The sequence below is a fragment of the Cenococcum geophilum genome (assembly GCF_001692895.1).
Source record: "Cenococcum geophilum 1.58 unplaced genomic scaffold K441scaffold_21, whole genome shotgun sequence".
NCBI lineage: Eukaryota > Fungi > Ascomycota > Dothideomycetes > Gloniales > Gloniaceae > Cenococcum > Cenococcum geophilum.
This window is the reverse complement of record NW_027137579.1, coordinates 1278694-1346813: the sequence shown is the minus strand read 5'-3', so window position 1 is coordinate 1346813 and position 68120 is coordinate 1278694. Positions and strand designations below refer to the sequence as shown.

The 68120-nt window shown below is 43.0% G+C and overlaps 14 protein-coding genes across 14 annotated transcripts; 6 read left to right on the top strand and 8 right to left on the bottom strand.

The window, feature by feature from the left end:
* The first annotated feature begins 21919 nt into the window (after positions 1-21919).
* On the top strand, positions 21920-23065 carry K441DRAFT_659920 (uncharacterized protein). The gene is made up of 3 exons (XM_067648615.1): positions 21920-22406; positions 22456-22646; positions 22706-23065. Exons 1-3 carry the CDS (start codon positions 22284-22286, stop codon positions 22878-22880), a joined length of 489 nt encoding a protein of 162 aa, XP_067504065.1. The 5' UTR covers positions 21920-22283; the 3' UTR covers positions 22881-23065.
* Positions 23066-24506: 1441 nt separating this feature from the next.
* On the top strand, positions 24507-26320 carry K441DRAFT_687157 (t-complex protein-like protein 1; the record flags this gene model as incomplete). The annotated part of the gene is made up of 3 exons (XM_067652068.1): positions 24507-24549; positions 24600-25873; positions 25925-26320. 3 exons carry the CDS (start codon positions 24507-24509, stop codon positions 26318-26320), a joined length of 1713 nt encoding a protein of 570 aa, XP_067504064.1.
* A 233-nt stretch (positions 26321-26553) lies between these two features.
* On the bottom strand, positions 26554-31731 carry K441DRAFT_113500 (uncharacterized protein). Its single transcript, XM_067639975.1, has 2 exons — positions 29346-31731; positions 26554-29156 (listed from the first exon to the last, which is right to left on the bottom strand). Exons 1-2 carry the CDS (start codon positions 31564-31566, stop codon positions 26788-26790), a joined length of 4590 nt encoding a protein of 1529 aa, XP_067504063.1. The 5' UTR covers positions 31567-31731; the 3' UTR covers positions 26554-26787.
* A 294-nt stretch (positions 31732-32025) lies between these two features.
* On the top strand, positions 32026-33220 carry K441DRAFT_677416 (uncharacterized protein; the record flags this gene model as incomplete). The annotated part of the gene is made up of 4 exons (XM_067651064.1): positions 32026-32144; positions 32207-32814; positions 32866-33026; positions 33077-33220. 4 exons carry the CDS (start codon positions 32026-32028, stop codon positions 33218-33220), a joined length of 1032 nt encoding a protein of 343 aa, XP_067504062.1.
* Positions 33221-33260: 40 nt separating this feature from the next.
* K441DRAFT_113465 (uncharacterized protein) lies at positions 33261-34423 on the bottom strand. Its single transcript, XM_067639974.1, has 2 exons — positions 33877-34423; positions 33261-33821 (listed from the first exon to the last, which is right to left on the bottom strand). The coding sequence occupies exons 1-2, from the start codon at positions 34015-34017 to the stop codon at positions 33393-33395; spliced, it is 570 nt and encodes a 189-aa protein (XP_067504061.1). The 5' UTR covers positions 34018-34423; the 3' UTR covers positions 33261-33392.
* Positions 34424-39257: 4834 nt separating this feature from the next.
* Positions 39258-40046, top strand: K441DRAFT_636372 (Sm-like ribonucleoprotein). Its single transcript, XM_067646475.1, has 2 exons — positions 39258-39389; positions 39442-40046. Exons 1-2 carry the CDS (start codon positions 39365-39367, stop codon positions 39711-39713), a joined length of 297 nt encoding a protein of 98 aa, XP_067504060.1. The 5' UTR covers positions 39258-39364; the 3' UTR covers positions 39714-40046.
* Positions 40047-40330: 284 nt separating this feature from the next.
* Positions 40331-41331, bottom strand: K441DRAFT_636369 (DUF1000-domain-containing protein; the record flags this gene model as incomplete). Its single annotated transcript, XM_067646474.1, has 2 exons — positions 40838-41331; positions 40331-40736 (listed from the first exon to the last, which is right to left on the bottom strand). Exons 1-2 carry the CDS (start codon positions 41089-41091, stop codon positions 40331-40333), a joined length of 660 nt encoding a protein of 219 aa, XP_067504059.1. The 5' UTR covers positions 41092-41331.
* Positions 41332-41346: 15 nt separating this feature from the next.
* Positions 41347-42377, bottom strand: K441DRAFT_659912 (charged multivesicular body protein-like protein 6). Its single transcript, XM_067648614.1, has 3 exons — positions 42248-42377; positions 41829-42192; positions 41347-41768 (listed from the first exon to the last, which is right to left on the bottom strand). Exons 1-3 carry the CDS (start codon positions 42289-42291, stop codon positions 41541-41543), a joined length of 636 nt encoding a protein of 211 aa, XP_067504058.1. The 5' UTR covers positions 42292-42377; the 3' UTR covers positions 41347-41540.
* A 113-nt stretch (positions 42378-42490) lies between these two features.
* On the top strand, positions 42491-44761 carry K441DRAFT_560830 (ribosome biogenesis ATPase RIX7; the record flags this gene model as incomplete). The annotated part of the gene is made up of 2 exons (XM_067643508.1): positions 42491-44149; positions 44207-44761. 2 exons carry the CDS (start codon positions 42491-42493, stop codon positions 44759-44761), a joined length of 2214 nt encoding a protein of 737 aa, XP_067504057.1.
* A 400-nt stretch (positions 44762-45161) lies between these two features.
* On the bottom strand, positions 45162-45386 carry K441DRAFT_561017 (uncharacterized protein; the record flags this gene model as incomplete). The annotated part of the gene is made up of 1 exon (XM_067643514.1): positions 45162-45386. One exon carries the CDS (start codon positions 45384-45386, stop codon positions 45162-45164), a length of 225 nt encoding a protein of 74 aa, XP_067504056.1.
* Positions 45387-46522: 1136 nt separating this feature from the next.
* Positions 46523-49335, bottom strand: K441DRAFT_659906 (uncharacterized protein). The gene has a single exon (XM_067648613.1). It carries the CDS (start codon positions 49043-49045, stop codon positions 46652-46654), a length of 2394 nt encoding a protein of 797 aa, XP_067504055.1. The 5' UTR covers positions 49046-49335; the 3' UTR covers positions 46523-46651.
* A 365-nt stretch (positions 49336-49700) lies between these two features.
* K441DRAFT_659905 (P-loop containing nucleoside triphosphate hydrolase protein) lies at positions 49701-51214 on the bottom strand. The gene is made up of 2 exons (XM_067648612.1): positions 51058-51214; positions 49701-50992 (listed from the first exon to the last, which is right to left on the bottom strand). The coding sequence occupies exons 1-2, from the start codon at positions 51140-51142 to the stop codon at positions 50043-50045; spliced, it is 1035 nt and encodes a 344-aa protein (XP_067504054.1). The 5' UTR covers positions 51143-51214; the 3' UTR covers positions 49701-50042.
* K441DRAFT_659904 (putative poly(A) RNA transport protein) lies at positions 51058-55019 on the bottom strand. The gene is made up of 3 exons (XM_067648611.1): positions 54765-55019; positions 51626-54585; positions 51058-51572 (listed from the first exon to the last, which is right to left on the bottom strand). The coding sequence occupies exons 1-3, from the start codon at positions 54768-54770 to the stop codon at positions 51434-51436; spliced, it is 3105 nt and encodes a 1034-aa protein (XP_067504053.1). The 5' UTR covers positions 54771-55019; the 3' UTR covers positions 51058-51433.
* Positions 55020-55756: 737 nt separating this feature from the next.
* On the top strand, positions 55757-58212 carry K441DRAFT_705569 (RNI-like protein). The gene is made up of 2 exons (XM_067653606.1): positions 55757-57364; positions 57423-58212. The coding sequence occupies exons 1-2, from the start codon at positions 55947-55949 to the stop codon at positions 57925-57927; spliced, it is 1923 nt and encodes a 640-aa protein (XP_067504052.1). The 5' UTR covers positions 55757-55946; the 3' UTR covers positions 57928-58212.
* Positions 58213-68120: the final 9908 nt, after the last annotated feature.

Below are 68120 nucleotides of genomic sequence, written 5' to 3'. Positions count from 1 at the left end.
GCTCCTACTTAGTACCATACCAACTTAGCTTATTATCGCATCTTACGGCGTTATATATCTCTAATATTAACCTAACCTATAACCCAATTAATTTTTGGATTATATTCCTGTAACCAAGGCATTCCTAATACTACTTTATTATTCCCCAATAGTAATATATCAAAAGACATCTCAACTTATCTTCCTTTAATAGTTAACTAAATAGGTCCTATTTTAAGATTAATAATACCTCCTCCGTAGGCTATTAGATCTCCTAAAATTATTACTAATAGATAAGGACGTTCCTTCTGTCTATATAGTAACCCTATTCTTTTAACTTCTACTAGTAAGGTATAGTTCCTTATTACTCCACTATCTACTAATACCTCAAACTGTTAATCTTACCACTTAATTCATAAATTTAGGTGTCGTCCTTAAATTCCTTTAAGGGTCTAAGGCTCTACCACTAGCTCCCTCTAGTCCTATAGGCCTCTACTTTTCCTAACTACTAGCTGTTAGATTCTGTTTATACCTAGTCTAACTTAGGCCAATACTTAGTTCGTTTTTTATCTTTAATATACTATAGATAGGTATTCTTTAAATATTCCCACCATTATCGTCCATCTAGGCATTCTTCTATAAGGAATCTTCCTGGTTAAAGTATTAAGTCCCCTTATTTTTAAACTTCCACTAGGTGCTAACTATACATATACTTAATATTTTAATACTTCGCCTTATCCGTCATCCAATACATCCTTATTAGATACTTTTAATTTTTATTCTTTAGTATTTTATATATATTACACGCATCATCCATACATACTATCCACAATAGTATATAATATGCTTAATATTTTAGGTTAACTCTCGGTTTATCTTCGTCCTAGAGTTTAAACCTTTCTTATATTAATCTAAGCGTTATAACTTTATTCGCGGGTACTAAGATTCGCCTTTCGCTTCTCCAGTCCTCTAATTACTCCTCTAGATCTTTTAATGTTATAATTAAGGCCCCCTTAATATAAGTTATAGCCTTTTCTATAATCGGGTAGTCTTAGACAACTTTTTCATCCAGCCACATATAGAAATCCTCCCACTTATTATTATATCGTTGCCTATACCACTTTTAGTACAGCTACTTAAGTGTATATAGCTCGTCTGTAAGAAAATATCTCTTCATTACTGCGTCGTAACAGCCCTTAGTGTGTTGTTCCTCGAACCTAGTAAAAATCCCTAGATCCTCTTCTTATTCCAATTTGGTAAGCTACTTAGCTCTTAATATACCTATTCTAGGCCTATTAGTAATCCTTTATACTAGCGCTCTATCCTTTATACGTCCTAATATACTAGATCTCTTATCTAGTTTCTGTTCTTGCCATAAGGTAATTCTTACCCTAAATTCCTCTATAGTTTCTTTTACGTCGCGTTTTACGAGTAGATCCTTAAAGTCTTCATACTTCTTAATCTTAGTATTAGCTTTTTAATCTTTAGGCTAAATACTATATTTCCCTAGTAAGTCCTCTGGGTTTATATATCTGTCTCCTAGTCTAATTGCTATTTATACTGTAGATTCTCTAATCTATAAAGAAGCCTCTTGCCTCTTACTTATAGGTGTCCTAATTTATACTCCAAATTCTTAATTCCTTAGATCTTTTAATCCTAAGCTTGCTTCTAACTTAAGCTTAGCTCTAGTCTTTATCTAACTAGGCTTAATTAGTGTCCTTATCTCGTCTTAAAAGTCCTAAATCTTACTTATTTTATTTTAAGAGTCTTATACTATTAGGAATTCTTATCCAAAGCTTATTTATATATCTTTAAACTAAGCTACTACTCTGCTCTATCGGTTTCTATCTATTATAGGTCTTTAAGCTTACCTTATCTTATCTTAAGAATCTTAGTCGTCTCTTATCTTACTATAAGAATCTTAAGCCTTTAGCCNTTTNCCTTTATNNAGTGGTAAGCTAGCACTAGCAGTTATCTACTTGCTTAATCGTTTCTAAATATTACTTCTTCTATCTTATAAAGTAATAGATACCGTATCTAATAGTGTTATAATACCCGTTACTAAACCTTGCTCTATAGCGGTCTTAGTCTCTACTTCTATTACATTATTAAGGTTTAGATACCCCCAGTTAGTTCCTTTACTATCCTTATTACTGTTAATTAATAAATATTCTAACTCCATTGTTATTATTACTAATTATTATCCGCACATTACTATAATATCTTAATCCAGCTTATAGAGTCGATCTTATTCTTTATTTAACTCTTTAGTTTCTCTAAGTCCTTTTAACTCTAGCTCTTACAGCCAATAGCTTACACCGTACTTAGCGTCTTTATAAATTCGGTATACGTTATTGTAATAAAACGTAAAACTTTTAATTAAATATTTTTTTGTTCCTTATAGTATACTATTATCCCTCTATACGTGTGTGTTATATACTATTAGTCTAGTTCCTTTTATTACATAGTAACTCTAACTATCTTTATAATCCCTCGCGAAGTAACCTTGTTTTTTGTAATTTATATAAACTCCGTCTCTAAACTATTAACTTTATTATAGAGTCCGCCTAAACATCTTCTACTATTAAGATCCTTAGTTCGGCCTCTACTCCTTAGTCCTATAATTACTAAATCCTTAACCTCTAGGTTTTTATAGTTTCTTACTTTATCTCTTATAGGCTTCTTTAGTACTACTTAGGTCCATTAGCTTTGCGCCATACTATAGTTTTTAACTTAGCTTTGGTTATTGCGTACTCTACGCCTTATATAACTATAGAACTCTATCCTAGCCTCTCTTAGCCTATTCCCTTTAGAAGATCCTATTATTAATCTTAATCGCTTAATCTATTAATTCCCTTAGGGTGTCCGCATCTTCTATTAGGATAATTACGTCCTAGACTTTAGCCTTAAGTCCTTATTTATACTATGCCATAAGCGCCTTATTGTTCTACTCGACTTATGTTGTAAGTATTTAAAACTATATCGTGTACTTAATTGCTGAAGTTCGCTATATTAGGTCCTAAAGCTTTCTCTCTACTATAGTTGTTGCTTTTAGGTCTTTAAATATCTATATTAATCGTTCCACGAATCCTACCTAGCTAGAAAACACAAATTATACCTTTTAATTAGTAGTAGTTATTCCGTTAGTCTATATTTCTATTAAGTAGGGTTTAAACCATTTAAGTGCTTAACCCGTTAGGAATAGTCCTGCGTAGGCTATCTGGTCTATTATTATGGCTAACTTAGCCCCTTCTTATATAACTTTAAAATACATCTGCGTTAAAAATCCTTTAAGCTTTAATCTCTCCCCTAAGAATCGTTTAATTAAAGGTAACTTAACCTTTGCTACTCTAATCCCGTTAAGTCTATTCTTAAGTATTATATTATTCTCTATTAATTAATCCACTATTTCTTATAATTGTCCTACTATCACAGGTTATTGCGAGTTAGTATCCGCTATACTAGTGTCACCCCCTAACCTTAAATTAGTTGCCGCCGTCAATGGCGTCGTAGTAGCTACTTTTAGTAGCATATTATTTAACTTTTTGTATTTAATACTATAACCAGGTAGTAATTGTGTAACGGAACCTTATAGCAGGAACTACGATAGATTCTGTTAATAGGCTAGGTGTATAGGAAATGCAAAGATAGTAGTTAGAACGTAGATAATAACTAGTAGAGTGGTTGCCTAATAGATTAACTCTAATTATATTCTAAGAATCACTATAAGGAAGGAACTATCTAGGTAGGGACTAAAGGTCCTTAAATACATAACCGTACTCCTATAAAATCCTTCTTATACGTGATATACGTCTTATCTATATTAAACGTGACGTTCCTTTCGTTTAACGCAGCCAATACGTTTAACCATTATATAACTCGCTTACTATTCCTCGTTATATAGTTCCACGGGTTCCATCCTAGTCCGTGCTTGTATTAACTAACTAGCTTCTTCCGACTCTTCTCCAAGTAGTCGTAATATTGTACTTAAAGCGTCCGTAACACCTATATACGTATTAATTAAGCAACTAAGTCAATAATATATACCCTTTCTTCCCGTTTTCCTACCTTTTTTTCTTATATAACGTCTTAACCTCCTTATATAGTTTATATATATAGCTTAATAATATCTATCTTACTATATATTATCGTTGCTTATACTCACTCTATAACACTACGTTACATTAACTACCTATACTACTATTAATATATAGAATAAACCTATAACGGCCGCCGGTATTATATTCGCACTTTAAAAATAATTAGTAAGGATATAGAAGTCTTTTATAGACGCCCTTAAATAGAACTAAGCTACTTTAAATTAATAATAAGCTAAATAAGAAGCATAATACTAGCAATTAATTAAGGACCTCTAAGAAGAAGTCCGCGCCCTTAAAATATCCACGCTAGGACCTTAAGACTAAACGCTATCTCTAGAGATAAACACGCGGAACGTAAGCCCTAAACCTATAATAGCCACTTACCTTAAGCCGACTACTATACTAAAATAATCTAAATAACTACTAAATCCCCTAGTATTTACTAGTAAATAATAAAAGCTCTAATTATTTCTAAGCTAGCTTAAAAATAAGCTAACTAGTAATGCTAACTATTACCTAACTAAAGCTAATCGACTCTATTACGCCCTAAGTTAACTAGGAGGAGATATAGCTAACCTTATTAAACCTCTTTAGCTAAACTTAATATAAAGCCTAGTTATACTTCTTAAAGCTATATATAGTAACCTAAACTACTAAGCTACTTCTTAAAGAAAGATAAACTATATAACTTAAGAAACGAAAAGTTTCCTAGTATACTTCTCTAAATTTAACTATTACGCAAAGGAAATAGGCTAGAACAACTCTATACTAATTAATAGCCTTATTAAATCCCTAAGCCCTAAACTAAAAACCTCTCTAATAGGCGTAGACCTACTAAGAGCCCTTAATGCCTATATAAACGTTATTAATAAACGATATAATAATATACTACGCCTAACACCGAAGCCCACTCCTTAATACAATACGGCAACCCTATAAACGTCTACTAAGTTATCGTCTTAGCTTAAGCACCCTAATGCTATAGATATTAACACTAGGACCCTAGGGTACGCCCTACTAGGGTCTTTTAAATAAGAATAACGCATTAAGCTAGGTCTCTACTTTAAATATAAAAGTAGCTCTTACCTCTCCAATTACTACTCCGCCCCTATACCTAAACACAATTTATAAACGGCTAACACTAGCAGCCGTTTACCGTATCGATCTTCTAGTTACCGTCCCTAATCTCTACCTAGTTCTAGCCCTGCATCTAATAAGCACTATTTATAAGGATAAAGCTATAACTAACGTCCTATAAAAACCCTATCCTAATTACCTCTAAAAGGAAGGTCTTAAAGCTAAGTCGCTCTTTAGGACGGCTCTGCTATAGGATTTTATTAAACGTATTTAACGTTATAAACTCTAACTCTTAGAACCGTAGTATAACTATTAACTACTATCTTTAGTAAAATAGTTAATAGGCTAATATTTAAATCCTAATTAATATAGGAGCTAGCGGTATAGGATTTATTAACAAAATCTTTATATAAGATAATGGTTTTATTCTAACCCCCCTTAACTAGCATATTAACGTATTTAGATTTAATAGTAAACGTACCATCTTAGGCCGTATTACCCACGTAGTATTCCTAAAACTCTAATACCTAAGCTACGAAGAATTAATTAAACCTTTTATTACCACCCTAGGTTACTTAGTAATCCTTAAACCCTAGATAAAGCTATATAGTAGTAGTAGTAACTCTTTAATTAACGTCTAATACGGATCCTATCTAGGCCCACGCAGACTACTCCGTCATAGGGGGAAAACTTATAGTTTATATGAAGAAAACCCTGCAGTTAGGGGAAGGAAAAACCCTATAAGCCACCTCAGTCGGATAAAAAACCCCAAATTGCCATATTTGCACGTAGTGCGGCCCTATAGGCCTACAGCTACATCCTCCTCCTTAGATGTTTTGAACTCCTTAAAAACCACTGCTTCCTTCTCTAGCTTATCCAAAGCTAGGGTTCACTACGTCCTAGCTAGGCCTTGCTAATCAATTGCCGTACGCTTATAGTTATATCCCGTATCTTAACCACCCCCTATATACTATCTCTTATTAACCATTATTAATACGCCTTACCTTCCCCCCTCTAAGGCCTATTAAAGGCGTAAGGGGGATTTATCCGTTCTACCATCCTAATACTAAAAGACGAAAGCGGGATGTGTGTGTGTATATATTTAGGTATCTTTTATACCTAAGCCCTAGTCACTAGGCCCTCTCTAAGGGCACCACTCTATTAAGAGGAGATAAGGAAAACCGTATGGGGTTATCTAGCTGCCTTTTAGTAGTATTACGGTAGTACGGCGAGTGACCACATGCTCCGCGGGCGATCGCCCTAGGGGTTAGGAGGGGCCGTATATTTGCTCGTTCGTTCGTTCGCGCTTATCTGTTCGTTAATATAAGGTCATTAATACTTTCTATTGGGGTTTTTTGAGGATATTATCGAAAACTGCTCATCTATGTTGGATTGTATAGGTGCCCTAGATAGAACAGTGTAGTAGTTATCGTATTGTAGAGGGCCAACAGTAGTAGTTTTCAAGATCTCACTATCCGAAAAATTTTCACCACCACCCTCGACGCCCATAACCACCACTAGGTCCTGTCCGCACGCTATACAACGTCTCTGCGTTGGCTCTGGATCTGAACTTCAAAGACTAGGTTTGTAGCCGTCACCACGTACAGGTGCAGAGTCCGATTTCGACGGCCGATAAAGCTATATAAGGTAACTATTAATTAGAACAACCTTAAGCTTCTATTTACCGCCTCCTGTTATAAGCAGAAGTGCCTTATAACTTACTACTTAGACCTAAAACTAAAATCTAAAAAATCCACCAGGATCTACTAGTCTAAAATTTCTATAACTGTCCACCTTATACCTAAGGATTCCACCAGATTCCACCAACTTAGGAATTCCACTAAATTTTACCAACGTAAGATTTCCACTAATGCTTACTTTACGCCTAAGAATTCCACCGATATCCACTAAGGATCCGAAAACTCTACTAAATTCTATAAGTTATTACTAAGTACTATACTACCCTAAGCTAAGCAAAAGCTTAAGCTCTATATATAAAAATATTAAAAGGACTAGTATCCTACTATAAAAAGGATTCTTAAAGAACTTAAACCTAAATCTAGTACTAACTCCGTACTTAATACTAAACCTAAACCTAAATAAGAAACTATAGATAATTCAAGCAAGCTTAGTACCCTAGATATCTATATAATTAGAGCTACCCCACTAGCGCAACTTGCTAAAAAACCCAAGTATACAATCTTTGCTGTTATAATAGCCGATATTAAAAAGGCCTTAGTACTAAAGAAGTATATTAACCCTACTATAAAGGTACTAATAGAGTATTATTATCGCCTAGATGCGTTCTTATAAAAGGAAGCTAATAAGCTACTAGAATACCAACTATATAACCATAAGATTATACTTAAAGAAGAAAAGTAGCCCGGATTTAGACCCTTATATAAAATGTTCTAAAATAAACTCTAAGTACTATAAAAGTATTTAAACAAGAACCTAAGTAAAGGATTTATTAAAGTAAGCTCGTTATCTATAGCTATATTAGTAATCTTTATTAAGAAACCTAGCGGCGGTCTATACTTCTATATAGACTACTAAGCTCTTAACGCTATTACCGTTAAGAACTAATATCTAATCCTATTAATATAAGAGATGCTAAACTGACTAAGTAAGGCTCGTTACTACACAAAGCTTAATATTATCTCTATATTTAACCGTCTCTATATTATAAAAGGGGATAAATAGCTTACTGCATTTCATACCTAATATAGACTATTTAAGTACTTAGTAATACCCTTCGGCCTTATAAACGCTCTAAGCTCGTTTTAATATTATATAAATAATACCCTACGCCCCTACCTAGATATCTTCTATACTGCTTATATTAATAACATCCTAATATATAGTAATAACCTAACCAAATATTAGAAATACGTTAACTTTATTTTATAAACCCTACACGGAGCTAGTCTATAATTAGATATAAATAAATATAAGTTCTATAAAACGGAAGTCCTATACCTTAGACTCCTTATTTCTATAAATAGTATATAAATAGACTTAAAGAAAGTTAAAGTAATTATAAACTAGCAAAAACCTGAGAATGTTAAGGATGTAAGAGCCTTTATAGGATTTACTAATTTCTACTAACGGTTTATTAATAACTTCTCCGCCCTAGTTTNTCCCCTTATAGCTTTAACCTAAAAGGATAAAGTCTTTATCTTTAATAAGGAATATAAGAAGGCCTTTACCTATNTAAAGGTTATATTTACTACTGCGCCTATACTCTAATACTTTAACCTAAACTAAATAAGTGTTATAAAAGCCGACTTATCTAACTACGTTACTAAAGGCATTCTATCTCAATATAATAAGGATAGAGTATTATACCCTATAGCATACTTTTTAAAATGACTAAGCCTAGCTAAATATAACTACAAGATCTACGATAAGGAATTATTAGCTATTATTAGATATTTTAAACAATAGTAACCTAAACTAGAAGGCACTAGATTTCTAATTAAGGTCCTTAGCAACTATAAGAACCTATAATACTTTACAACTACAAAATAGCTAAGTTATTATTAGGCCCGCTAGTTAGAATATCTATTTTATTTCTAATTCTTAATTACATACCACCTAAGCGTCTAAGGTTAGAAGCCTAATACCTTAACCTAACACTTATAAGACGCGCTAGCCCTAAAAGAAGCGCGCTCTTACTAAAATTAGACCCTACTTCGCCCTAAACTATTTAACCCTACTAAAGATCTTACGGTATACGTCCTTAAAATAACTAATTAATTAATTAAACAGATTATAGTTAACGAATGCCTAAATAATAAGTTTATTTAAGAGACGCTTAAGCTAATATAAGATGGCATTAGATGCTTTAAAAAGATTTCTTTAAGTAAATATAAAGCCTGTGGAAACTGCTTATATTACTAAAACCGTCTAGTTATCCCTAATTATAATAAGCTTAAGCTTAAACTCCTTAAACATATATATAATCTACCTATCGCCAGCCACCTAGGCTAAGAAAAGACCCTAGAACTACTCTAATAGGAGTATTATTAGCCGAATATATATAATATAATATAAAGGTATATCTCTAGCTGCTATACCTACTAATAAGCTAAAGTCTCGCATAAGATATATAACGGTCTTTTAAAACCGCTACCTGTTCTAAACTAAAGATAAAAGGATATTTTAATTAACTTTATTATTAACCTTCTTAAAAGTAAAGGCTGTATAAATATTATAGTAGTTATAAACCAACTATCTAAAATAAGACATTTAATCGCCTGCCCTAATATATTAACGCCTAGCGTTACCTAACTATTCCTAGATTACGTATAGAAACTCTATAAACTCCCTAAAACAATTATCTCTAATAAAGGCAGCTAGTTTATCTTAGCATTCTAGAAAAAAACTTACTACTTAACTTTATATTAAAGCACTACTATCTACTATATATTACCTAAAAACGGATAGTTAAACGGAATGTGTAAATATTATAATAGAATAGTATATTCGGATATATATATTGTATTTATAGGATAACTAGATTAACTAGCTCGTATTTACTAAGTTTACTATAAATAATTCCGTTTTAGAAACTATAAAAGTCTCCCTATTCCTAGCTAATTACGGCTAGCACCTATAAATAGGTTTTAAACCCTTTAGTAATATTCCTTACCCCGCTTATTACGCCTTATAAGTTATAAAAGTAAATAAATTTATAGAGAAAATAGAGGAACTATAACAGTTTCTTACTAATAAGATAATATAGGCTTAATCTATTTATAAAGCCGTAGTAAATAAGAAATAAACCCTAGTACTAGTTTATTAAATTAGTAATTTTGTCTAACTAGATATAAGAAATCTAAATATAAAATAACCTACTAAGAAACTTAATTAGAAGAACGCTGGCCCTTATAAGGTTAAAAAGGTTATCTTTCCTTATACCTACTAACTAAAGCTTTCTAATACGGTTAAAATCCACCCCATATTCTATACGTCAGTCCTCTACCCTATTACCCCTATATTAGACGCCCTGCCTAAATAAATATAAGACTGTAACGGAATTCCCTAGAAGGTACATATTAGATAAGATAGAAGGAGGTCTTATCTATATTTTAGAAGGAGGTCTTATCTATGTTCCAGAAGGAGGTCTTACCTATATTCTATCTACGTCCTAAAAGATATAGTCAGACAGATAAGGGGCAAAGGGTTTTACTAGCGTCTTAGAAAGATCATATAGGGAGCTAGTTCTCCTCTAGAGAAGAACCAGCAATTAGTCTCTAAATAGAAGTAGTTAAAAGCATTTGTCCTTTAATATATAAAACTTATTCTACCTTTAACTTACCTTCTATTTACCTTTAACTTACCTTCTATTTACCTTTAACTTACCTTCTACTTACCGGTAATACTGTCGATTAGATAATTATATATTCCGGTTAAGCTAGCCTCTTATAATTCTAATCGCTTACAATCCGTTAGGAACGTACGGCTATTAATTAACAATAATAAACTATACTCCTATACCCCATAAAGCAACGCCCTTACTATAAAAGGCTCAAAAAGTCTCCCCAGAGGAGCGCATTTTCTTTTCCTATAAAGAAGCCACGGCTGGTCCGTTTAACCTTATAAGACCTTTAGAAACGATTACCGCTAGGGAGTTATTGGAGCGGTCGCTATATAAGACCCTATAAAAAACAAAGGAGTTAGAGATATGATTAAGATAAGTATATTAAGACTACCAAGAACAATTGTAAGGACAATTAGGGGAAGTATAAACACCCCAGACACAAAGCGGACTTAAAGGGGTAACGCCATACTATGCTATAACGTTAGAAAAACCTAAATTCCGTATAAAGGAACCTAATAAGTACTATAGTGATAGTCTTCGGAACTATAATTGTTTTATCCGACAATATAAAACCAAGTTTTAGCTAGATCTAAAACGTTACTCTAATGAGTATAATTAGACACTAATTACTTCTACCTTCCTGCGTAGCACCGTCGAGAGTTTATAGACACGCTATAAGAAGAAACTTACTATACCCCTTAAATTTAGCGAACTTAGGACCTAGTTGGTCGATTAGGTCTAAGACCCTACTAATTAAGGGATAGACTATAACTAGCGATACCACAACGCCAAACAGCGGGATAGTTAGACTGTGGTCCAGTTTATAAACTACTTAGAAGAACTAGAAGACAATATACCCTACTTAGATCTATAGGATAACGCTATACAACTTTACCAGCTACTCGCTAAGCTATAACCTAAGATTTGACAGGCTATATAAGAGAAGGGCAAAATTCCTACCTCTTAAGAAAAGCTTATCTCTAAAGCTACTTAGATTAAGAGTGCTAAAAAAGACCATTTAGGCAAGTAAAAGGAACGAGACGCTAACAATAAAGAGCGTAGGACTAGACCTAGCTTTAATAATAGGGGTAGATTCCGACCTAACCGCTCTACGGAAGAATAACGCAAGTAGGCCTCGCAGCCTTAGAGCAACGCTAGTTAACCCTAAAATAACAATAGGCAGAAACCTAATCCGCAGAAGGGGAACCAGGAGATACGTACCTATTATAACTACGGCAAGAAGGGCTATATAAGCCGCTTCTACCGGCAGAAGAAGTAAGAGTCGGCCTAATTGGGAAAAGAGACAGCTTAGTAGATCTTTACTCCCTTACACTAGGCTAGTAAGAGAAGGAGGGAGTAAACTGCCGTATAGTTATTCCTATCTCTATTTAAGTTAATAATAAATAGGTAACGCGAGACTGCCTTATAGACAGCGGCGCGAGTATGGGGTTTATTTCTCAATTACTGGTAAAAGAATTAGATTTGGACCTTAGCGGCTCGTAGGTGCGCACCGTTTAAAGCATCGGAGGCTACTAGATTCCATACTATGGGGAATAGGCTTTTTCCATGGCCAGCTAGGACCGCGATAGTCTATGGGACACGCAGGAGATACGCTTCTGTGCCGCAGAAATCAAGGGGTACAACCTTGTTTTGGGATACCTATGGCTTTACTAAGTCAATCCGGACATTAATTGGCCTTCAGCCTTATATTAACATTAAAAGTCTTAACCGCGCATTATAGTCGAAGATTAAGAGACTTTCTTAAACCATATGCAAGAAGAAGGGTGGGTATATGCCATATATACCACTCTTGACACTAAGAACGGGGACACGGGATATTTATTTTCGGATATCTAGCTATATATAGTTAAGGAACTAGAGATTCTATAGGAATATACGGACTTAGAGGATATTTCTAGTAAAGAGGCTGCATAAACCTTACCCGACCCTATATTAGTTAAGCATAAGATAGATATAGGGGATAAATAACCTCCTTTTAGACCGCTGTATAACCTATTAGAAAATGAGCTGGCGGTACTACATTAATATATAGTGGACAATCTTTAGAGAGGATAGATTCGGCCCTCTATAAGCCTAGTAGGGGCGCCAATTATATTTATACCTAAGAAGGACGGGACCCTTTACCTCTATATTAACTATTAGGCGCTAAACAAGATTACTATAAAGAATCGCTACCTATTACCCTTAATAGGGAAGCTTATTAATAGGCTATTGGGCGCAAAGATATTTATAAAATTAGATCTAAAAGATATATACCATCAAATCCAGATTAAAGCCGGCGATAAGTAGAAAACGGCGTTCTAAATATAGTACGGCCACTTTAAGTACCTAGTAATGCCATTTAGGCTTACTAACGCACTAGTGATATTTCAGGCCTATATTAATAAGGCATTATCGGGCCTGTTAGACACAATATATATAGTCTACCTTAATAACATTATAGTCTACTCTAATAACTACGAAGTATATACGTACTACGTGCGAATAGTACTAGAAAGACTACGGGAATATAAGCTCTATATAAACCTAAAAAAGTGCACGTTCTATACTACTAGCATTAATTTTTTAGGCTTTATCGTCAGCGTTAACGGAATCGTCAGGAAAACAAGAGAGTGGTAGGGGCTAGCTAGGGGCTGGCCCAGGGCTAGCCTGGGGTCATTTTAGCTGGATCCGCTGATCTGCTTATATACACTTTTTTACACTAGCCCCAGGCCCCATTAGCAATATTAGCAACATTAGCAACATTAGCAATATTAGCAATATTAGTAATATTAATAATATTAATTTTAAAAATTATAATATATCTTTTTACTATAATATTTTCTATAACTGCAATATTTATATAGGAATAATAATGGGTTTTAAATTTTAAATTTTAGTTATTAAGCAATTAATTAAAATAAGTAGGAAGCCTCTTGCAGAGGCTCCAAATCGTTAATTAGCGATATTCCTGACGATCTACCGGCCGTGTACTGATTTCCTAACTAGGCCTAGCACCCGCCTACCTATCTGCCTGCCTACCTACCTACTTACTTGCCTGCCTACCTGCCTACCTACCTACCTACCTACCTACCTGCCTGCCTGCCTGCCTACCTACCTACCTACCTACCTACCTACCTACCTGCCTGCCTATACCTATCTATGCCTACCTATATATGCCTACCTGTCTATACCTACCGTCTATATCTATCTATAGTATCTAATTCAATTTGATTTGGTAGCGGGCTAATATCGAGGCTCTGGTTCGATTCGATCGATCGATTAAGTCGCTCGTGGTGTTGCTGACTGGTTGTTCGAACGATCGTCGTCTAGTTCTGGCGACGGTCGTCTGGTCCTGATGACGGTCGTCTGGTTCTGATGACGGTCGTCTAGTTCTAATGACGGTCGTCTAGTTCTGGCGACGGTCGTCTAGTTCTGGCGACGGTCGTCTGGTTCTGGCGACGGTCGTCTTGTTCTGGCGACGGTCGTCTAGTTCTGGCGACGGTCGTCAATTCTGGCGACGGTCGTCTGGTTCTGGCGACGGTCGTCTGGTTCTGGCGACGGTCGTCTGGTCCTAATGACGGTCGTCCTGATGACGGTCGTCTAGTTCTGGCGACGGTCGTCTGGTTCTGGCGACGGTCGTCTAGTTCTGGCGACGGTCGTCTGGTCCTGACGACGGTTGTCTGGTCCTGACGACGGTTGTCTGGTCCTGACGACGGTCGTCTGGTCCTGATGACGGTCGTCCTGATGACAGTCATCTAGTTCTAGCGACGGTCGTCTGGTTCTAGCCACAGTCATCTACTAGCTGCCGTTGTAGTGCCTCCCTAGGTAGAGAGGATGGAAGGAAGGGTAAAAAATAAGTGGTATTTAGGTGTATAAGGGGTATATAAAGACACGTAGAGGCTGCTAGGAATATAGTGGGGACCTAATAGCACTGTAGGCCGCTGTTAGAACGATTAAGATAACCAGGAAAATTAAAGTCCTACTAGGAGCCTGCTAGGAAGCCTGCTAGGAGCCCGCTAGGAAGCCTTTAGGATTTTAATACCCTAATAGCAATAAACGTAATAATAGTAATAATGTTTATTTTATAGCTATAAGTTAGCATAATGCTAGCGTATAGCTCTAGGGCCTAGCTAATATGGTAAAAAGCTGGCGTAGAGCGCTAGGGGGCTAGCTAATATGGCGGAAAGCTAGCGTAGAGCTTTAGGGGGTCAGCTAATATGGCGGAGAGCTAGCCCTAGGCCCCAAAAACACTTTTAGCGAAACTAAATTTCATACGCCACCCCCCGTTTTCCTGACGCATATCAATAGAGAAAAGTCAGGTAGACGCTATTAGGAAATAGCCCTACCCTATAATATTTAGAGAAGTATAGGTTTTCTTAGGCACGGCGAACTTCTACTAAATATTCATTATTTACTACTTACAAGTAATACTCCCAATTACCGATCTACTAAAAGGATCTAAGAATGGCAGGAAGTTAGGACCCTTTATATTTAGGGAAGCTGCTAAGTAGGCTATAGACCAGTTAAAGGATTTATTTATATCGGCGCCTATCCTAATATACTTCTACTAGGAGCTATATATATACCTTAAAACGGATATATCCGGCTTTGCCCTAGGGGCAATTATATCTTAATTAAAAGACGGAAAATGGCATCCTATAGCGTTTTAGTTAAGGAAAATAACCCCTATAGAGCAGCGTTATATAACGCACAACTAGGAGCTGCTCGCGATAATCGCAGTAATAAAGTATTAGCGACATTATTGTATGGGAAGCAATTATCCCATTAAAGTCCTTACAGACTATAACAACCTAGAATACTTTATAACTACGAAGGTGTTAAGCGGTCGATAAGCTAGGTGGGCAGAGGCACTATTATAGTACGATTTTAAGATTACGTACCGCCCAGGAAAGATAAATCCTGCTAATAGGTTATTAAGACGTCTAGATTACGAGATAGGGAGGATCTAGGACAGCATAGGGGAAATAATCCCTATATTGCAAAATTTGCTTAGGAAGAAAGAAGACTCTTTCCCTAGAACTATAGAATTTCGCGGCAGGGCAGAGGTCCCGGCGATATAGCTACGAAGTAATATAATTATAGAGCCGCAGGATATAGTTATAGACTAGGTTATAGACCAAGCAGATATTACAAAGTTAGCGTACCCCAGAATTAGCGAGAATTCTACGGGATATGCTAGAGGTGTCGCGGCACCTTTAACTTAACGGCGTATTAGCTACGAGTTCTCGGATCTAAGGGGGATAGGCGAGATGCCTATCTATAGCGTGGCACACTGCATAACGGTAGGAGAATCTGCTAGCACTAATAGTTTAAAACGTCTCGTGCTACGCCTTAAGTCTATAATAGCGGCAGGCGAAATAGAAGCAAGCGATCTATATAAAACCTTTCTAGATCTTCTTCTTTAAGCTTAATAAAGGGACGCCTTCGCCTCTAGGGAGAGGTAGAAAGATATAGTGGAGACTAACTTGGCTAGAGTTACTAAGAAGCTATAGCAGCAAGACTAAAAGGGTTTATTGCGCTTTAAGGGTGCTATATATATCCTAAAGGACTAAGCAATTTAAGACGAAATTCTAAAGGTCTTCTATAACGACCCTTTTAGGGGTTACTATAGTGCCAATAGAACCCTTAAGGCCGTTTAAAGAAAATAATTTTAGGACGGAATGTCTAAAGAGGTTAAGGACTATATATTAAGGTATAATACGTGCCAAAGGATATATATATCTAGGCATCGCCTATACGGCGAGTTATTAGTGCTTCCTATTCTATAGGGACCCATATTAGAATTAACAATAGATTTTATTACAGGCTTACCCCCTACTAAGATAAGAACTAGAGAAGTTGCTAACGCTATCCTAGTAATTGTTAATAGGTATATAAAGTTTTCAGGATACTTTGCTGTTATAATAACGATCACAGCAGTAGAACTGGCAGACCTGTTTTTAGAACGGTGTGTGAGGGGATCTTGTAGACAGGGGGCTATAAGGACACGATTGGAACAAGATAGATTGGTAAGAGAGACGAATCCTTGAGGAGGTAAGGCCTCTGGGATCGTGGAGACTATATACTACGGGCACGTGCCTCCGGCACGTGACCGGCGACCATCCAAGGGGCGTCCGGGGGTTGTCCTGAGGGCAACCCGAGGTGTCCGCAATAATATCCCTTACACGGTGGCTCTCGTTTGGTATGCTAAGGGGAATTGTGTCTGACAGAGGCACCGTATTTAATAGTACATTTTGGTCTTCATTCTGTCTCTTATTGAAAATACGGCAAAGGATAAGCACTACCTTTTACCTGCAAATAGATAGGCAAATAGAGCATCTAAATGCGTTATTGGAACACTACCTCCGCTGCTATGTCAATTATTAACAGAATGATTAGACATTGTAGTTAGCTTTAGCGCAGCACGTATATAACACAAGTATCTATAGCAGTATAAAAATAACCCCTTATAAAGCATTGTTTGGGGTAAAAGTAAATAACCCCTAGAATGTTAAGGACATCGTTCCTAAAAAAGAGGCACTAGCGGCGTCCGAAAGAATTAAGCAAATGAGAATTCGCAGAAAGGAACTCGAAAAGCACTTACTAGACGCCCAGGCTGTGTAAAAAAGGTACTATGACAAAAAATATATGCCGAAAGAATTCGAGATAGGAGATGAAGTCTTACTATCTATAAAAAATATCCGAATAAAACGTATTAAGAAGAAGCTGGATCACTAGTAGCTTAGACCCTTTAAGATAGTTAAGAAAACCAAAGAAAACTAAGCCTATAAATTAGAATTACCGAAATCTTATCTAATACATCCCATATTTTATATTTCCTTACTAAAGCTATACTAGAGAAGAGATAGTACGGAACCACCCCTACCTAGCGAAATTAATAGGGAACTGGAATGGAATGTAGAAGACATTCTAGACTAAAGATAGCGCTAGAAAAAGCGCGAATTTTTAGTTCATTAGGAAGGATACTCTTAGGCGCATAATAGTTAGAAATCTAAGGAGTACCTTTGGCCAGGATATAATACCGTAATTAAAACCTTCCTAAGAACTAAAGGTAAAGACTTAGAAATGGTTCTAGATATGCCATAGGTAAAATAACAGGAAAGACCCTATAAATTAAAACTATAGAATTAAGTATAGGTATTAAGAACGGAAACGTTTTGCTATTATAATAGGGATCCTAGAATTCTGTAAGAGGAAGCCTATAGGGATCTATAGGAGAACTACTAAGGATACTATTTAAAGAAGACGCTATATAAGAAGGAGTAGTAGTACTATAAGAAGTGGCCTTAGGGATTTAGCAAGATCCCCTAGGGATAAAAGGAGAGTATCTGGCCTAGCACTAGAGATATATAGTAGAGTTAATAGTATAAAGAGGAGTAAAAGGACAGCCTATAAAGAATTAGAAATTTTAAGGAATTATAAGGCACCTATAGGAACACTACCCGTTTATTATATATGGGGATTATAGTAGTATACTGCATTTATATAGATTGTTACTAAAGCTTAGAATAAAGGCATCCCTAAAGTATAAAGTTAATTCCTAATAATAGGGCATTCTAGAGGCACCTAAGAGGTACTATATAAAGCTATTTTATAAGAAGAAAAGAGCTAGGTAATAACTTAAACACTAGCAGCAGTAATAGGAGCCTCCTCTTCTATCTTAATGTTATTATCGACGGTATTATTAGCTCCTCTATCCCTAGAAGCATTAGCACTTCTACTAACATTCTTCTTAGAACGACGGGTACTAGAAGGACTAGCACAGGCGGGAGACTGGCGAGGAGAACGTTCATCTTAACCTTCGTTACTATCCTTAGTATCCCTAGGTTCCAAATCGGCGTCTAAGTAGAGATTAGAAAGATATTGGCTAAAGAAGTTAGCACAGTTCCCAAGCAAGTTACTAGAGAAACTTACCTAGCTAAAATAGCCCGCGTAAGAGTACGAATGTTATTATTAATAAGGACAAGCTATTTGTATATACGCTCCTAGACACTATATATCTAAGAACGTTGCGTCTTTATAGTAGTGGAAACCCTTATAGAATTAAAGAGTCTATAAGCGAGGGAAGACACCTTTTATCCCCGCCTGTCACTATTAGGATATTAGCAGAAATCTTAGATGGCGCGTTAGAGCCTATAAGTCTTATATGCATAGATAGCGGGGATCTAGTATAATTAGCGAAATTTAGAATAGGATAGAATGGGAAATACTGGGATATAGGTCTTTCTCCTACTATAATAATAGGAGCACTTAGATTTATTTTTGCTGGAGTAAGGCATTTTATAGACGTGGGAAAGATCCTACGTAAGAGTATAAATATAGCGACAACAGCATTTTAGGGAAACTGCTATAGAAGTAACAGACGCTATCTAGGGCGTTACTAGGAGATTAATAATACTACCGCCGGTCTAGGGACCACGAGCTATTATAAGAGAATACTCTAAGAAGTTAGCATTATTATAAGAAGATAAGGTAGGGATCCTATTACTTATAAACGTATTATAAGAAGAGAATAAAGTAGCTATAAAAGAACAGCTAGAGATATAGAAGCTAAAAGCGAAGATATAGAGGAAACAGTCTGCTAAAAGATAAGACGAATAGTGTTATTAATAAAAAGACGCGTAAGAGGCAACAGCTTATAAACTAGAAGAAAATTAAAATAAAGACGTTATTATTAGAATCCATTTTAGGTAAATAGGGATAGTAGCTCGTAGATATATTGCATAGGATAACCTCTAGATTAACTTATAACAAACTCTTATAATAAGAAAGGTAAATCCTATCCAATTTTCATTATTATTATTTTAGTTCTATTACAAAGGCATTATAGGGAACTATAGTAGGAAAAGAGCAGAGGAACTAAGGATAAAGTAAGATTCTACGCTAGTGAAGAACTAGCTATAAGCCGTATTATAAAGTACCTTTCTACTAAGAATTTCCCTAGTAGTTTTAGCCGGAACTTTATAAAAGCTTAGTAGAGGCGAAGTCTTGGAGGACTAAGACCCTTAAAGGGGAGGCAATTATAACAGAATTCCCTAGAAGGTATATATCAGATAAGACAAAAGGAGGTCTTATCTATGTTCTAAAAGGAGGTCTTATCTATATTCCAAAAGGAGGTCTCACCTATATTCCATCTACGTCCTAAAAGACACGGTTAGATAGATAAGGGGTAAAGGGTTTTACTAGCGTCTTAGAAAGATTATATAGGGAGCTAGTTCTCCTCTAGAGAAGAACTAGCAATTAGTCTCTAAATAGAAGTAGTTAGAAGCATTTATCCTTCAATACGTAAAACTTATTCTACCTTTAACTTACCTTCTATTTACCTTCAACTTACCTTCTACTTACTGGTAACACTGTCGATTAGATAATTATACGTTCCGGTTAGGCTGGCCTCTTACAAATTATAACGTGGCCCACCTCTACGTCGCCATACGGCCAAAAAGACTAAGAGTGCTTGCGAACTTGTTGCAAGCGCGGCGGGACCTAATATATATACTCTTACAATTGCCCTCTTCTCTGCGCGCTCGTCCCCGAGCGCTCGCAGGGATTCCTCTATGCGCCCGTTTGGGCCTCTACAGGGATTAAACGCCAAGAGTATTACTATATTAGTTAGTCCCTAGTAATATAAGCAATCGGAATCTCTATTAACGCCTTATCGCACGGATGCGCGTTAGACTATACCAGAGCGAAGTAACCGATGGGGATTAAACCTACGACACCTGGCCCCAGTAAGTTCGCAAGCACAATTGTAACGTGGCCCGCCTCTACGTCGCCATACGGCCAAAAAGACTGAGAGTGCTTGCGAACTTGTTGTAAGCGCGGCGGGACCTAATATATATACTCTTATAAAGACCCTCCCCTACTAGTTAAAGTAGATAGTAAGAACGAGTACTTTATTAAAAAAAATTAATAATATTAAGTATAATAAACGGAAACGCTAATATATATATCTTATAAAATAGAAAGGCTTTACTAAGTCCTTATGGGAACCTATTAACTCTATAGGACTTATATAAGCCACAGAAGACTTTTATAAACTTTACCTAAAACTACTATAGCCCTATTTCGTAGAAGCTTAAGTTTAAAGGGGGGGTACTATTATAGGGCACCCCTATAATACCTTATATATATTTACCTATTTCCACTAATTTAGCAATTAGAGACCAACCGTAAAATAGCAATTTAATGGCAATCTAATGGCAATCTAACGGTAATTTACGGCATTCTATTAAGTTCTACTAGGACTATAACCTAAACCCTATTCTACCTATATATGTATTAACTAAGCAACTAAGTTAATAATATATGCCCTTTCTTCCCGTTTTCCTACCTTCTTTCCTTACGTAACGTCTTAACCTCCTTATATAGTTTATATATATAGCTTAATAATATCTACCTTGCTATATATTATCGTCGCTTATACTTACTCTATGACAATAAGCTTAATTGCTAGCTATTGACCGTGCTAAGTATATTGACGCGTGATAGTTTAAGACGTTTAATGCAGAACAGGAACAGGTTAGGAAACGTGGTCGAAGATATAGGGGTAGTAGTGGTACGTGCGTAGGTGTCACGGGACGAACGTACATGGGTAACTCCCGTGACATAAAGCCTCTATAACGTAGTCGGCAAGCCTATGGGCCATGCAAGCCTGTGGGCCATATTAAAACCCCACTAAAAAATAGAAAACCCACACCTTAATCTTAACAACCACTAAGTAATAAATTCTAATAATGTAGATTTAGACTTTTATATATAGTCTATAGCTTCTATTAAAGTTGCATTGTAAATAGTTTAGTAGTTTTTAAGATATTAAATTTTAGGGGCCAAAATAAAGCTATATTACTATATCTCAAAAACTACTAAACTATGTACAATATAACTTTAATAGAAGCTATAGAGTATATATCAAAGTCTAAATCTAAATTATTAGAATTTATTACTTAGTGGTTGTTAAGATATTAAAGTATAAATTTTCTATTTTTTTTAGTGGGGTTTTGATGTGGCCCACAGGCTTGCATGGCCCATAGGCTTGCCGACTACGTTAATACGGTTAACGATAAGGCAATTAAGACTTTAAATTAAAGATAAGGTAGTAGATAGCTCGGGCTTATAACTATCGTACGGATAAGTTATTAAGGAGAATTCTATTCCATTATAAGAGGCTCTAGAGCCTCACTATATATACTAAATAGATGGCAAAAGGCTAACGACGACGATCTATAATTGCCACCATGGACGTCGCTACTTAGTTGGTATAGGTAATAGAAATAGGTAATAGAAATAAGAGTAAGACATACGATGGCAAGAAATAGGGTTGTGAGTCATAAGGTGGTGTACCTGACAGTGACCTCGACTGTCGACATGTTGCGCTACATTCTAGAACTTTTCACTCCACATCTTGTGCCTTTGAAACGTGGCAAAGCAATTGGGCATTTGATTCTCTGCGAAAGCTGTGTCGTGATTATTCTTTATTCTTGCTTCTCCTTTCTTAGGTTGAAGACGTGTGGCGAAGAATTTAGTTGGTGAAGAAGCGCCAGGATTTTCACGTGCCTCACGGCGTCATGGCCAATCAGCCTCAAGAGTCATGTGCTGCGCCCTCTGCCTCCCAAAATAACATCACAAAAAGTATGATAGATCTGTCATCCGTCGCGCTATATGAAAGGTGGCATATCTTTCACAGTAGTTCATTCTCCGCTTCACACAAGTTTCGTACCTAATAACTCCAAACGGTCGTTTCAACTCCCACTATCAAACAATTTTCGACCTCTATCATCATGTACTACTTACTAGCGCTTATCTTTATGGTGCTCCTCGGTCTAGCCACCACCCACCCTACCTTATCCTCTCTATCATCTTCCGTGAGCATAAGGGACGATAGTGGGAAGATCCAGACGGAGGTAAGCCTATTCACATTTCTGCAGGTGAACTTCTAACCTTTTTAAAAAGTTCTTAACTTGGACTGGAGTCAACAACACCGGCCAACTGCTTGGTATTATAAAAAACCCGGGAGACTGTCAAGCCTATGACTTCACCAATATCAAATCAGTGAAGGGGTCAATTCTGATGGAAGATGGTCAAGGGGGCACAACCGAAATAATACCAACGTCTTCCCAGTGGCTTAAGTGCGAATTGCATACGTACGGTTCTCCCTTCTTTTTCTTTTTGGTTGAGTTTTAACTGATTGGCCGCCGTATAGAGATGTTAACTGCCAGTGGGATGGTGTTCAGAACTGCAATATTATCGAATCCGTGGACGAGCATGATGGAGGAGATCTGCAGCAGCTTTGCGTCCATACGACTTTAGAAAACACCGGTAGCATAAATGATCTGTCACAGCTAAAGGCGTTTCGGTGTGTAGTCATGCCTCCTTAATTACTTTCCAAGTGTGTCATAAATAGACACATGGACTGCTGAGGGGATGTGTGATTCGAGGGGACTGAAATGAGGGATAAGGGAACACAACGAGGGGGTGACTAGAGGAAATCATAACTTTTCTATTCCGGAGCCCAAGAAATTCTTTCCTGTAGTGAGCTACGAAGATCCATACGCACCCAACTCCATCAATCGTTCCATCAGCCGATCGTGACATTCATAGAACTATCCCATCACATCACTCATAATCGTGCTTCGAAACCTACAATCAGCTATAGCCCCTTTGTAATTTCCTACCGCCATCACAAGCCAGAGCCGTTCGCTAATAGCTCCTTCCGAACATAATCCAAGACTTCGCTAGGTCGGATTCACGCACTTGGTCTCGCCCTGTACGAGACCCTCAGGCCGCTCAAACGGAATGCAAAGACTCTTGGCACCCATAGCCGGGGCCCCCGCATCCTCTGCGGTATTGCCACCCTCTTCCTTCTGCGCACTCGTCTCCTTAATCTCATCCTCACACTTCCCACCTTCGTAGTGCGGAACTAGGACGACGTTCTTGCCGTTTAGCGTTGGGACAAAGCCTTTCCAATCCGTGACCTAAACTCTATGCGCGCGATAGGCATCGTCTGCCTTCTTGAACATGTTAGCCTGGATGTTGTCTAGGGCAGGAATGGCATCTTTGAACTCGGAGATGGGAGACTCGCCTCTCGCCTCGTCCTTGTTGTCGATGTGCCAGAGAAACTCGCAAGAACGGATGAAAGGCCATTGTTCCATTAGTTCAGTTTGTGAGGAAGGTCGCGATGGGAGCGGATCTTGTCGACATGGCAGTTTCGGAGATCGGACGGACTGCTACAGGCTTCTCGAGGTCACTCTTGCCGCTGAAATAACGGTCAATGCTACTGCATATATTATTTGGGGTATTGGTGATTTACGACTCACCCCCTGTAACCCACGCGACCTCTGCCGCAAACCCCTCGACATGGTCCTTCTCCCTCTGTAGATTGTCTGCCGATATGAAAGTAAGGAAATGGCAATTCCTGATTTTCAGCGCCTTTATCTAGGTATCGAACCAAGATTTGATAGCTTCCCAGATGGCGTACGAGAAGGGCTCAAGAATGTAGCAGCCAGCCACGTCGTAGTAGCTAATCGTTTCCCTTAGTGATGGCCTGCTAGTACCACTCGCCCAGGTCCACCTCTTTACTCACATCAATTCTAATTAAGGCAGTGCCCTCCATCTTCTTTTTCTACTTCTTCGGAGCCATTCTTGGCTTGCCTGTATCTTTTTGCTGGGCGGTTTCGAAGAGAGATCTTTCATTTTGCCGTCTGCGCCAGCTATGGTGGGGGGTTATATGAGACTTCTTAAATAAATAAGTATGAGTCGAGGAAAATTGCTGTGCGAGTATTTATCGCAAGCATAGCTGAGTCGCGTCACAAATAGTGTGTCAACACCGCGAAACCATCCTTGGAGGGGTCTTTGCCAAGATGGCGGGGCCTGCTTTTTTTGGTCGGGTAAGTGTCTGTGCGCGTTGAATAGTTCAGCCGATCCGGGAAAGCTTCGCGTGGGAATTTCTGAAGAGCGCGTTCGGGAGAGGCAGCAGACCGGTATACACTGCACTACCCAGCATTATGGCAGGAATATTTGAGCAACCCCGAAATGCTGGCACACTCTGTATGTATCCTCCGCCCAAACAGGGTACATAGGCTAATAGAGCATCACAGTCCTCGGCGGCCAGAAAGTGAGTGGACAAGACATCCGCGACCAAAATGTCCTCGCAACACAAGCAATCGCCAATGTGATAAAATCCTCCTTTGGGCCCTCGGGTCTAGACAAAATGATGGTCGACGATATCGGCGATGTCACAGTCACCAACGACGGCGCCACCATCCTCAGTCTGCTGGATATTGAGCACCCTGCAGGCAAGATACTAGTTGATCTCGCGCAACAACAAGACAAGGAAGTCGGAGATGGCACAACCTCTGTTGTGATAATAGCGGCGGAGCTCCTGAGGAGGGCGAACGAGCTTATGAAGAACAAAATACATCCTACTACGATTATTACGGGATACAGGCTGGCGTTACGAGAGGCGGTGAAATATATGAACGAGAATATTAGCACGAAGGTAGAGAACCTGGGACGGGAGAGCCTGATAAGTATTGCCAAGACATCCATGTCTAGCAAAATTATAGGATCGGACTCGGATTTCTTCGCCAACATGGTTGTGGACGCCATGCAGTCTGTCAAGTCTGTCAACAACAAGAACGAAGTCAGATACCCTGTCAAGGCTGTGAATATCCTTAAAGCACATGGAAAGAGCGCCACGGAATCAATATTAGTCAAGGGCTATGCACTGAATTGCACCGTCGCCTCACAAGCCATGACTACGCGGGTTCCAGACGCTAAAATTGCTTGTTTAGACATAAATTTGCAGAAAGAACGGATGAAGTTGGGTGTGCAGATTACAATCGACGATCCGCAACAGCTCGAGAAAATCCGCGAACGGGAAGCCGGTATTGTAGTCGAGCGTGTGGAGATGGTCCTCAAAGCAGGTGCCAACGCTGTCTTTACAACCAAAGGAATTGACGAGCTATGCCTAAAGCTTTTTGTCGAGAAAGGTGCTATGGCCGTACGGAGGTGCAAGAAGGAGGATTTGCGCAGGATAGCAAAAGCGACAGGTGCCACACTTGTCTCCTCGCTCTCCGATCTCAATGGCGACGAGAAGTTTGAGCCGTCATTGCTAGGTCAAGCGGAAGAGGTGGTACAGGAGCGTATCTCGGACGATGAATGTATTCTCGTTAAAGGCACGAAAGTACACTCTTCTGCCTCTATTATCTTGCGGGGTGCCAACGACTACTCCCTTGACGAGATGGAACGCTCCGTCCATGACTCTCTCTCCGCCGTGAAACGAACCCTTGAAAGTGGACGCATAGTGCCCGGTGGTGGTGCCGTTGAAACTGCGCTACACATCTACCTAGAAGAGTGGGCAACCTCTGTAGTAAGTTGACTCCCTGTAATCCCTTAAATGCCAGGCTCTAAATCAAACAAGGGTTCTCGCGAACAACTCGCCATCGGCGCTTTCGCCCAATCCCTCCTATCCATCCCGAAAACGCTCGCCGTCAACGCCGCCAAGGACTCGTCCGAGCTAGTTGCGCAGCTACGCTCCCGACATGNACTCAGCCAGCGCACAGCCGACGATCCAGCCGCAACAACAGACCAAAAAGCGCTTGCCCGCTCTAAGAACTACAAGAACTACGGACTAGACCTCGTGAACGGGAAGGTCGTTGACGAGATCAAGGCGGGCGTACTAGAGCCATCTATGAGCAAGGTGAAGCAGCTGAAGAGCGCGGTTGAGGCATGTGTCGCTATTATGCGAATTGATACACTGATTAAGCTGGATCCGGAGGAGAGGGGAAATCCAGATGACGATGGGCATGGGCATTAGTGGGACATAGTAAGAGGATATGAAAAAGTTATGAAAGGTAAAAGAACCGAGAGCCTGGTTTTGGTTTGTAATTCTAGAGCTCGGTTCTATGAGTATTCTACGTAAGATATTCTAGTCGCATGACGAGCTATAGAATACAAGAGAGTGCATGAAGTTTTTGTCGCCCTCTCGCGTTGAAGTGATCACATATTAGTCATAGCCGTAGCCTGTCCCTGAGCCTGCCGGGGAGGACATGGAGACAAAAAGATGTGCCTTGGAGTGTAAAGCGTCTCCCTCTCAAAAATTCCAAATGCCACGTAATGAAGTGCGGCCTGAATATATGCAGCCCTGAACACGGGATGATACCGACAACGCCGTTTGAAAACGCCGTACTCCCCTGACGGCCTTGCCATGTCCACGCCACCTACATTTCCCACTCATGATTGCATTGCCTCACATCTTTAAAGGAGCATGACCGTCACCTGGTACTACTCTCCCCTTAATTGTGCTCTCAGTCCAACAACCTCCCTCTTAAGCCGCCCATTCTCCTTCCGAAGTCTGCCCAGCTCCTCTTGCTGCTCTTTCATTTTTCTCTGCATCTCCTCTTCTCCCTGACCTTTCTTAACTCCTTTCAATACTTTGGCTAGCTCTTCGTTAAATTTCGCATACAAAGCCTCATTCTCAGCGTTCGCTTCCCGATACAATTCGTCTAGCTTCTTGACGCGGGACTCGGAGACCTGAAGTGATGAGGTGAGATCAGAAGAAATAGATGAAGTGCGGGCGTTGATAATATCCAGAGAAGTACGCATACTAGTTTCGAGGGCTGCTACACGTGCTTCGAGTTTGGTGGGTGATGCGGTGGTAGGTGGAGCCGAGGTTGCGGTGGTAAGACGTGGTGGTTTTGTAGAAGAAAGAGCAGCTAACTCAGTCCCTATAGCAGAGAGTTCAGCTTGCAATTCCCTCGATGCGGAATCAATTGCTCTTTGCTCGTTTTGGAGGCGCTCACGGAGCTTCTGGGGGCTTTGCATGCGTAGCTTCTTTGGCGGTGATGCGGTAGTGCCCGGTTTCGTGGGCGAAACTGGGGCGGGTGGTATTTTTGTGGCGTTGCCAGAAGTGGGACGCTCGGAGAGGCCTCCGCTGCTGCTGGGCGTACTTCTTAGGGTCGGGATTCCAGATACTGAGTCGGTGCGTCGCTTGGAAGGACTGTGCGACGTGATGGTGACTTCGTCAGATTTAGCAGCCGCTGGGGTTGCCTTTAGAGTAGGGCGGTTGAGGGTATGCCGATCGAGTGCATTGGCTGGAGAATTTTCTTTGCGCATCGGTGATCCGAGACGGGTAGGTGTTGGGATATGTGTCGGTTTCGTAGGCGATGGAGTACGAGGGGAAGCGCTACTTTGCCGTGTACCACGTTGACCGGAGTCGAGTCTACGTGGTGTCTGTGGAGACCACGTAGGGGTATTGTTAGCAGATGCTTGTAAAACCTTCAGGTCGGATAGCGAACTACGTCGCTTCTTTCTAGGAGGTCCTGAAGCAGGTACCTCTCCAATAGTCCCAAGACCTGCGCCTACGAAAGGACGGCCAGAATGTCCCTCTCCATTCTCGAACGAAAAGGCTCCAAGCACTGTGGGTCGGTCGCGGGATACTGGCCGTTTGGGTGAGATTCGGATGTTGGCGTCAGTGGAATTGGATCGGCCTATTGAAGCCGCTTTGGATAAACTCGGTGGCTGACTCTCCCCCCCATGGCTGCTTTTGCTCAATGTACGCCAAAGTGATCCGACCTTAGATTCGTGTTCGGACTTGCTATTTTCTCTGCTCAGCGTCCCAAAGCCGAAACGTTTTCTCAAGGACGAAGCATTCGAGCTCAATGAACCTGTGTTAGCAGCACGTGCTCGCGTATCAGAATTCATTGAGCCATAGTTAGGCGTAGCAAGTCCACTAGATGCCTGCCCACCAAATAGAGAGTCGGTATCCTCAATAAAGCGATCGAGCAAGGAGATGAAATCGATGGGGTTGCCTTCAGGAACTAGGACCTCTGCAAAAGCGGCTGTTAATATGCCACGATCTCCGTCATTGCCAGTCCCGTCGAGCAAGTCGTCAAGCAGCTTTATGATCGCTTGCAATGAGCGTTGATTTTGGGGCGTCATGTCGTTGTAGGTCAATCGAAAGAACTCCTCAAACTCGCCAGGGTAAAGGCTGTCTGATTTCGATTGCATCGAATTCAAAGTGGACTGGGAGACCACTGGGCCCATTTTCTGTTTCCAAGCAACCTTCAGGAACTTCTCGAACGCAGCAAACAGTATGTCCACGGGTGCTTGCGCCGCCACTTGATGATTATTTGGGTCTTCTAAAAGAGAGTTGTATAGTTCATTGATGACGAGTTCATCAGCACCAGCTCTTGCGCGTATGGTTCTTCCCACTATATTTCCCTTCCTGGCATGCAATGCCAAAATATATGTCGCAAACGTCTCTTCCAGCTTAAACAAGGGGTCATGCATCATATCAGCGGCATTATTAAAGCCCACTGTCCTTCCAGAAGAAGTGGGTCGGGACGACTCTCCATCTCGGCTCTGCGTCCTTGCGGGGGTAGGCATCATTCGGGGAATCTCGCCAAGTGATGGCTGTTGTGAACGATGTAGTTTTCGACTGCCGCCGGGCTCTTTGGCAACACTGCCGCCAAATAGGTTGGATAACATCTTGACCGGTGATTGAGGGCGAAATGCGCGCTGTTGAGGATTCTCTTCTTCACCGCCTTCAACTTGAAGCTTTAGGGATTTAAGAGTATGCAGATTCCGGAGTAGAAGCGCCGTAGCTAAGGCCGGATTCTTGATGTTGTTGTGCATCTGAAGAAAGTTGCTTACTAGAAATTATCAATCTCAGCCCTTCTCAATGCTCGCATATTATATCTGGGGGTGGAGGCAGCTGCTTCCGTTATATGGTAACTTGGGTTTTTTTTCGATATATCTCTTACGAAACATACCGACCCATAATTTTTACACTGACATTGAGTGACGATGGGAGGGAAACAAATTGAAAACATTGTACTCACGTCGCTTAGTTAAAACAGGTAGGAACTCAGTGGTCATCAGACGGTCGCGAGTTGCGAAGTTATTTGAGCCTGCAATCTCCAAAAGGTAGAATTTTTCGTCTAACTTCGAAATGATGACAGATGCTTCAACACCTTCCTGCCTAACACTAATCTCCTTTGAACCGCTAGATGGATCAATGACCACTCTGATCATGGCTGGTTCTCTGCGGCCTTCGATTTGCTGACCTTCAATTTCCTCAAAGATCGCTGAGAACAAACTGAGGTCACCAGAAACGCTGCGAACTTCCCATGTGTGATTTTCGCGCTCAGTCTCCGAGAATCTTCCCTCCACTCTAGCTTTAACTACTTCTTCTACCAGTCTATTGACTTTCCCTTCGTAAGACCCTGTTAAGTAGAACATTCGAAAGCCGACATTGTTGCTTGGACGATCATGACTTCGGGGTCTTCCGGCATGGCTTGCTGGCATATTCGAGGAGGTAAGCTGAAGAATATTGCCACCCGAGTGTTCACTGAGGAACACATTACTGAGCTGCGACTGCTGATGAAATATGATCTCTGAAGATCCGGCCAATGTTTCTGCAACCTTCGGGTTATCGAGTTCGGCGAGAATACTCCGTGCAGAAACGCTGCTTCCTGCAGGTTTGTGGAGTATGACAATGTGGCTAGTAAAAAGTAAGAGAGTTCCAGATGTCGATCCAGGACCATGTAACTCTGCATGGTAGGGTGGTGAGAGTTCGACCACATCTATAGCAGTAATGAAGCGCCCTTGTGGTTGGAATGTAAGCGGCCAAGAGAAAACAAGTTTTCGAAGGCGATCAACCACTTTGATCTGCTGGGCCGAAGAGTCCCTAGAACAGATTTCCGAAATAATATCCCTAGCCTTGAGAAATAACCTCAAAGCAGGATGCCTGACAGGGAGTTGCTTGACAATATTGTCGATATACAGATTGTATCGTGGAAGACGTTGCACGGGTTCAATAAGCATGGACATTAGCCTCTGCTCTCCTGTCTCATGTACTCGCTTGGAGAAGCTCGAACCCGTCTCCTTCATGAAGACCTTGAGGAACTGCGAGAATTCAGCGTGAGCTTGAATATAGCTAGTGTAGCAGTCGCCAAATTTTGGGAACCATTCCACCAGGCTCTTAGCTAATGCAAGTGCGCCAGTAACGTCAGGCGAATCTTTTTGCCCACGCGGTGGAGCAATAAAAGTGTCATCAGTAGATGATTCAATGTCATTGATTGCATCGTTCTCCGTCTCTTCCAAAATGACCCTTATAGCCTCCATGAAACTGGCATTAACTTCGAGGATTTGATCAAGGCTTGGAGGGAAAAGACCTTTGAGAGCTTGCTCACTTGGGCTTGGGCTCCCATTGCTCTTGGTTCTTGCCTTCTGACGGAAATCTGCTGCAACGCTGTGTATCAAGTCGTATATTTTGCTGACATAGCTCTCTTCGGTATCCAGGAGCTCACACATCTCCCGTCTGAGATTCTCCTTTTGCTTTCTTGAGAACGCCTGAGTTCGGTTGAGAGCTGTGGGTTTCGAGGGTGCTCGGCGGAGCTTCGAAGTAGGGAGGAAAGCAGTCTCTCCAAATAATTTGACCACCGGCGCATACTGTCCGTACCTCTGATTGAGAAGATCGTCTCCGGACTCGTCAAACTGTGTCGACTCCCGAGGATTATCTAGTTTCCTGATAGATCCAGGAGGCAGCACCACATCCAAATCTAGCCATGACAACGTCTGCTCAGCCAAAGATTGCTTTACGTCCCGAATGATCTCTTCAACATTTTCAACCCTAACCATGCGACTAGCAAGGATAGCAGCGTGAGACTCGGTGAAGAGCCCGGGAGCGGAGGGCAGTTTTCCCAGCGAATTACATTGCTCATCCCAAATGTTCCTGACACTCACAGGTAGCTCCGCAAAGTATTTGTAAAGACTGAATGCGAGTCCTCGACATATCTCATCTCCCTGTTCTTCTCGTGGAAGGCAATTGACAGCGTCGTAGAAGGATGCGCTCGGTGATATAGTAAGCCGGGGGAAAGAGGTCAGGCCAGCTGGTGAGAAGACATGAGCTTGAATCCGGGAATGCGTAGCAACCGTAGTAGTCGCGGAAGGACCGTAGAAGACGAGTATTGGGGAGTCCGAGAGAAGTTCATCGGTGGTGTAGAACAAGGACAGATCATCCGGTGACAAGGCCGGTGGTGCAGGATTGATTGTGACCATCTTAGCCAATTGCGCGTTGAATCAACCCACAGGCTCTGAAATTTTCTAAATCTCCGCTATAACCCACCGAAACAACGCGACGAAGGGGTTGAAGGGCGCGCTGAGTCCATCCAAGTACGTGAGCGGGAGCGCGCGTCGACGATGTGAATTAAAAGTGAGGTAGCAGGTAAACAAGGCGGCCAGGAGACCTTGGCCCAAGCTGCAGGCACCAGAAGCAGCAAATTCCCAGGTGGGGCCCCCAGCTGCATGCCAGATTAAAAGGTGCGACTCTGGTTTGCCAGGATTCCCCCAGCGAATGGATATTTTTGGAACAACTTTTGGCTAGCTGGGCTGGGCCAGCTGCTCAAAGAGCACAAACGCGCTTTAGCGACGCGTTTCTCGGAAGGTTTACAAGGCTCGCCGCAGATCATCAACCCCCGCCCACCTTCTACTACGCTCATTGCATCAATTCTTCTCGACATGGCTACACAGGATGAAGGAGGCATTCCTTTCTCAATCTCTCAGGAGCAGCAACAATTTCGTCTACTTGAGCTTCCTCCCGCTTTGCTTGACCTCATAGCGTCTCCGAACCCTCCAGTGTAAACACCACCGCCCCTCCCCCCCTCCGCCTCAGCTAGATACCAGGATCTAACCTGCATAGACTATCCATAAAATCACAAGCGGTGTCCACCCCGTCCAGTAATCCCAGCTCCAAGCCAGCGTATGCCGTGCTCTGCACCTCGAACAAAACCTTCCAATTACGCCAGGTCCAAACCTCCAATTCGGTTTTCGTCACGCAACCCATTTCTGAACCCCAGGGCAACGATATACCTCTACCAGGTCTCGTTATTATAGCAACATGCACAGCAACACTAGAGCTGCATCCCGTCTGCGGCTCTGCAATTCCGTACCTTAGAACGGTGCTACCGGTGTACGATACTAGCGAAGATACGGTTGATGCGGGCAACGCACAGAATAAATTACAAATCTTCTCAAACATACCACTCTCAGACGATGAATGTGAAGCTGGTTGGCGGGAACTGGTTGCTTTTGAACTAGCTGGCAGCTCTTACAGGCCTACCGCAAAGACCCTGCTCCAGATTTGGCGGTCAATAAATGCAGCTGCCTCAGCAGAGGGGATCAATCTAGAATCACAATTTCTAACGGATGATCTTCACAAAGCAATAGAGGATGAAGGATATCCACCGATTCTGTTGACTTCGCTCCTAAGTAGACTAGTAGCTGAGGATGAGAATTCCAGCGGCGCTTGTGAGTTACTCTTACTTGTGGTGCAGCTGCTTATATGCTAACCTTGCCTAGGGACATGCCTTGACGCCAAGAAGTGTGTTCAGTGGGTAGGCAGAATGGTATTGGAAGTAAGGGCAGGTGACTCTGGGCTTCTTACAGCATACTTCCTCGACGCATGGAGAGACTGCCTGCCGGAGGCATGGCGGCAAGAAGCAGAACTCGAGGCAATCCATGTGCGTCCCCCGGCTAATTCAATGAAAGTGAAAAGGCTAACAATTTGGAGGATTCATATATTCTCCCTACATCTACGACCATTGCTTTCAAAGGAGGCTTAGAAAGCAGTGAAAAGGGGCCAAGTGAACCAAGCGCAAAGGCCGGGTCATCTCGTAAATGGCACGAAAGATTTGCGAGAGCAAGACGACATTGAATGCAACCCAAAAAATTAAATCGCCTGTAGATGCATACCTAAGAATATGCGAGATCTACCTACGTCAACCTCTAAAGTCACGTCTCCCGACCATGCCAATCCCAGAGTGTTATTTTAGCAAACCAAAATCCAGTATACCTGCAACGCCATCTCGCTCTCCTCTACCACTTCACTAAAAAGGCATCCACTTCATCTCCTCCACGCTCCAAAACTTCCTCATATTCTCCGCACCTAACTCCTTCACCTCCGCATCTAAATGATTCCACAGAACCTCCCCGAACCCATCCATCACCTCCTTCAGCTCATCCAGCCTCAGCTCGCGCTCCCCAGTCCTACATTCCTCAAGATAATCCCGCAGCTTCTCCAGCCCCTCGTGGATCTCCTTGTGCTGCGTCAGCAGCTGCAGCTCCTTGCGGAACGCCGGCATCTTGCGCGCCAGCACAGGGAAGATGTGCGCCTCCTCGATGCCGTGGTGCGTCTCCAGGTGCGAGCAGAAGTCTAACCCCGTGCTGAGGAATTGGCGCAGTGAGAGGTGCACGGGGCGCCGTGAGGTCGTGCAGGCCGTATAAAGCGTGTTCCAGGTCGCGCGGAACATGTTGTGCTGGGGAGAGCGTCAGTTGAAGGAACTTTGGAGGGGGAGGGTGGCGGGGGTTAACGTAGTAGTCCATGTGCTCCGCCATGCGGTTGTAGATGCGGAACTCGGAGGGGGAGAGTTTGGGGAGCTTTTCCTCTGCCGCAGGAGCTTCTTGCGCAGGCTGAGCTGCTGCAGGAGGCTGTTGGGACTCTGCGTCCGCCATTGTAGAGTAGCTGGGATACTTTTTGAAGTCTGAGGCGGAGTGGTTCGCGGAGGTGTGCTTGGAGAAGCGGGAGGAATTGGCCGAAAACTCACGCGAGACAGCTTCCTTAAGATACTGCCAGGCTGCATGAGAATGAGCTGCGTGATCCTTAATGGGCTGGTGCCCAAGCTGTTCACATTCATATTCCTCGATTACCAAAATGGTTCAAAGAAAACCCCATGCCGGCGATCTGAGGGTCCGGGAGCCGGTAATGCGGATTACGCTTATAAATCGAGTGTGGACTTGGTATCACGGTGCTAAAAGATAACATCGATTTTCTTCACGAATGCCTTCAAACAGCAGCAGATACGGTAATATTTTACGCGTGGCAGATTAGTAACTAGCTGACAGCCCGTTTTGATGTGCCTAAATAGGGAGATGGTTATGAGGTAGTGTTGAACCGTGCAGAAAGGCCTCACTGTAGAAAGGCACCAAATTCCATAAGTTATTCATTTCGGTTTACACTTTCATCGTTTGCAACGATTGAAAGAATATGTCATTATAGCTGCACTAAAGAAAAACTCCAGGGGAAACTAAATTGCAGCACGCATATCATTCTATCATTAATCACATTTCTTCTTTCCGTCTCCTGTCCCAGTCTCATTTGCAGTGTCCGAAGTTATTCTCAGTGTGGTCCATGGTTCCTCATGCGCAGTCTGGTTTAGCCAAGTCTCCATTCCGCATAATACCGTATTCTTCTTCTGGTCATACTTAGATGAGTTACCATCGGTCGGTGACGTGCCATTTGCACAGGAAGCGGTCGAGGACAGAGTCATGCGTTTGGCCTATTGCACAGTCATCTTAGCAAGGCTGGTGATGCAGTGGCGTGCAAAAGGAGAGGAAGACCTGTTCTTGTATGGCTTTGCTATTTGCCCTGTTAAACGTCGCTCTATTCCCTTGAGCACTCTCATCGTGGGAAGACCTCGGTATACTTGGCATGACCGGCGAACAGCAGAGCTGTCACTGTGGTTAACGGTGGCCATCATTAGCGTTCAGCTTTTCTATGAACTCACCTTGAAAAGGGTTTAGAAAGGGTGCCGGTACTCAGGACAACTCGAAGAAAACGTCGGGGGCTGGCTTGGGCTATGTTCATCATGGGCAAGAAGGAACTCTCACATTTATGTCTGCCAGCACCGTGGTCTTTGACTGTCGGTTGTCTTGCTGGTCTATTACAGAAGCTGATAACCGGAATAATCTGCGAGGAACTTGTGTAAAACATTCTCATTTGACCACATGTCCGTCCAAGTTACGTATCCAAAGTGACTGGGGGCTATCATCGGCCCATTAAGGGCCTGCAGCAGTGCCATTTTGTCGAAAAACGCCTTATCTGCGAAGACATTCACGGCAATGTATCTCATCCAGTGCTCCTTCATGCAAGAAACTTATGTCTTCGAAGATTACTCGCCAGTCAAGCGAGTGCAGGGGGTCGCCAGAGGGGCAGTCTCATGTACGGAACTTGTGCTGCAGGGAGGAAACTTGTGCGAGCGAATCGCAAGCGTCGCTTGTCTGATTTTGGGTGAGTAGCCTTCTCGCCCCAAGTGTCACCGGGCTGGTGACGATGTAGTTGTCGCATTGGCCCGTCGGATCTTTGGATGTAGTTATCGCATTGGCCCGTCGGATCTTTGGCCTAGGCTGAGCGTTCTTCCAACGAACTCTGTCCTTACTCTCAACTTCTAATCTTGCACCACCTATTCTACTCAACGGATTGTTCAGGATGGACAATACCCCATGCAACCGCCTCCAGCGCCTCTGCTGCCACGAGCCCGATACCCAGAAACCGCTCAGGACTGGGAACCGCGCAAAGAGATGATCGCCAATCTATACCAGGGTATGGAGCTTCGTGAAGTTATGGAGATCATGAAAGATCAATACAACTTCGCGCCAACGTACGTCGAGGAAGCGTACGCTAAAGGCTCGGCTCACATGTCCGATACCGCCGATAGGTTGCCTTACATGATTTCCTTTGCTACCATTAAGTTATATGATTCGAAGAGTTCCTTAACAACTTACCCATAGGCTAAATCAATACAAGAAGCAGATCTCCAAGTGGGGCCTAGACAAGAAAGCGTATCAAAGGTGTAGAGTACAAGGCCATAGTAAAAAAGAAAAGAAAACGAGAGCTAGAGGCATCCGGGAAAGTATCTTAGTTCATTCTTCACGGCGAAGAAGTACCAGTCAAAGATTGCCCCTTTTGAGGAAAGAATGCAAAGATCTGGTAAGATTAATGAGGAAGGCACCCTGTCGGATGTTGGTGAGCACAACCAATTTTCTAGATCGGGCATGGGCGTATGTAGTTGACTTCATCCACAGTAACACCTGCGAGTCTGGCATGCCTTACGCCCAAACCCACAACCCTCAATATCGCGGAACCCGCTAGCCATCCTACGAATGTGAACCCCCAATCATCCGATGAGTTGTGGTCCCCCATGCCGACCAGGAGATGGGACAAAACAGGATTCGTCACTAGCAACACTAGAGTTGCAGCCAAATCCAGTCATCCAAATCCTTCTCTCGCAATCCCCGACTAGTTCCTGTCCTTCGTCCAGCACAGAGAGTCTGTTACTCGTTGCGAATATCCCCAGCCTCTACAACAGTGATCTATTTGGATTGGCGTGACGTGGATCTGAGATCAAATCCACTCCACGTTCTCAATATTTGGATAGTTTTATTTCTAAATAAATTTTCTTATCTTACCTTCACGTGCTATCGCGTGATATTATTACTAAGCTACTATACCGGTCTACTGACTACTACTCTAGGTCTAATTATTACTACTTTAGGTATAGATCCGGCACTCCCAGCACTCCACGGCCTTAATCCACGCCACGCCGGCTGCAAAATCACCATCCACAGCCAATGCAGAGAGGCGCCAGCTGGCCGCTCCAAATAGGCGCCAATTCAAATAGATCACTGCTCTACAAAGCTGCCTTAAGGATGTGCTTCGAATATACGCTCAAGTAATTAACAACTACTAAGATTAATGCAAACTTAATATATATAAGTAGAGATAGACGTCCTAGTGTTTGCGGTATCGAAATACGTAAGGATCTTTATTAATTGGCTTAAATCCTATTGTTTTTAAATATTCCGTTAAGGTGTCGTACTATTAAAGGTGCCTATTTAAGGCTATATATCGCCTTTAGTAATAGGTAGACTAATATATAGTCCTTATTTTTAAATCCCTTTAGCTATTGTATATATATATAGAGTACTTCCTTATAAAGCTATTTAGAAAAGTAACTTTTTAACTCCTCCGAACGATAGGGTGACCTTATATTAATACTAGTGATAATGTTAGGGCATGTTCGGTTGCAGCTCCATATTGTAACGGAAATGGAGCTCAAATATGAATATGAGGGTGTTGTTCGGTAAATCTGACGACTTTTGAATATAGAGCCCCTCCATATCGGTAAGCGCGTCAAATTTGCAAGCTATACTATATATAGTAGTTGTAATGAGGTTCTTGGCACCGTTTCAATATGGAGCTTCGAGCTCCAGTTCTATATTCCATATCAATCTGGAGCCCTTGCATACGCGTCAAAGTAACGACTTCTTATAATATGGCGACTCCAAACACCCTAATTGTGATACTGCTGTCGCATTTATATGCCTTATATAATACTGTTATTCTAACCTTCGTGATTACGATAAGCTTGTTTTTAAGGCGTCGCGGGCATTATTGTAGCTCTACTACAGCTCCTACGGGAGGCGGGCAAAGATGTAGGAAACGTTAATCGCAGAGAGGGCGTTGGCCGAGGAGGAGGCTCTATTGCTACACTAAAGTAGGGAGTCGCGATAGAGGCCTGGTGGCAGAGAGGGGCTCATTCGAATTGCTCACCGACGTTAATTACGAAGTTAAATATGGAGCCTTATGAGCTGCAACCGAACAATCGACTCAATTACAGATTCAAATGAGCCACGGTGGTAGCCGCCACTAATTACAAAACGGGCGACACTAAAAGGCGCACGGATTGAACAGATTATGATATGGAGGCGATTTGCAACCGAACGTGCCCTTTAGACAAGAGGGTAATAGGGGAGGCATGATTTAGGCACGATTTAGGGTGCCTGGACGAGGCCATATTGACCTCCCCTATATTAAGACTTTAATATCCCTTAACAGGTCAATTTGGGTCTTTAGCTTATCGATAAGGATTGACCAATTAGATTAGCTAGATTTGGTGCCGGTATTTAGGAATATAAGGCTATCATATGTGTTTGAGTCCTTCCAGCAATCTTTAATAGCCGGCTCTATAAATTCCTATATAAGTAAGTACTCCGAAGTACGCGTAGAGTTCCTGCCTACATATTGGCTACTATATACGTGGGTATTCTACTTCCTTATCTATCGGGTAGAGATCCGCGTGCTTATTATTAGTAGAGGGGGGTACGTGGACATCTACAGGAGCTTCCTAAGATCGCGTGATAGCTTCGCTTGTTGTATATATTCTTATCCTTCGTGACTACTCCACCTTATGGAGTCTTTACATCACCATATACCTGCGTCCCCGTGTGACACTTATTTATCTACTCTATAAGCTTATCTATAATCCCTTCCATAAAAGACAGTCTAAATAACTGAAAAGGTTTGTATATATCAACGTTAGAAGGGAGGTTTAGTAAGCCATAGTCGTCCTAATCGTCAATATAGAGAGGTTTAAATTCGGGCAACGGCTAGGGTTTAGGGGGCTGTTTTCGCCGCCTTATTTAGGGGAACGTTATATTGAGTCTTCTAAACAAGGTTTACATTAATTCTAGCACGATTGGAAGGCATAGTGGCGGTGTAATTGATTGAATTCTATATAGATATACGCTTTGTTTTGAAAACGTTGTTCCGCACGGACCTTACTCTGAGAACCCTGACGTTAAGGGATACTAGATAGTAAATTAATATAAATTAAATTAGGCGCTAAAAAACCTCAAATTGAACAAATCGAAGGCTTTACATTTGTTTGATTTGTTTGTTGCCTACTCTGAACAGCAGTAGCGTGATTCCTAGCCATGGCTTTCAGAGCCTACTTTTTGCAGCCGGGATGCATTATTTTGCGAATGAGGCTCATTAAAAAATTTCGACACACTTTTCTCCAGCGACGTTGTATAAGCATGAATGATTGCACATGTGTATGCTAAATGTTGCTTGGCTGGGGCTTGCTTTTAGTCCGCCACGGAAAATGCACAGACCAGCTTCACACACATCAACCTCACCCCGACCATCGATCCCATGAACGCAACTGTGACGCTATCTCAGCTGCCTTTCCGCGCTCAACCCTCTCACCGCCAGCTGTGCTTGTAGCACAATCCCTCAATCATGTCCCTCAACTACTACATCAGTAGTAAGTTTAATTTCTCCAAGATGATGCGCCTTCCTGACCTCGCTGCCTTTAGAAAAAGTCCTGGTCATAACAGCCGACGGTCGCACACTCACAGGAACACTGTTGTCTTGCGACCAGCTTACCAACCTCGTCCTAAGCCACACTATTGAGCGCGTTATACGCCCCGCGGATGATCCGGAGACCAGCTCAGAGGTTGAGCATGGATTATATCTGATACGAGGAGACAACGTAGTGGTGTGCGGTTTAGTAGATGAGGAGCTAGATGCAAGCATTGATTGGACCAATGTGAGAGGGAGCGTGATAGGGGGAACGAAGCACGTATGATGCAAGGGACGTCTGGCTGGTTTATTGGCCTGGTTAGGACAACTGCAGGCAAGATAAGAATATAAATGAGATCATGAGCGAGAATAAGCCTCTCAGCTCAACACAACCAGACATAACTGCGTAGAGATGGCTGCTAAGGGAGGAAGAGCGGCCTTCCTTCGCAGGCGGAAGACTAAGAAGGGAGGAAATCCTCCACGTTACTGCGCCTGCTGGGATAATGTTGAAAAGTATGTCTCTTCAAGCAATATCCTTTGTTTACCCGAATAACAGTCTTCGTTCCCCTTGCAGAATTTCGGCTTCTCTACAAAAGCGTTATGGCCCACTGAGAGACAGGTATATTACACCTGCTTCCGCAGGTCTATACGCGTCTCATGGAGGAAACCGTTGTCCTATTGGTTACAAGCGTATCGAACCACTTCCCCAAGCTAGACGATTGGCTTTGAATAATGCCATCACTTGCATCGAGGTCATTCGTACGTTATCTTACTACGTCAATATGACAGTTTTATGCCTGCGGAGCTGCATTTACTCCATCCGTGACTGCCATAGCAGCTGCCCACACCAACGCCCAACAAATGCTAACACCATATCTATACCTGAGCTTCCTGGCACTCAGTCTACTGAATCTGATGCCCCATGCCCATCTTTGTCCCCACAATAGCCTTATGATCGGCTGGGTTGGCCGCCGCCTCAAACAACACGCTCACCGGCTCTTTGTTGAGCTTCATGTACGTGCCTTTGAAAGCTAAATAGCTCAGCCTCGTGACGTCTTCCTCGCCATCACTAAAATTATCCTCGAAAAACAACGCCAAGCACCGAGTAGTGTTGAACAGTGCTCGACGAACGGGGAATTCTTGTACCTCCGATGTCTGCACGAGATCGAATTTCTGGGTTGGCGCGAGCTCAGTGGCGGTGCTGAAGTCAAGATCCGGCGCGTTGATAAAGACTTTGAGGGTCTTGGGGGCGGCGGGGGAGGGAGACGAGCGGAGGAGGATGCTGTGGAGGCGGACTTGGCCTGTGAAACTAGCGTTAAATATTAGTGGAGTTCCTGATCAGGATAATAAAGAGAAGTTTATATGTGAAGAAGTTGGAGAGCCAAGGCAGTGGCTCTAAGGACGACCTACGGCACGATCATCAGTATCTGCTCATCTGCAGCACTCTTGAGCTCCGGCTCGGGGTCCATCCGCTGCGCCCACGTCTTCTGGCATATTGCGCGCCCTGAGGCTGAATCTTCCTCATTCAGGGTGAGCAGGGCGCTGAAGTCGATTTGCTCGTAGAGGAGATTTTGCAGGGCGGGCGTGATGTCATCCGAGTGGTCATGAGCTTCGGCATGCTCGTGGTCGTGCCCACCGTGGCCGTGATCGTGATGATGGGACATGATTCTGGATAGGAGACGATGGATCTAGATATCCGGGTTCGAGTATTTATTCTTCGCTGGGTGGACTGCTTGCTGTTCTGGACAGCTGAGGTATATCTCTCACATGATGTGCGGAGGTGGAAGAAGTTGGGAAGTGACGATCTTGGGGCAAATAGAAACGAGGATGTCACGATTCTCCTCCTGATATCTAGGTATTTATTTCCTAAGCTAAGTCCAAGACTTGAGGTCACAATCAAACGTATTCAGGAATATGACCGTAGCTACTTTGAAGTAATTGTTGAATATTCTGTCCTAAAAGTAAGTGCTAGCCGGACATATCAAATATGACAAGTCTCTTAAAGACTACAATGACCACCTGAAAATGGCAAATATCCTTCAATCAGCCCAAATGTAGTATAAAACGCCGTCGCTAGAATGCAGCAAACAATAACCCGGAAGGGCGAGGTATATCACGCGAGCAGAGGTTGAGCAGCTTGCTCTTCAGCTTGTTCGCGAGCTCTTCTCCGAGCCCTTTCCCGCGGTGTATCCTCCTTGACTTTCTGGCTTTCCTCCGGCATCTTGGTTGGTGCGTCTGGCAGCTTAACGCCGGAAACTTCTGCTTCCAGAGCATCTAATTCGTCCTCCACTTCATCCTCGTCCTGATTTGACATTCGCCCTCCAAGCATCTCACTTACCTCCTATTAACAGAATCAAATCAGTATAGGCCCAAAAAATTCAGCACGTATGCTCAAACATACCCTCTGGTACGCTTGGGCTTCCTCTGACTCTCCCAAGAGTTTCTCCACGTTCTCTATACCACCCATCTCCCTATGTATTTCCTTCAGAACAGCAGTGCCCTGTTGCAGGCCAAACAGCACATCTTTCTGGACCAGTGCGAACTCGACATCGCTAGTTAGGATCTCGAGTTGCGCCAGTTGCGCGTCCGTCTTCACTAGGAGTGATTCTTGGTATTTCTTGCGCCGTAAAGCCAGGAGAGCTTTCTTCTTGTCATCTCTCTGGAGGCACTCTTTCGCGATTTCCTTTTCGCGGTCTGTAATTACGGTGATCCTCTTCTGATATTGGTGCAGCTTGTCGCGCTGGTTCTTCATATCAAGGATAGCCCTGAAAGTCCCAATTTAGATATATGTCTGAATAAATTTAAGTAATGCTAACTTACTTGTCTTGTGCTGAAATTTTCTGAGAGCTGCCCGAATTTCCCATTTTGAGCTTCTGCTTGTCGCCATGAGAATCAATCGTGTGCCTTGGATAAGTTGACTAGTGTGACGCCGCCAAGCACATTATCGATGAGGGTAAGGCTTGGCAGGCATTTCTCGTTTGCCTATTTTCGTCTTAACAATTTTGGCCATCTCATCCTTGGAGAAGAGCACTGCACCTTCGGCAACCGCTGTGAGTGGGAGAGATGCCATCACGAGGAAGATTGACACTTCGTCAAGGCCTGGATAAAGAGGTCTATCAGGTTGTGCGAAAATATTTGGATGAACAGCCAGAAAGCGTTAAAAAGGTTAAGGTTTATACGGTATACGATTGGATCAAAAATTCGAATTCAAGTCTGAAGAGGAAACCAAAAAACCTACTTGAAGATAGCATCGGGCGCGTACTCACGGTTCTTCAAGAAGATGCGAGTGAGGAAGAACTCGGATCTATAGAAGGAGATTTCGGAAGCGGTGAAGAGCAGCAAAAAGTGCCAGACTCATCGGATCTCATGAACAAGCACATCATAGGTTCTTGGGCGTCGTCCGGGACCTCAACTCCAGTGGTCAATGGCGAAAAACCAAAAAAACGAGACGGCCCTCGGCCCGTGAATGGAGAGCGGGAAAGCAAGAAGCAGAAGAGGGCTGATGGAAGAGAAGGAGAGAAGGCCACAAAGATTGATACAACGCCTCCAAATTACGTACGACTTGAGGATGTGGGTGGAGTTGATTCAATCAAACGGGAGCTGAAAGACCATCTGGTACTTCCGTTGCTGTGTCCTGAGGAATATGTGAAGCGCAAGATTCCAATACCCAGAGGAATTCTTTTGCATGGACCTCCCGGATGTGGTAAAACCGTTATATCAAGAGCCTTTGCAGCAAAACTAGGTGTTCCATTCATCGAAATTCTTGGGCCTTCAGTAGTCTCGGGAATGTCTGGGGAGTCGGAAAAGCAGATTCGAGAGCATTTTGAAAAAGCAAAGGAGGTAGCACCATGCCTAATCTTTATCGATGAGATCGATGTCATTGCACCCAAGCGCGATACTGCTCAGAGTCAGATGGAAAAGAGGATTGTCGCACAATTACTGATTTCGATGGATGGGCTGGCTATGGAAGCAAACGACGGCAAACCTGTTATTGTTTTGGCTGCGACAAATCGACCCGATAGCTTGGACCCTGCTCTGCGGAGAGGTGGACGGTTTGATACAGAAATCAATATGGGAGTTCCGAATGAATCCATGAGAGAACTCATCCTTCGAGCACAGACACGAGACACCCATATGGCTCCGGATGTGGATTTTGCAAAATTGGCGAAGATGACTGCTGGATTCGTCGGCGCGGACCTTAGAGATCTTGTGGGGAAGGCAGGAACATGGTCTATGGATCAGTATCGCGAAGCGCTAGAGAAACAATCGGTTGAAACGGAAACGGAAATGGAAATCGATGATGCAGCGGGTTCGACGAAGCCTTCGGACATGGACCGGTCAATAAGTCGGCTAATCAACCGCGTTAGAGATAAAGACAGAGAACGGCCTATTGGGTTCGGAGACACGGCTATTACGATGGAGGCGTTCGAAGCGGTTCTCCCGGGTATTCAGCCATCATCCAAACGAGAAGGTTTTGCAACAGTTCCCGATACCACTTGGGCAGATGTGGGGGCTTTGGATTCTGTTAGGGACGAACTACAAACCGCCATCGTGGAGCCGATCAAGAACCCACAACGGTACAAGAAAGTAGGTATTTCAGCGCCGACAGGAGTACTTCTTTGGGGACCACCAGGATGCGGCAAGACCTTACTTGCCAAAGCTGTTGCAGCGGAGTCAAAGGCCAACTTTATCAGCGTCAAAGGACCAGAGCTCCTCAACAAGGTATGTTATATTCTCCTACCGCTCTTTTTAATTATTTCCACTAACCCAAATATGTAGTATGTTGGCGAGTCAGAACGCGCTGTGCGGCAGGTCTTCATGCGCGCACGTTCTTCCATCCCCTGCGTTATCTTCTTTGATGAATTGGATGCCTTGGTTCCTCGCCGAAACGAAGCGCTTTCCGAAGCATCTGCTCGAGTGGTCAATACTTTACTTACTGAGCTCGATGGCCTCAGCACTAGAGAAGGCATCTACCTCATCGCAGCTACCAATCGCCCAGACATCATCGATGATGCAATGCTACGACCAGGCCGTCTAGAAACATTGCTCTACGTGGGACTTCCTGCAGCTGACGAGCGTGTGGAGATTCTAAGAGCGCTCATCAAGAAGACACCCATCGACCCTGCGCTGGCTTTCATTGGTAGCGCATGCAATAATTTCAGTGGTGCGGATCTTGGCAGCCTCCTCCGCAAAGCGGGTCAACATGCTCTTAAACGTGGCTCGGATAACGTGGGACAGAGTGACTTTTTAGAAGCTATCAAACATGTGAAGCCAAGTGTGGGAGATTTAGCCAGGTACGAAAAGCTCAAGAAGAAATTCGCTACTGAGCTATAGGCTTGGGAGGTGAGGTGAAATACCTTGTGGAGCCGAACCATGTCAAATGTACCATTCCTTCTTGGCTTTAGCTTTCATTTCATGTACTCATTGCTCTCTTTGTCACGGATTTAGCACTTTATGAGAGGAGCCACACCTCCCGGCGAGAACAATCCAGAATGTCCAAGTAAACTCCACCTGAATGATTTCATGTAATTGAACCTCATAGGAGGAGAGTTTGAAGCTTCCCAAGACTTCCAGTCCATTACCAATTCAGTCATCCTCCAAAATTCATTCTAATTCCTTATCCGAACAACCAACCGTGCCATTAAGAGATCTCAGCTCTCAGGTCTGACATAATCCTTCGTACTCTCATTCAGCAATAATCAAACAAGTTTTCAATCTTGATCCAAGCCCGCATTCAGGAGGACTTTTTCCCAGTTAACTGCACCGTATCTCCTCGTTTTCTGATACATTCGTAGCAGTTCCAACTCTGTTGGCTGTCTCTGAATTTGTCGGTAAAAAGGGCGCAAGCTTTAGCATTTTCGGGTTTCTGGCCCTCTTTCTCAATCTCCTTGCAGTACTCCCATCGCCAGAACCTAGTGTGATTGCATTGCCGGGATTTGTAATACCATTCAGTGCACATGATATCGTACGTCGAAACCAGAGTTCTGGACAATCGGTGAGGTGAGTTTTAGACCACGCTATGGGGACTTTGAGGTGGAGAGGATGAACTCTACGGAGTCTGAGGAGTCTGGGGAGTCAGCGGAATCAGTGGAGTTGATTTTGTTGATCTGGCCAGCCGGTTCGGATTTGTTCCTATTCGGTTCGTCAGTTAGAGTAACTTACAGTGATTTGTTCTTACGTCTCCCTGGGAATGTGAAGGTATGTATTAGTAATTACTCTGTTATCCTCTCCTCCGCTTCCTAACGCCTTTGTTCTTGTTCTTGTCCCCACCCTCGTCCTTGCTATCATCATCTTTGTCTTCCCCGTACTTATCCTTGCCACCCTTATCAACCCTGCTGTCTTCTCCCACCTGTTCCTGCTGCCCCTCTACGGACGACAACCTCTCCTGTTCCGCCTGCCTACACAACTGTGCCTTCCTACAACTACTATAGAAGTTCGAATGAGTACAGCTCAACCGGCGTGTCCCTGAACCCTACGCATCCCGGAGCCGGGATGCCGCGCTCGTGTTGGCTCCGATAGCAGTGCGGTATCCCGTCGCAGTACGGGTATCCGCGCGGGAGAAGATGCCTACAAGGGTATGGTGTAACGTATCGGATGCACATGCTGTTGTTTCAGGCGGGGTATCTGTGGTTTGTATGTAATATTAATAAACCTGGGCTTTTTAGAGCTGGAATATTTGTGTGAGATAGAGATAGAGAGAGATAGAGAGAGAGAAAGAGAGATAGAGAGAGAGAAAGAGAGAGAGAGGAGATCACTCCCTCCTGTTAATCAATCATCAGTGTTGTATTCCACTGACGCCGTGCCCTCAATCTCCAGCCGACCCACCGCTCCTCCCAGCTCATTCCAGCATCCCTTCTGAGCCCCTGTCCTCTACACAAGCTACACCGCAAACCGAAACTCCTGACCGACCTTGCACCCTTTTTAGCATCGAGGCGCACACCTCACCCCAACAGACGATCAAGCATATAGCAAATGGCGACAGCGAAGCGGCCTGAAAGCCGGCACTAGCATTCTATGAATACATCTATCAAGAAACTACACTGCAGAACCGCCGAGGCCCGAAAAAGGGAGAAACAGTAAAGAAATAGTAATTCAAAGCCGATCCAAAAGGGTATTCCAGACACATTACACCACCCACCGCCACCACAGATACGGCGTATTGATATCAAGCCTTCACCCCTCCCCCCCCCNTCCCAGCCCCACCACACCCCAACCAAACCAGCCCTACCAACTCTCCCCCATCCCCACATACGCCCCCGCGTCAAGCGCCGGAACACTAAACCCATACCCATCCGTCCTGCCCTTGCGATCCTTCGGCGAGATCTCCACCCTCAACGTAACATCGAGGCCATACGCGCCACAAAGCCCCGTTGCGCTCAGCCCCCCCGCCGCGGGATGTCTCGTGCCGGCGCTCAGCTCCCCGCTATGCATCGGCTTGCGCGCGTTCGCCTTCGGGGCCAGCGGGGCGGAGGTAGGGGCGCCGTAGACGAGGCCCTGGGGCGCTTCGGTGGCGGTGGCGGTGGCGTCGCCGTTTGCAGTGGTGGTGGTGGTATCCGTGGGGGTAGGAGCGGGGGTAGAGGACGCGGCGGAGGAGGGGTCCGGATGCGACTCGGCGATGATGGCGTAGTTGCGGCTGGGCATCGTGGCGTGATTCTTGTCCGCCGTCTTGCGCTCGGCCTTGGGGCCATTCGGCGCACCTGCACCCGCACCCGCACCGTTCGCCTTCTCGCCAGTTCCACGGCCCGGGTCGCGGTCGAACAGCTCGAGCAGCGTCTCGTCGGTGTCGTGGTCGAGGTGGTGGATCTTGTTGCGGCGCGCTAGCAGGTTCGCGACGGCCTGCGGCGGCGGCTTGTTCGTGATGGCTGAGCTGATGATGTTGGGCATGTAGCGCCAGTCGCGCTCGGCGGGGATGCCGAGCTTTGGGTTTGAGTAGAAGCGCCCGATCGCCGCGAGGTGCACGTCGCCGCCCAGGATCGTGACGCGCACCGAGTGCTTCTTCGCCAGCGCTTGCAGCCTCAGGATCAGCTCTTTGCGCTCGTGCTTGTGCTGGTGCGCCGTGTAGTGGTCGTCCAGGTCATCGAGGAGGTCAACGTTGCCGTCGAAGTGGTTGAAGAAGCCACCCGCGAGGCCGAAGCGCTTGTTTAGGAAGCGGATCGGGCCGATGATTGGGGAGGTGAAGATGTTCTCGAGCCATTGGAGGCGCGGATACGCGATTGGGACGCCCAGAAGTAGGATGAGGTGCTTGATTTCCTTGTTGGCGGCGAACTCGGCTGTTAGCCGGTTGAATATCAAATCGTATGTCTCTGGGTAATTTATCTGATGCCGGGTGCGTTCTGTTCGCGCATCGATGCCGCAGAAAGCGACGTGAGCACCGAGTTGGCAGTAGAGACTGCGGCTACGCTCTTCAACATATGGCCCGGGCTTCAATCCAACGATAAATGATGGGTCTACGACGTCCTCGTTCATTACGAACGTACTTTGCATTTGGACTGGGTCAGCGGGGGTACCGTCGGCATCTGGGTTTACTGTCTTTGGTGCATCTGTAGTGAACGTGCTCTTTGGTGGGGGAGTGTGGTGTTGGAATAGAAGATAGTATTTATGTGCCACGCCGCCAATGCCACGGAATACGGCACATCTCATAAAATGGTCCGTGTAAGAGCCGAATCCATCTATGATGTCGTGGTCATCCCAGATGTTCAGCTGTGGAATTTGTCCGTTCGCGCTGGAGAAGGGTTTTGCGCTATACCAACGCACGTAGTTGTCGAAATAGTATTCATCGCATTTGGTACGCAGGTCTTCATTGAAAGGAAACTCTCGGCGTTTTTTAGGGTTCCCAATACCCGTCCAGGAGCGGAGCGGGCCCTCAACTCGCACGCCGTCATTATATATCTGGTCACCTCCGCCGATCATGACATGGAAAGGCTTCTGCTCGTGCATCCGAAGTACATCGTTCCAGAGAGCAGGGCCAGACCAGGCATCCACATCAGTACCCACGCTGAAGCCATTACATGAATGGAAAAGTATCCTCATGGACTGGGAAATAGACGGGACGACGAATACTTGTGTATCCTTCTTCTCCAGCTTCTCCGAAACATACGATAGGTTCTTAACATGATATTCCCACTTGGCCTCAAATTTCTGAAAGGGTAAATCGATCTGGAATCGCCAGAAAGCCTTTTTTAGGTCCTCGTATAATTTCTCACCCTTGAAGGTCCTCGGCCTGGGACCGGAAAAGAGGCCTTTGCCGCCCTCGTCGGCTGCAACAGCACCAAGTGGTCGCAGAGCAAGCTCGGGACGTGTTTGGCCTGGCGTGGTGACAACCAATACGCTTCCATGCCAATTGGGTGTGCCTGAATTGCCTTTGCTCATCCGCTTATAATTCAACAGGGGTCCGCAAATGACCTCGAGCTCTTTTGTGCTCATGACCTGTGGTCCGGTGCCAACACCATGTATTCCATTCTGCCCATTGTGCGCAACGACTCCTTGGGTGGCCTTTGGGTGGACTGCAGGGTCGGGGGATATGCTCAGATCTTGACCGCGGATTGGGATGTCGGTCATTGCAGCAACTGCGGCGCCGTTAGTTGTCTGATGGCCATGAGCATCGCGCTGCTCAGACATGTCGCACTAATTATGCGAAAATTTGGTCGTTGACACGTCTACACTCGGGGTGTTCAAGACATTACCGGACGTAAAGGAGGAGCGGTGGCTGAGTCCGGGGAGCTGCGCCGCAAGGGAGAGTGGTGTTTACAGAGAGATGGGAAGCTTGAAAAGGAACGGCCCGTTGGCGGAAAAAAATTGTTGGAAATCAGAAAAGAGAAGCACGAAGGTTATTATGTCCTAGAGATGGAACAAATAAGCTAACAGATCATGCGGATGGATGGAATGGGCTTGAATGGGGTCTAAAGGAGCGTTGAAGTCTAAGTGGCTGTCGTTTCAGGATCTGGCAGGGGAGCTGAACAGCGACATGCGTCTGCCAAGAGGGCCAAGGGCCGCTAAGTGCTTAGATGGCATGATGATCGCCACAGTTTATTTCGCATTTGAATCACAGAGCGTAGGGGAGAGCAGGAGAGAGCACATCACCATTATTTGGTGTATGGCTCTTTTGGAGTTGGGACAACAAACACTAGGGGAATGGTTGTTCGTAAAGGAATTTATCATCAATCAGAGCGGGCCTTCATTGGCTGGGGCAGAAAATGCTAGGAACCCTTTGTTTTGCTGCGACATCATCTCTGGTCCAAGCTCCATCTCAGTGCCACCTCATGCCGATGCGCCTGGGTCCGATCTATTAGTGCCGTAAACAAGTGGCTGGTGCGAATATGTGGCGTTATCCTACGCGTCTATCCAAGTGTCCAGCCATCTTTGCATCGCCACTGAGGGCCACGGCTTCACCGACATTTCCATCCACATCCCACCTAAATCCCCAGCTGAAACTCGAAACAGGAAACAGATTGCTGCTAGGCTATCAATTGGAATTGTCTAGATGCAATGTACAAACTTCTCGTGATCAATTTGTGCTCATATCTTGTAGATCATGGAGATATCCCCAAAACGCCGTCCAATGTTATGCTCCCCCAGATGCTGAAATGCGTGTCCCGATCCTAAAAGCCAGCAGCAATCAAGCCTCTTCCCCATTCTCAGGCAGCACATCCTCCGCACTTAGCCCCATCTCCTGCGCCACCCTCCTCACAACACCCTTCAGCGCCTTACACGCGGGACTATCAGGATACGCATCCAAGAAGCTCTCCCCATAATCGCACGCCATGCCAATCCTAGGATCCAGCGGCACGGCACCGAGGAACGGGATGCCCTGTGTCTCCGCCAACTTCCTCGCACCGCCGGTACTGGCCCTAAAGATCTGACTCTCGTGCTTACACCCGGGACACACGAAGCCAGACATGTTCTCCACGATCCCTAGAATCCTGATGCCCGCCTTGCGGCAGAAATCCACCTCCTTCCGCACATCCAGCAGACTAACCTCTTGCGGCGTGGTAATCAGCACCGCGCCGTCAACCCCTGCCTCCTTCAAAAAGCCATTGACGCTCAGATGCTCATCGCTCGTCCCAGGCGGCGTGTCGACGACCAAGAAATCCAGCTCGCCCCACTCCACATCCTTCAAAAACGTCTTGATGAGCCCGTTCTTCTTCGGCCCGCGCCAGATCACCGCGTCGTCCCGATTCGGCAGCATGAACTGCACGCTCATGACCCCCAGATTGTCCGTCACCCACACGGGGCTCCACCCCCCGGCACTGACGTGGATCGTCTCCTCCTCAACCCCCATCATCTTCGGGATCGACGGCCCGCAGATATCCGTGTCCATGAGCCCGACCGTCGCCGCCGGGTTGCTGGCGAAGCCGTGCGCCAGCATCGTCGAGAACGTCGACTTGCCCACCCCGCCTTTGCCCGACAGCACGAGCAGTTTGCGCTTCACGCCCGCGAGCCGCGCCGTGATGAGCGGGATGTCCGGGTCCGGGCCTTTGGGCGCCGAGGCGCAGATTTGCTGGTTCGGGCACCCGGCGCACGCGTCGCCTTTACCGGCTTGGAGGGACTCGGGCCCGGGACAGTGCTCTAGAGTGAAAGTGTGAGTGTCGCGTAGCTAGATTGTAGAAAGGGTGGCAAAGGGTGCTGCGTACCTGGTTCTGGCGCCACCAGCTTCGGGGCAGCTTTGAGAGGCGCCTCGAAGTCGATCTGGGTAGATTCTTCCAGCGAGGGTGCCATGGTGTGAGAAGGTGTTGGTAGGTAGGAGGAAAAGAATTGCGAGAAAGTGGGAGGGATTGGGAAAGTGTCGTAATCGATATTGCATAGGGCTGGAAGTCTTGGCGGATTTGCCCCTCCCCTTTTGTGAGCCCAGCGGAAGAACTAAACGCCATGAGACCCCCTCTAATTACTGTGACAGTTGAGTTTTTTATTTCATTCTATATCATGCAATTCTATTTATGTTCGTGAGTACCACATTATTTCGTGAAACTCATTTCCAATAACCTAAACCGACCATTATGTCTAGCCACTCTACTTTCGCAGTTTCATCATCACATATGGGATCTCTACATCCTCGCCTGTTTGATCCTCAGCAGTGATCTCGAAGATTACATTCTTCTGGTGGTCTGGAATTGGCTTCCTGCTGATAGTCTCAACGAGGTCGCTCAGCCTAATCAGTTGTTAGCGTCCTGGTAAAAATCAAACGAGCAAACGGCTACTTACTTGAGCGGGAGCCTGTCCTTCAATTTGGCCGCTGGGTAGAAACTGGCATAAAGCAAGCTAACCCCGGAGCTGATCATTTGGATATCCAAGCCCTTTGTCTTGAAATCCTCAACGAACTGCTTCAGAGTGACGTTTTCGACCTCGAATCGATCCCATAGCTTGTCAATCTCGACCTCGCCATCAACTCCCATATATTTACCCTTAGGGCTAGCAATAGGCTCGCTGAAGCCAAAGAACGGAAGCGCTAAGTTGACGAAGCCGTTTTTGTACTGCTCGATATCCTTCTTACCATCGATGATCTTGTATAGTTCGAGGTTGACAAGACCCGTCACCAGCGCAGTCGTAGTTGCGATAGCAGGAATGATCTTTCCGGCAATGAACTTGGTCTTGTGTCGATCAGCTTGTGCAATCTTGTAATTCTCAGCACGCAAGTTGCTGGCTGCCGTGATGAAGTCGATGTGGTGATTCGTGTCATCATCCTTCTCGAACTCCACAACCTCAAGCTTGAAACCAGCAAGGGACTTTGGCGGAGGGAGCGAACTGGCTACCTTCGATAGCTGCTCGTTATCATCCATGCCCGACTGCTGCGCGTTCGGGTCCGGGTCGCTATCACTAGCCTGGATCCTAACTCCGGGATCTGGCTTGAAGTCAGGAATAATCATATCATTAAGAACCTCTAGATAGCGCTCCTCAGTCACGCCCTTGGAGTTGATGTTGTAGTTGAATGCATGGAGATTTGCTGCCGCCTCAACGAAGGTGAAATGAGTAGGATTTGTTGGGTCGAACTTGAGTGGATCTGGCGCACGCTTCGGCCCGCTCCAGAAGGGCTGTCCACTGGACGTGGCAGAGTCCTTCGGGAAGTTGTATAGTAACTGCTGAATTGCATTGTTGTATTGCTTTTCGAATTGGTAGCGCGCCCAGGTGATGCAGTCATCAAATGTCAAAGGCTTCTCCGTAACCAGGAAGTCACGAAGAGTCTCCAGCGTTTGTTTTTCGTTTCCGGATTGTTTGAGCGCAGACTGGAGGTAGTTTGGTTGCGTCAAGTAGAGATTCACTACCTCTGGAGGTCCAACGAAGAATGAGTGGAACAAGTCTTTGGCCCAAGCAATGGTGTGTTCGATGCGATTGGGAAAGCTCCTGAGAGTGCACATAGGGAAAGACTGCTCTGGGGGATCTTGTGATGATGAGTAAGACTCGGTGATATTTGGTAGGACAACCTGGGTATTGCCCTTTGTGCCAAGGGTACCACTATCCAGCAGAGATTTCCGGAAGAAGACGCATCGTCGATCAACATATGTCCTAGCCTCGACATTGTCCAATGCATTGGTAACAGAGTCCAACTCTTCCCAAAAGTTTTCATTGAAGACGTGCTCAGTGTCCTGCCCAACTTTGTCTTGCAGTGTAAGAATCTTTCCTTTCAGGTCAGGGTTCATGGCCTGCACTGCCTCAGCAGCGCATTCGCTCTTCAACTTCCCGACGTCTTTTGGCCTGAAGAGGAACTGTCTGTTCAGATTGCTCTTTTCGATGTTGTCGTTATCCGTCACAGTAATCTTTCCATTTGGACCTGTGGCTAGGCCGATCATGGCCCAATTCTTCAACATCTCACACCCGATGGCACCAGCGCCGACCAGAAATTCCTTCATGCTAGAAATCTTTTCCTGGAAACCCTCCCCGAAGACTGCGATCTGGCCGTCATAGCGGGTGCCAAGCGGTTTGCAGGTCTCTTCGGAACGCTGAACCGACTCGGGCAAAGATTCAAGGGAGTCGAAGTAAAGCCACTGAACGATTGGGTGGAATTTGCCGGAAACGGATTTGAGAACCTCTTGTGCTGCCAAACCGCCGAAAAAGGCGGCCATAGGGGTGAGATCACCACGTGCTTGGTAACTGAGCTCTTTGATGAGCTTCTCGTCAAGCTCGACTTTCTCGTCACCTTGACTGGCAAGGCCTTCTGCAAGCTTCAAGACCTCAGCCGCATCGGATTCGTTGTGGGCTCTGGGAAGCTCTCCATCGTGTTGTTCGGCAAAAGCATGGAGAGCCTGGAATCCAACGTGTAACTGTTGGGGCCGATCAAACTTCGCAAAATCTGAGATGAGGAGCTCTGGCTTCGCCAACTGTTTGCTCAGAGGTTCAAAGTCGATGAACTTTGGCATCTTGACCTGTGTATAGAGACCACCGCGCTTATACTCGCCAAGGCCGGAAACGTCGCCTATGGAGAACGTGTACGGGCCCTTAACTTGGATTTTACGAGGTGCGCAATCGTTGAGACCTTCCATACCCTGAACTTCGGAGAAAGTCACATAATCACCATCCTCCAACCCATGCCTAGTCTCGTCAAGCGCCGATACTAGACCATCAGAGTCAACATCAGCCACGATACCGCTAAGCACGTTCTCTCCCGTGGGATCGCCGCAAGTAAAGTTCTTGCCAAAATCCGTGAAGATCGATCCAAACAACCCAAATGTATCTGCAATAACAACGAATGTACCATTTTCGTGACAGTAATCTGCGATTTTGGCTTGGTCCTCCAGTGGCGTGTCAGTGAGCACCACAACCTGGAACTGCTTCAACTCGCTTAGGTTAGAGGTTAAATCCGCGGCGTGATATTCTCGAACAGGTGTGTATGGGTTCAGCTCCGACACTCGTGGTACTGTAACGCTTGCCCGGGGTTTTCCCACATCTTCAGGGTGTAAGAAAAACTGAGAAGAGAGGTCTGCGATAACTGTAGGTTTAGGGTCGAAGAGAGTAAGGGATTTAACGCCAGCGAGCGCGATGTTCTTGGCAATTTCAACACCGAGTCCGCGGAGTCCAGCAACAAGTATGTTGGAGGACCCCATTCGTTTCATCGCCTCATGCCCAAGCACATAGAGTTGCCTACTGTATAAAGATTCGTCGATTTCTCCGTCGGCGGCTCGGAGCTGCTCAGCGGCAGCAGCAGGGCTGTCGACCTGCATATTGATGTCCTGCGAATATTCTGTGAGTACTCGGAAAGTGGTTATAGTTATTGAGTGTTGAGTAGAGAGCACAGAAGCATGCAGATAAGTGTGCGATTTGTGGAAGGCAGAGGACCGGAAAGCTGGGGTATATGTATACGTGCTGGGCAGTGAAGGAGCACAGCTCTGTTAGAGGGGAGGCAACATACTGTCATGGCTTTCTTGTGTGGACGACCGAGGTCCTCACCAGATAGCCTTCTTTTCCCCAGCTTGCCTACTTCCGCGGGATTCTAAAGAGGTATGAATCGTGGCAATGGAACAACTGACTGAGTAGTGGAAGGCTAACGTCGGAATGACGTCGAGAGAGCTATGAGAGCTTCAAACGATGTGGTAGGTGATATGGCAACCTTTGTACAGCACAAAGGCGAACGTTATGAAAGAATGAAGGTGGAGTGAAGCTGGAGGGTTAGCAGCGGAGAGTTTGAGATGGTGTTGCGCTGACTGATGAATGGAGCTCTCCCGAAACAACGCTAATGACATCCCACCTCTTGGCATCCTTGCACTGCCACCAGGAACACAGCAGCGAGAAGCTTCTGTGCCGGCTTTGCGTCGCTTCGTATTCGACAAAACCGGCCACCTTGTGCTTATTTCCATGTCTTACAGTCTTGTGAATAGGCAAAATGACATCACCCAAGGATTAAAAATCTTGGAGATAATCGTGGGAGAAGATTGATCAAGCCACCCCAGTAGTGAGCGGAGCATGCTCTGGAAATATGTGGCCTAGCTCTGCTTTGTGCAGTCGTCGTATTAGGCTCCGCCAGGAACGATTCCTCATAATTAGCTAGCAGAGGTCAAGGGTTGCTAATAGGTTAATCTAATCCAAGCGTCAAAAGAGGCTTTCTCCACAGACTCACCGGCCAACCTCTCTCTTGGTCAGGTATGAGAAGAACGGGAGATTCCACCTAATGAGCCTTTCCGGTCATACACTGCTAAGGAAAATGCCTTGGAAGACGATGAGCAGATATGAAGGTCAACATTTAATGCCGCCAAATTCTGGGACCGGGATTGACACAGGTTTTAAAGCTACTACAAGGCAACGCTAAATAATTTAAATCTCCGAATGCTCTAAATACGCCGAAAAGACACGCCTAATATGGTGGTTTTCGAGGCATAGTGGCTTGGGGTGAAACTGCAGTCTGCACCACCGAGGGGATCAGGCCTGCAGGCTCCAGCATTATTCGCTCGCGTACCAACATCAACACTAGGCGGCCTTGCATCTCTTCGTGCGGTGGTCATGTGAGTCATTATTTAAGAATACTCTCTGCTCATGAGGATGCAGACATTCTTTGTGTTAATGTTATCACTGCCAATTGAGTTCCGAAAGTGCTAGAATGGCGTCTGCTACCATTGTGGAAAACTCGGAGACTGCCTCTGTCAATCCAATTTCTTTTGCTTCCCAAGGCATGCAAGATGCTCCATCAGAATTGCTCGAAACTGCAAGTCAGTGGGCCGAGAAAATAAAGAATAATCTATTACTCGTATCCGAAATCGCAGATATCCACAAAGCAATCATCAATGGTACGATACACATAGACGAAAGCATCAACGACGCGCCTCGCCGCCGGTCTGCCGATCCAGAGAGAGCAACTCTGGCAAGTTTGATATCACAGCTTCTCTATCCTGCGCCCAATGACTCCCTGGCACCTTTAATCAGGTACGAAGAGAACATAGTACTACTACGCAAGCTGATACTACAGCAACGGAAACACGAAATCGAAGCTGCTACCATCCGTAACACTAGCGATGGTTGGGAAGTACGCGTTCGTAAACAGGGCCTTTGGAATCCAGTTGACGATCCTCTATCGCTGTGTGGTGCTCCAGCCGTACCCATGCCCGTTAAGATTTCTGACCACGATTCACTGGAACCCTTCTTCGAACATCTCCGAACCGGAGGCACGCAACTACGGACGTCCACTGCGTGGGCGATGAAAGATGCCGTCGAGATTAATGAGCCGGGCTATGACACACAAACTCTTGAATTTCAAAAGGGAGTGGTATATGCCGACGGTCGTATGGATTTGTGCAAGATGGTCCTTGGGCCCCTGAATATTGAAGACTTGGTAACAAGCTTGAAGAGCAACACATTCGTCAGGCATTTCCTACTTGGCAACAACCTTATTGGCCCACATGGTGCTAAATGCATTGCGGATTTCCTGCAAGAATTTCCGAATAGAATGGACACTTGGTATCTTGCCGGCAATTGCATTGACAGCACAAGCTTCAAACTTTTAGTAGATCAATGGATCCGGTCCTCTGCTGTTACAAATATCTGGTTAAAGCGTAATCCCCTAGGGCCCTCGGCGGCTCAAGACGTATTCCGTTTGATTACTCAAACCCCCAACCTTCGGACCTTGGACCTCGACCAAACTCAGCTAGGAGATGTTGGCGTTGCTGCACTTTTCTCCGCACTAGCTAACTACGTACCGGAAAACCCCTTAGCCTTTCGCATTTTATATCTGAATGCTTCTGGAATTGGAGAGAAGGCAGCCTCCGCAATTGGGGAATACTTGGCATCGCCACACTGCACAATATCCTCACTCTATCTCACGAACAATCCTCTTGGCTCCAGCGGAGTGATTGCACTGGCATCCGGATTGAGAATGAATAAGTCCCTTCTCAGGCTTACGCTTGCCTCGGTCGGGATGGATGACCGTGGTGCAATTGCATTGTGTGGTAATCTCCTTGCTCACCAGACGCTCATGACGCTGGATATTGGACAGAGCTTTGCTACAGAAGATCTCGGCATGCGGTATGAATTAATAAGTGAAACTCCTTGGCTAAAGCATTGTTCGGCTAATATTACATAGTTATAATTGGATCACTGACCATAGCGTACCTCCGATCAAGGNCATGGCAGAGTCTCTCAGTAGCCTCAAGTATCTGAATCTCGGATATTGTGCTCTAAGCAACGCAGGGATGAACGCTCTCTTACATTCTGTATCTAACTCTGCTATGCTTTATTACGACGCAAAAACAGTCCATCTTCAAGAACGCGACGTCGTCTCTATCAAAGCTGGCCAAGAGCATAAAAGGACATTAAAACTAGTCCAAAAACAGCTCGCGGCAAATGTCAGGAAGCACTTTGGGGAAGAAATGGACTACAACACTTTTAACAACGAAGAGAAACGGTGGATTGTCAATGATAAGAAGGATATAAGAAAAATTAACAGCGTTTACCGCAATCGTGATGCAAATATGGCACGACGAGGATTGAAGAAATTGGATAAATGGTGGGATGAAGGTGACGACACATTGAACCAGGTCACGGCCTCTGGGCTTTCTTGCTCCTACCGCAAGCGTATCGCTGTCTAGGCCAAAGAATGACCTGTTATTCGGTGCCATTCTCCTTTCCAGGCACTAGAAAAACTTTTTTTGTACGCCTGATTACACACTCAGTACACTCGGGTTTACCAGCACAATCAGAAGTATTTATTTAATTCATTCAATCCTTTCTCTTCTTCTCACGTTACAATTCAACTAGATGAAATATCAGACTTGCCTTTGCCCTTCGCCACATATGTATCTACTGATTCACCCAGACCAGGAGGTATTGTCAATTCAGGTTGGATTTAGCCTATTACCCTACCCTTGACCCTGTTTCAGATGTATTATATACCCCCTGCCCCCCCCCCCCCTATTGTCTGCACCTACACTATGTATATATAACCTCTTTTCTTCATAGATCAATCTTTACACGAGTTCTTCCTTTCTTACAATCGGTGCACGGACTACCGATCGACAGGTATACTCTGACACGAAGGCTATAATGCTGAGTGGTTCCTTCACCTTTCAAATTTTTTTTCACATATCTGAAGGAGTATTCGTTTGGCTAAATTATCAGCGGTCTTCTTCTCACAGTTATTCCCTGAGCGGGCCACGTCGCCATAAAGACGCTAAATCGATAAACTCTTAATATATGAAGACGCCCTCACGCCATTCTGTTGTTGCATGATAAAAATCACATTCTACCAACTCAATTTGACTATATTCTATATAATTTGGTTTATATCGTCTATAAATCCTAGGGCTACTATTTCTTAATTATTATTATATGTTTTTAGTAGCTTAGATATAAAGAATAGGAATAGGATTAGCAATAGGGGTGATCCTTATAGGATACCTATAGGTATTAGTATTATTTCGCTTTTAAAGCCCTTAAATACTATTTTAGTAGTACGTCCTATTAAAATAGCTTAGGTAAACTTAATTATCTAGTTTAGTAGGCCCTTCTTTCTTAGGATTTGTAGGAGTCTTTTATATAATATATAGTTAAAGGCTCTGCTTATATTTAGGCTTAGTATAAATACTACGCAGCCTAGACGGGCTTACTACGCCGCTTAGATACTAGAGGTAATTAGGGAGAGAGCTAAAAGGGTTAATCGTTTCTTTCTTACGCCTATTTGCGTCTATAGTAATAGCCCTTACGCCTTTACGGCCTCTTATATACGTTCTATAACTATCTTTTCTAAAAGCTTTTCTAGCGTATTTTTAAGGGCGACTAGTTAGTAGCTCCCTAAAAGGGAGTAGTTCTTTTTATTTACTTTTTATAGGACAACTATTATTATTTCTTTATAGTATTTTAGTAGCGTGCCTTTATCGAGGTAGGTAGTTACGGTATTAGCTAAGAGTATTATTACAGCTTTTAATACAGCTTTAATTACCTTATTTAGGATGCTATCTAGTTTAGCTGCTTTACTAATAAGGAGTTTCTATATAGCATCTTTTATTTTCTTTATTAAAACTATTTAGCTTATCTCTAGAGGTAGGGGGTAGCCTTAACTGCTAATATCCTATAGGTCCGCTTAGTACGCGCCTAGAAAGAATCTCTTTACTAGTATTTTTGCTTTTTCCCCGTTATTGTTTATATATTAGTTTTGTTTTATTTAGCGGAGTGCGGATAAATAGGGGTCTCTTAGCGTTTCCCCTATGGCTCTTTACTAAAATAATATAATATTAAGTTAGAGCAACTTATAAAGAAGTTTGACTTAGGCTTAATATTAGGCAAAACCTAAGTAGATAGTTATATAGCTGCGAGGCATAGGAAACTTATGTGCGACTCGCCTATAAGGCACGTGCGCTATATATACTTAGGAAAACCCCTTCCTTACCTCGTATATAGACTCCTCCTTTTTCCTTAAGGATTTGTCTATCTATATAATATACGCTATTGTTCTATTAATTAGACACCCTATCTATATTCTTACCTTATATTTAAATCCTTACTAATCCCCTTAAAAGGATAGCCGGTTTAATTTTTCTACGGTTTATAATACCTTTAAAGACAAGATTGACGCCTATACTCGATGGTAATACGCTTACGACACGACCGCAAAACGCCTTAGAATTCTAGTACTAGAAGTACACTAGCAGAATTTAAGCTACCTTCCTAATCTTAAGACGATTAGATATCTGCTGTTACGGAGTAAGTATGTTAGCGACTTAGTTAATCGAGGCATGAGCACGGCAAGAGGGACACGCAAGCCTGTATAATTGGTAGTCTATAAATAAAGATCCAAAGCTAGAGAAAGAAAAGGAGATAGAGGGTAGCGCCGCTCGACGTTATATACGATCCTCTAGTTATATAATAGCAACTGTCTAAAACTATATAAAACTATCTACGACTATCTACGACTATCTATAACTGTTTGCCATAATCTACTAATATCTATTAGCTATAATCCACTAGTTTCCACTAGTGCCGTAACATTACCCCCCCCTCTAAAAAAGCCTGCCCTTAGGCTTTATATGTCTATATTATGTCTATAGGGTATTCTTATCTTTATACTTAATAGGCAGCTTATTATCTTCACTATTCTAGCACTCTATTTACTTATTAAGGTACTTTAGGGGTCTGGGTTTATTAGGGTAATAACTATAAAATTCTTAAAGCTTATAGGAACTATGTAAGCTTTGCAGTGTGTAGGAATTGAACGAGCAACTTTATTGTAAATCTATGGAAATCAAGTGGTATAAATACATGAGGAAGGTGTAAGAAATAAGATGAAAGGGGATACCAATGCGTAGCTAAAATAGGGTGATACGCAGTCGAGACAGGGTCGTGTTTTAGTAGGGTATTAGTACCGGTAGTCGGTTACAAACTACCTATAAAGTTCTATATAGGGTACTAAGTGGGGTTTAGGTTATACCCTTTCCAACTAATATAATATTTTAATGTTCCCCTTATAAGCTTACAGGCTAGTATTTCTTTAATTTCCTATTTATTATCGCCATTAACTTAAATTAGTAGGGGAGGTTTATTTTTTTTAATCTAGGTAATAGGTTATTTACGGCTTTCTATAGTTTATTTAGAGAGAAAATAGGGTAAACTTTAATTAAATTTAGGAGCTTTACTTTATACGCATTGGCTATCTTCTTAAAAACCTTATATAGTCCTACTATCTAATAGTCTAGCTTACGGCTAGGTCGTTTTGTTTTTTAATTCTTTATTATAACCTAGACCATATCTCCTACGGCAAAGTTAGGCTCTCGCCTATGCTTATTCGCCTATTATTATATTAATTTCTAGGCCTTTTCTAGACTTATATAGGCTACCATCTAGGCTTTCTCTAAGCGCTTAGCATACTACCGTGCTTCCTTATAAGATGGTTTTTTGCGTATAGTCTAGGGTCCTTCTAGTCTTTCCCAGTTAAAGCTTATATAGGGTAAATAACCCATTTCTAGTTAAATAGGGGCAAATCCTATGGAGTTATAAGATAGGGTTACTTAGGCATAGTCTATTAGGGGTAGTAGTTTAGCTTAATTATCTTAGAAGTAGTTAATAAAGGGCCGAAGTCTCTAATCTAAGTATTAATTTATAATTTCCGTCTAACTATCTATCTAGGGGTAATATGCGGTAGAAAGCTTTAGCTTAATACCTAAAATCTAGGTAAACTTATTCTAGAATACTAATATAAATTACGGCTTATAATTAGATATAATAGTTGTCGGGAATAAGGCAAGTTGCCGTCGCATGAAGTATATTGCCGTCACGTGTCGACGTGGCCCTAGCGTGGTGAGGAACCTTAAGTTCCTCACCCCTTTCCTTATTCCTATTAATAAGAATTAACCAACATCACTGTAACCCTACTTGAGTAGTCGTTATTAGTGAGTCACCCTATATTTCTAATACTGATTAGTGGTTAAATACACAGTTAACTATAGAGCAGCTAGGTTTTTAAATAGAAGAGATAGTCTCGTGTAGGGGTGCTATATGCGCTTATATGGAATGGATCCCGGCAATACTGTACTACCTTAGACTTGCGGAAAACTAGTAACAGAAGTGTTACTAAGTACTAGGAGATACTAAGTTGCGTCTATTATACAGAACAACCACATTTACAAAGATTTAGTCGAGTACTTTAGGTTAGAAGTGTTACTAAACCTACGGTCCTAAAATTAACGTCTAAAACGCGTTAAACAACTACACATACGAAGATTTGGTCGAGTACTTTAGGTTAAAAGTGTTACTAAACCTACGGTCCTAAAGTTAACATCTAAAACGCGTTAACAACATCTTAATTACCTACCTTTTAATAGTAAACCTACAAGATTCTATAAAGCTAAAAACCCTACCTACCTTTAATGTACGACACCCCGTCGATTCTATACCTACTATGGCGTTAACCTACCTAAAGAAGTACGAGAAAAGTATTAACCCGGAGACATAGGATATAGACATTAACCCTATAAACGCTAAGGAACAGGACCTAAACGAATTCTTAGTATACCGTATAGTATACTATATAGACAGCGAATATAATAATACCGAGCTATAGTGTTATATAAAGGAGGACTTTATTAGATGGATAAAGGAAATATAGGCTCTTATAAAGAAGGATATTATATAAGACTTCCGTAACTTCCTTTAGGAGAATAGAGTATTTGTCCCTATAGATAGGGGTATTATTAGAGACAATATCTAGGAGCAAGTTATTAACGCAAAAGAAAAGCATAAATGGACTCTATAAGAGGTTAAGCACCAACTACGTACTAAGAGGAAGCTTAACTTATAATGGAATTTAAATAATATGCTAATAGAGACGCGCTCTAATTCCATTGCTCCAGGTATAAGTTCTTACATTCTATATCTATCGCTTCCACCTCTATCTCCAGCTCTCTAGGATCTACTAATTTAACTAGTAATATTAACTACTACCCCTTAAGAGTAAGCGCAAGATCCCCTTACTTTGCGATTTAATAACCTTTAAACTCTACTATAGGAAGATTAGGTACTACGCCATGTTCTACTAAGCCCTATATCTCCACTGCAGCCTATAAAGTAATCCCTACCTTAATCTTTAATGCAATTTTAACGTGGTCTAATACTACTTAGAGGCACCTTAAAAATGCTTATAGAGCTTACGAAGCTCTATACGGACTAAGAGAAGAAGTTTAGTAGGGAACTGTATAACATCCTTAATTCAAAGCTATATATCTTCTATAACTGTTGCTAGAAGGTTAAACTAGAACCTAACTAATATTATAACGCCTATTCCGTTATACTTAAGGGCCGCGCTAGTACCTTCTATTATAATTATTTGGTAGGAAAAGGATATAATTTTAACCGAATAATATATAAGATAAGATGCCACTTTAAAATAGAAGAGAATAAGTAGCAATATATATTGGAGTAGAGAGAGACTACCTTCCTAAGAATTATTGCTATAAACCTAGGTGTCTCTCGGCTTAATTATCTTTAAAAGCTCTTTAATTAACTTTAGATAATTTAGCGTGGTTTATCCGAATTATATTAAGAGGACCTTAGCCTTCGCGATTAAGTTATTAGCGTATACCGAGGTATTAAAGAATATAATCTTGCTCTCTTTAACCCTATAAGTACTTATAAAGAAGTATATACTTAATTAAGATCCTCTATTAGCACCGCTCTACGCTCTTAAGAAGTATAGCAATTTAACGCCCAACTCTAACCTACCTTAATCGACCTAGCTGACTAATATGATTATAACTGGACTAATTAAACATATAGTAGACGTAGTAGGGGATATGGTAAAGGGTACGATTAATGTCGACTATAAGGCAATTATAGAGGTTCTTATGGAGGTTTACTTCGGAGCGATTATTAGAAGAAGTGCTATATTTATAAGAAGCTAAATTACTAGTTAACTAGACACCCTCTTAATAAACGAAAGGAGGTATATAATAGGTTTCGCTAGAGTATATAAAACGTTAGAAACTAAGAGGTTATTATAGCCTATTTCTAAAACTTTCTGGTTTAATATAAAGGCGAAGAAGATCTTAAGGGTAAGGTTAACGAGGCCAAATAGCTTCTTATAGATATGGAAATTAAGGACTACTCTCCTAACTAATACTTTACTAAGTATGGTGAGGTAAATGGCATATAAACCATCGCTATCCTTAATAACTAATCTACGCTCCATTCTATTATAAAGTGTCACGGAACCCCACCGCAGGGGCCTCCATAGGAGAGCCCCGTGCTCTCGCGTACACCTCGCGTACAGCTTATGTCAGCTACGCGTAGGTATATCACCTCCTTACGCCCTNGACCCTTACGATCGATCGCGCAACGTCTTNTAGACTCCTCNAATANATACGTCTTGTAGCCACTNCCCCGTCCCNTGACATTACGTTGCGCCTTTTTACCACTNACACCCAGCCTACNACCAATTCTACGTCTCTATAATACTATAGGCGCTGCCAGAAGCAGCGTGCCTATAAGTTACCTCACTTTATACTTCTAAGGAACCTATAATAGTAAGACGATATTCCTTACTAGCCACTATATTAAACCTAAAGAATAATCTAATACCTATACTTAACCTACGACGCCAATCAATCCTAGGAGAATTTGATTTATTAGCCCTAGCCTTAACCCCTAAGGAGATAGATACTGATAATATTTTATCTTTTATTAATTATATAACTACAAACAAGTAAGCAAAAGGGCTATTACCCATTAAAATCGAAATATAAGACGCCGAGATATTTATAAAAATAGTAGCATAAAAACCTAATAAATACTACCGCCTTCTATAGAACTACTACCTAAAGCTTATACAAGCCAAGATGTGTGCTGCCTAAGATCGCGATATTATCTAAGACCTATAAGCTCGCGAGGCGCTTACTAATAACACGCGTTAAGAAACCGAAGATGACCTCTATATATCTAAACGCGACGTCTAACAGTTAAAGAAGGCTAAAATCGTACTTATTGCTACGGTTACTAAAAGAAAAGGCATAATTAAATACCTATAATCTTAGCTTAACAAGCACATTTATAATAACGCTAGATACCTCTCTACTATATATAACACCACTTAAGTCTCTACGCCCCTAGCAACTTTACCTACTTAACGCTTAATAAAGGGTTAGTGCCGAGCAGTCTTACCTAACGGGAACCCTTACTAAAGCGATAACAAAAGCTATAATAACTAAACCTAAGCTACTACTGTAGGGTTTAATGTATATTACCTTAATCCCCTAGTTTTCTAGGGAGACCGTAAAGAATATAGCTACTAAAAGATATAAATCCGCAAGAAACTAACTTAGAGCGCCTACCTTTTTCCTATAGAAGATACTAAGATTAGCTATATTATCGGGCGAATAAAGGGTATACTATTTAATAGACTCTTCGCCTAATGGGAGACTAATAGCCCCTGGAAGTGGCAGTCCCACTAAAAAGTCCTTAACGATCTTAACCTAATATACCATGACTATAACCTACTAGCCACTAACTAAGCTAAACTACGTGCCTTAAAGATAAGCCCTACTAAATTATTTAACGAGTTTTATATTAAATTTTAGGAATATACTAGAGCCCTTATCTAAGACGATACTAAAGACTAAAAAGATCTCCTTAAAAAAGTTACTTATTGCCTTAGTTACGCAGCCGCCAGCCACAACTATAATAATGTTTATAATATGGTAGCAGCTATATAGAAGATTAAACGACGACTAAATTAGATTACTACTGTAAACCCTTACCCAAAGATCTCCCTATAGAAGCCCTCCGGACTTACTAAACTACTAACGCCTACTACCCTAAGCAATACTACTGGTCCTAATATTAACCTTTCTATACTAACCTTCCCGTAAAAGCTACTAGATAGAGAATATAAGCTACTCTAAAAGCTAAAGTGTTGCTATAGATGTTGTTAAGAAGGCTATTATAGCTATAGCCCAAACTGCCTAATAGTTAGGTTTAGTAGCTGCCGCCTAATACCTAACCTAGTACCTTAAATACCAAATATATTATTATATACCACTACTATATAAGACGAAGACGTAGTAATAGCGGTAGAGTTAGATACGGAAATAGAAAATACTAAGTCCTAGCCCTAAGTCGTAGGTTAGGACGCCCTAATAATAAGGGGATCTATATATTGGCCTACTTAATAGATAACTTAGTAAAAATAAATGGACGGAAACAGATAGTTTTACCCATAATAGGAACTACTGCTAAAAAATAATATAAAAGCCGTTCTATAATTAATTACAGAGCTACTAATAAATTTATAGATATTTAATTTATACGTACTTATAACCTACCTACCTTACCCCTTACCAAAGCCCGCGCCCTATAACTCGCCGACGGTAGTTATACCGTATAGAAGATTACCTATATAGTATAACTCTACCTAGATATAAATAGGCACTAGGAAGAACTCTGGGCCTATATTACACCACTTACTAACTACCCTATTATCCTTAGAATAAACTAGCTTAAATAATACAACCCCGCCATTAACTAGAAAAAGAGAGAAGTAACCTTTAACTCTAAATACTGTAGAGAGACCTACTTAGGATATAGCCTAGCCGCCTCTATCTACTCCCCAGGATACTAACCTAAGGAACCCCTTATTACCCTACCTATAACTAACTACTACTATATAAGTGCCGCGGCCTTCTACCACATAGCACATAGAAAAGGCTGGACCGTTACTGCAGCCTTCTAATTACGACTATATAAGCTTAATAAAGAACAGGACTATGTCCTCTATAGTAACAGGATAGATATAGTTAACCTCCTAGAAAATGATGCCCCCGTAGAACTCTACGGACTTTTACTTTTAGACTTTAAGAAGTTTATAAAGCTTAAAAAAGGACTTACTAATAAGGAACTCCGTAAGCTCCTCCCTAAGAGGTACTATAACTTTATTAACGTGTGCTTATAAAAGAGCGTAGATATACTCCCCCTACATTAACCTAATAACTATACCATTAATATTAAATAAGGAAAAACGCTACCCTATAAGAGACCCTACCTAATATTAAAAGACGAACTTCTAGTTGTTAAAAAGTATATCAACAAACACCTTAATAAAGGGTTTATTCGCCCCAGTATATCCCTAGTAGCCGCCCCTATCCTTCTTACTAAGAAGCTAGGAGGAGGTATTTAATTCTATATTAACTATAGAGGACTTAACGCTATTATAATTAAGAACTAATACCCTATACCGCTTATATATAAGACTTTTAAGCGGCTTAGTTAAGCTAAAATCTATACTAAGCTTAATATCATCGCCGCCTTTAACCGCCTTTAAATATAAGAAGGTAACAAATGAAAAACCGCATTCGCATTGCGCTTTAGCTAATTCAAATATACCGTTATGCCCTTTAGCGTATATAACGGCCCAGGTAGCTTCTAAAGCTATATTAATAACGCCTTATAGGACTACCTTAATAACTTCTGCTCTGCGTACCTAGACGATATACTTATTTATAGCAATAACCCTTTTAAGTATACTGAGCACGTTTAAAAGGTTTTACAGCGCCTTAGGGACGTAGGACTTTATATTAATTTAAAGAAGTGCGAATTCTTAGTTACAGAAGTAAAATACCTTAGACTAATTATTACTACTAAGGGTGTCTATATAGACCCTAAGAAGGTATATATAATTACTAAATAGTAAACCCCTAACTATATTAAAGACGTATAAGCTTTTCTCAGTTTTGCTAACTTCTATTAAAAATTTATATATAACTTCTTGGGTGTTATAGTATTACTTATAGCAATAATGTGAATAAAGGGCCTTTTTGTGAAAGGAAGAAAAATATATCTATGTTTTATCTAAACGCCTAAATGTAAGAAGGCGTTCTAAGACCTTAAAGATGCTTTTACTAAAGTACCTATCCTAGCTCACTTTATACCAGGACGATAACTCTATCTTAAAACTAACTCCTTAAACCATGTTAACGTAGGTGTTTTTTCCTAGATAGGTAATGACGGTCTCCTCTACCTAGTTATATTCTATTTATCTAAGCTTATACTATAAGAATATAACTATAAGATTTATAATAAGGAACTTCTCGCGATTATATAAGCGTTTAAGGAATTTTAACTGGAACTCTCCTTAGCAGAACCTAACTAGCTAACTAAAGTCCTTACGGATTATCGCAACCTTAAGTACTTTATAACTATGAAATAGCTAAACCGACGCTAAGCACGCTGGAACGAGTTCCTCTCTAATTTTAACTTTAAAATTATATATAGGCTAGGAGTATAAGGTACTAAGCCTAATAGCCTA

What these genes read in the sequence shown, in the direction of transcription:
- K441DRAFT_659920 (XM_067648615.1), top strand. Translation starts at nt 22,284, where the DNA reads ATGTACTACTTACTAGCGCTTATCTTTATGGTGCTCCTCGGTCTAGCC. An exon ending in GTGGGAAGATCCAGACGGAG is followed by an intron (nt 22,407 to 22,455) that starts GTAAGCCTATTC and finishes CTTTTTAAAAAG; the next exon opens with TTCTTAACTTGGACTGGAGT. An exon ending in CTTAAGTGCGAATTGCATAC is followed by an intron (nt 22,647 to 22,705) that starts GTACGGTTCTCC and finishes GCCGCCGTATAG; the next exon opens with AGATGTTAACTGCCAGTGGG.
- K441DRAFT_113500 (XM_067639975.1), bottom strand. Translation starts at nt 31,566, where the DNA reads ATGGTCACAATCAATCCTGCACCACCGGCCTTGTCACCGGATGATCTG. An exon ending in ACCTGTTTTAACTAAGCGAC is followed by an intron (nt 29,157 to 29,345) that starts GTGAGTACAATG and finishes GATAATTTCTAG; the next exon opens with TAAGCAACTTTCTTCAGATG.
- K441DRAFT_113465 (XM_067639974.1), bottom strand. Translation starts at nt 34,017, where the DNA reads ATGGCGGACGCAGAGTCCCAACAGCCTCCTGCAGCAGCTCAGCCTGCG. An exon ending in CGGAGCACATGGACTACTAC is followed by an intron (nt 33,822 to 33,876) that starts GTTAACCCCCGC and finishes CGCTCTCCCCAG; the next exon opens with CACAACATGTTCCGCGCGAC.
- K441DRAFT_636372 (XM_067646475.1), top strand. Translation starts at nt 39,365, where the DNA reads ATGTCCCTCAACTACTACATCAGTA. An exon ending in CCTCAACTACTACATCAGTA is followed by an intron (nt 39,390 to 39,441) that starts GTAAGTTTAATT and finishes CGCTGCCTTTAG; the next exon opens with AAAAAGTCCTGGTCATAACA.
- K441DRAFT_659912 (XM_067648614.1), bottom strand. Translation starts at nt 42,291, where the DNA reads ATGGGAAATTCGGGCAGCTCTCAGAAAATTTCAGCACAAGACAA. An exon ending in AAAATTTCAGCACAAGACAA is followed by an intron (nt 42,193 to 42,247) that starts GTAAGTTAGCAT and finishes TGGGACTTTCAG; the next exon opens with GGCTATCCTTGATATGAAGA. An exon ending in AAGCCCAAGCGTACCAGAGG is followed by an intron (nt 41,769 to 41,828) that starts GTATGTTTGAGC and finishes TTCTGTTAATAG; the next exon opens with GAGGTAAGTGAGATGCTTGG.
- K441DRAFT_659906 (XM_067648613.1), bottom strand. Translation starts at nt 49,045, where the DNA reads ATGTCTGAGCAGCGCGATGCTCATGGCCATCAGACAACTAACGGCGCC.
- K441DRAFT_659905 (XM_067648612.1), bottom strand. Translation starts at nt 51,142, where the DNA reads ATGGCACCCTCGCTGGAAGAATCTACCCAGATCGACTTCGAGGCGCCT. An exon ending in GCTGGTGGCGCCAGAACCAG is followed by an intron (nt 50,993 to 51,057) that starts GTACGCAGCACC and finishes CTTTCACTCTAG; the next exon opens with AGCACTGTCCCGGGCCCGAG.
- K441DRAFT_659904 (XM_067648611.1), bottom strand. An exon ending in AAGGACAGGCTCCCGCTCAA is followed by an intron (nt 51,573 to 51,625) that starts GTAAGTAGCCGT and finishes ACAACTGATTAG; the next exon opens with GCTGAGCGACCTCGTTGAGA.